Source organism: Myotis myotis, unplaced genomic scaffold (assembly GCF_014108235.1).
Source record: "Myotis myotis isolate mMyoMyo1 unplaced genomic scaffold, mMyoMyo1.p scaffold_m19_p_4, whole genome shotgun sequence".
Classification (NCBI taxonomy): domain Eukaryota; kingdom Metazoa; phylum Chordata; class Mammalia; order Chiroptera; family Vespertilionidae; genus Myotis; species Myotis myotis.
This window is the reverse complement of record NW_023416346.1, coordinates 119,371,556-119,443,644: the sequence shown is the minus strand read 5'-3', so window position 1 is coordinate 119,443,644 and position 72,089 is coordinate 119,371,556. Positions and strand designations below refer to the sequence as shown.

General features: G+C 40.9%; 1 pseudogene; it reads left to right on the top strand.

Moving 5' to 3' along the window:
- The first annotated feature begins 41,342 nt into the window (after positions 1-41,342).
- LOC118653623 lies at positions 41,343-58,362 on the top strand (annotated as a pseudogene).
- Positions 58,363-72,089: the final 13,727 nt, after the last annotated feature.

The window sequence follows — 72,089 nt, the reverse complement described above, 5'->3', positions numbered from 1 at the left end:
CAGCAGCCTGCCTTGTTTCACAGCTGGGTCTATCTTGGGCACTTCCAAGCCCAAGATAAGTAGCAGCCATCTGTAGATTGTTCTGTAGCTTGTGCCAGGTGGCCCCAGGCAGGGCACAGGCAGTGGCTGACTTTGCACATCCTGGGAGGCCACAGAGACAGTGCACCCAGTAAACAACTTCAGACCATGCCAGATTACAACTCTACACATCCACAAGTGACATATTCAAGGGGCAGACTCAGTGAACACCAAAGCCCCACTGAAGCAAGTCCTGCTCCATAGAGATCTCTCCTGCACAGCAGCTCCTCTGCTATAGTCACAGCTGGTCCTCACAGCCAATTGGCCTGGAGGTCAGTTCCCCCCAGTGATGCTAACAGCAATCAAGGCTCAACTACAAGACTGTGCACACAGCCCACACAGGAGTGCACCTAGAGTGCCCAGCTCAGGTAATTGGGGAGGCTGAGCCACTGGGCCCTACAGGACACCTACTACACAAGGCCACTCTACCAATTCCAGGAGACATAGCAGCTCTACCTAATACACAGAAACAAACACAAGGAAGAAGCCAAAATGCAGAGACAAAGAAATGTGTCACAAATGAAAGAACAGAAAAATATCCAGGAAAAGAACTAAATGAAATGGAAGCAAGTAAATTATTAGATACAGACTTCAAAATAATGGTTATAATGATGCTCAAGGAACTTAATGAGAGCTTCAAGAGACTTAGTGAGAATTTCAAGGATCTTAGTGAGAACATCAAAGATATGAAAAAGGACCAGTCAGAAATAAAGCATACACTAACTGAAATAAGGAACAAGAACCAAGATGGCGGCATAGGTTAACGCCAGAGTTTGCTGCCTTGAACAACTACTTCCAAAGTGAAACTAAAAAACCGAAGGGACATCACCCAGAACCACAGGAACGCTGGCTGAGTGAAGTCCTACAACTAGGAGGAAAGAGAAACGCATACGGACACTCAGAGGAGGCGCAGTGCTGAAGTCAAATTCTGAGGTGCGGAGTGCGCGAGCGGGCTGGCGGCGGAGGGCGCGGTTGGCGTTTTCAATCGGGAGGGAGTCGCAGACTCTGAGCTCCAGATCCGGGTGAGTCTTTAGCGACCCAGACTCAAACGGGAGAAGCGGGACTGTCTGGCTTCGGTCAGAGTGAGTGCAGCTTTCTCTCCGAGCTTTGCAGCAGGTGCTGGGACTCAGAGAGGCAGAGCCCCTGGGGACAGGACTGAGAGCCACCATAACTGCTCTCTCCGGCCCACCCTGTTGATCCTGTGTGACCCGCCCCGCCCAAGCCCTGCACACAGGCATTTGCCGGATAGCCTCAGGCAAAGGCTAGATTATCACCTCCCTAGAGGACAGAAGTTCTCTCACTGCAGACACAGCTGATTCTCATAGCCACTTGGCCTGGAGGTCAAACCCTCCCTGGTATTAGCTACAACAATCAAGATTTAACTATAAGACTGCGAACAAAGACCACTAGGGGGTGCACCAAGGAAGCATAACAAAATGCGGAGACAAAGAAACAGGACAAAATTGTCAATGGAAGATATAGAGTTCAGAACCACACTTTTAAGGTCTCTCAAGAACTGTTTAGAAGCCGCCAATAAACTTAATGAGATCTACAAGAAAACTAATGAGACCCTCGATGTTATGATAAAGAACCAACTAGAAATTAAACATACACGGACTGAAATAACGAATATTATACAGACTCCCGACAGCAGACCAGAGGAGCGCAAGAATCAAGTCAATGATTTGAAATGCGAGGAAGCAAAAAACACCCAACCGGAAAAGCAAAATGAAAAAAGAATCCAAAAATGCGAGGATAGTGTAAGGAGCCTCTGGGACAGCTTCAAGCATACCAACATCAGAATTATAGGGGTGCCAGAAGATGAGAGAGAGCAAGATATTGAAAACCTATTTGAAGAAATAATGACAGAAAACTTCCCCCACCTGGTGAAAGAAATGGACTTACAGGTCCAAGAAGCGCGGAGAACCCCAAACAAAAGGAATCCAAAGAGGACCACACCAAGACACATCATAATTAAAATGCCAAGAGCAAAAGATAAAGAGAGAATCTTAAAAACAGCAAGAGAAAGAAACTCAGTTACCTACGAGGGAATACCCATACGACTGTCAGCTGATTTCTCAACAGAAACTTTGCAGGCCAGAAGGGAGTGGCAAGAAATATTCAAAGTGATGAATACCAAGAACCTACAACCAAGATTACTTTATCCAGCAAAGCTATCATTCAGAATTGAAGGTCAGATAAAGAGCTTCACAGATAAGGAAAAGCTAAAGGAGTTCATCACCACCAAACCAGGATTATATGAAATGCTGAAAGGTATCCTTTAAGAAGAGGAAGAGGAAGAAAAAGGTAAAGATACAAATTATGAACAACAAATATGCATCTATCAACAAGTGAATCTAAGAATCAAGTGAATAAATAATCTGATGAACAGAATGAACTGTTGATTATAATAGAATCAGGGACATAGAAAGGGAATGGACTGACTATTCTTGGGGGGGAAAGGGGTGTGGGAGATGCGGGAAGAGACTGGACAAAAATCGTGCACCTATTGATGAGGACAGTGGGTGGGGAGTGAGGGCGGAGGGTGGGGCGGGAACTGGGAGGAGGGGAGTTATGGGGGGGAAAAAAGAGGAACAAATGTAATAATCTGAACAATAAAGATTTAATTAAAAAAAAAAGGAACAATTTACACAGAATCAACAGTAAAGTAGAGGATGCCAAAAATCAAATCAGCGATTTTTAATATGAGGAAGCAAAAAGTACCTGATCAGAAGAGCGAAAAATACCCAATCAGAAGAGCAAAATGAAAAAAGAATTAAAAAAATATGAAGTTAGTATAAGGAGCCTCTGGGAAAACTTAAATTGTACTGACATTTGCAGTATGGGGGTGCCAGAAGGTAAAGAGAGAGAGCAAGATATTGAAAACCTATTTGAAGGAATAATGACAGAAAACTTTGTACCTAGTGAAAGAAATAGACTGACAAGTCCAGGAAGTGCAGAGAGTCCCAAACAAGAGGAACCCAAAGAGGCCCACACCAAGGCACGTCATAATTAAAATGCCAAGAGTCAAAGAGAATCTTAAAAGCAGTAAGAGAAAAGCAGTTAGTTACCTACAAGGGAGCTCCCATATAACTGTCAGCTGATTTCTCAACAGAAACTTTGCAAGCCAGAAGGGAGTGGCAAGAAATATTCAAAGTGATGAATAGCAAGGACCTACAACCAAGATTACTCTACCCAGCAAAGGTATCATTTAGAACTGAAGGTCAGATAAAGTGCTTCACAGATAAGAAAAACTAAAGGCATTCATCACCACCAAGTGAGTATTACCTGAAATGTTGAAGGGTCCTCTCAAAGAAGAAGAAAGAGAAGAAGAGATAAAAATATGAACAGTAAAATGGCAATAAATGCATACCTATCAACAATGGAATCTAAAATTCAAAATAAGTAAACATGGAATCTAATGAATAAAATAATCTGATGAATAAAATAGAACTAGAGGCATGGAAACATGGAACAGAGTGAGGAATCTCAGAAGAAATGGGGCAGGGCATGGGGTGAGAAGAGATTAACCAAAGAACTTTATATAAATACACTAGGGGCCCAGTGCACAAATTCGTGCACTTTGAAAGGAACTGTGGGCCACAAAGCTGTTGTGGGCACAGGGGCGGGTCTTGGCCCATCCTCTGCATCCCCGCCTGGCCCCTCCCATCGTGGCCTCCGGTCCCCTGTCTGCTGGCAGCCCCACTCCCACTGCCGCCGCTCCCACATGCTGATGGAGTGGAGCAATTGGGGCCGGCGCCTGCAGCGGGTGAGAGTGGGGCCATCGCCAGCACTGGGTGTGAGAGGCGGTTGCTGGCCCCAGTCGCCCCTCATGAGTAGGAGGAGGTGGAGAAGCTGTGAGGGGCTATCAGGGCAGGCAAGCTGCCGCTCTCACCCACTGACGGAGCCAAACAATTGGTGCTGGTTCTGGGCTCCAGCAGCGGATGCAAGCAAGGCTGGCATCAGCAGCAGGAGCGAGTGCCTGGTGGGACCATGGTGCATGGGAGCAAAGAATTTTCAGTAACCACCAGAGGCTTGCCCTGATGACAGTGACTGGCGCCCCACCTTGGTCTGGCACCCCCACTTACCTGCTCCACCATCCTGCCATGGTCAGTGCCTGCCATGTTCTGCACTCTGCCGCCTGCTGCCGATGCTCACCATGTTTTGTGCATGCCCCCTGGTGGTCAGCATGTATCATAGTGACCAGCTGTTCAGTTTTTTGGTTATTCCGCCATTTGGTTTATTTGCATATTAGGGTTTTATATATATAGATATGCATTACCTACGGAAACAGACAATAGTGTGGTGAAGGCCTGTGATGGGGGGGACTGGGTGCAGGAGAGCAGTGCTGGGGAGGGGGACATCTATAATACTCTCAATAATAAGTATTTTTCAAAAGAATTGAAAGACTAGGGGAAATTTTTTTTTTTTATTGCTTAAAGTATTACAAAGGGTATTACATATGTGTCCATTTTATCCTCCCGAAGACTAGGGGAAATTTCATAATGTCAAACCAATCATTATTTCCAAGGTTTCTATAAATAAGTTATTTTTCCAAATGACCCAGAATAACAGGGTGAGAAGAACTGCTTTAGACAATAGCTACTCAATGACATTCTCCTTATCTGCCTTCCCAATAATGTCAGAACAATAGGCTTTGAATCTGAGCCTAATATGGAATTGAAAAATTGTGGACTTAGGGTTTATGATGAACACAGCCCAGCTGGAGCACTCACTGAACAATGGCAGGAAGGTTTGGTGAAGCCAATCTGGCCTGCTGTGGTTCTGCCACAAGGGAACGATGAGTTTTAAAGGACACAGCCTAATTTCTCTCTGCAGCTGGGTGTCATTGAGTAATGAAAATATATTGGCACGCTGTTCACTGGTTATTGTTCCATGTAACTGTACCTCTTAGCTGCGGATTTGTAAGCAGACCATGATTGAAAGCAATATGACTGAGCTGGGTTATTAAAATGTTTCAAATACAGCCTGCCCTATTTATTGGAAACAAAGTTTGACAAGATTATGTTGATACCAGGAGCAGGTAATGAAACATTGCCGTTCATAGGCACTTCCAATGTCAACTGGGCAGAATTACAGTCCTTAAATATTTATATAGGAAAATGAAATGCAACTATTAATACTTCCAGGATATTATACAGTGTGAGAGGAGAAATAGACATGAGGAATAGGATCTTGGGCTACTTTTAACAAGCCAATTTATCATTTTTATAAAATGGCTGTATGTGTCATTTGCAGGAACTCTTCAAAGAATCGGAAAAAGCTTAACTACCTTTAAACCTCCAAAATCTAGGCATGTTTAAATAGAAATGCCTAAAAATCTGATGACTAAATTTATGTTTAAGAAAGACTTCAAAAAATAAAGGTCCCCAAACCTGGCAAAAAAAAAAAAAAAGACTTCATTTTTATAAGGGTAATGTTTCTTGAACTGATTTAAGTTCTAGCATATTTATTTAATCACTTAAAAACAATTAACTTGGATAATGTAGTTTTATTTTACTTTAGTTTGGTATTAGTTGGAGAGAGACTTCTAAGAGCAAATGAAGGTAAATGTCCACACAGGCAATATTTACCTTCAAAAGCTCTATGTAGCAGTAGGAAAGACATTAATTTTAGAATGCAAATCTGGGTTTTGATCCAAGGTTTGCCTCTCACTGAAATTGCAGGAAAGCTCCTTTTGCATTCAAGACTTAATTTCCTCACTTCCTGTCATGTGTACTTTCTATATTTTGGGTTTTGGCAATATCTTTACTTTTCCCTAATTATTTTAGGAATACATGTCTTATAGTCAGCAAATGTACTCATTTCGCAAACCTGAACATTTACATCCATTCACAATGAAGGAATTGGCAGGAGGACTACAAGTAGCTAGAATGTCCCTGAAATTTGGGGCCTTGGGATTCTGTACACCCCACATCCCTGGATCTCTGGTCAATTTTTCCATGCTCTTAGCTTAATCTGTCACTCACTCCTCATGCTCTTCATGCACTTTGCCTTTCATCTTCTCTCCATCTGCCCCCTAGTCTCCTCATTCTCTGCCCATTAGTAATCCCCTCTCTGAGGTGGGTAGCTCAGGAGTGATTGTTGTAGGCGTGAGTCTTCCTCCTCTAGTTGAGCTGTAGGTCGATACAGCAAAGTCCATTGTACTTGTTTTAAAACACTGCTTTGAAGGCAAAATAAAAACCACAATTACAATTTAGCAGAAGTTTTCAAAAGGCTGTTGAAAGCATGACATTCAATACAAAATGCTCTGAACTACATAGTCAAATGAAACACATTTTTTATAAATCAACTAGAGGCCTGGTGCACTAATTCTTGCATGGGTAGGGTCCCTAGGCCTGGCTGGCAATAAGGGCCAATTGGGGCCAGGCCAATTGGGGCCTGCCAGCTGGCAGAGGGACAGGGCGTGGGAGGTTGGCCGCTAGCCCTGAGGAGGGAGCCAGCCCTCAGCCCCCCTGGGAAAGAGGCCATGTCTGTCGCCACCCACCCCTGGGTCCCCGTCCCAGCCCAGGGCTTTTGGGCCCAGGGCGAGGTTGGGAGAGAAGGTGATGGTCGCCAGGCTGGGTGTGGAAGGAATGGACACTTGTCACTGATGCTGCATCAGTGCCCCACCACCGTGCAGTTCCCCGCCTTCCCCCCTCCTCCTTCCCTCTCATATCAACTGGTTAACCTGTCGTTCCAGTCATTCGGTCATAACGGTCACTTAGGCTTTTATATATTGGTATTAGTTGGGGATATATATATATATATATATATATATATATATATATATATATATATTAGACGCCCAGTGCAAAAAAATGTGTGCATTCAGGGGGGGTCCCTCAGCCTGGCCTGTGCCCTCTTGCAGTCTGGGACCCCTCGGGGGATGACCACCTGCTGGCTTAGGCCTGCTCCCTGGGGGGATTGGGCCTAAGCTGGCAGTCAGACATCCCTCTGGCAGCCTGGCAGCCCTTGGGGGATGTCCACTTGCCAGCGGAGAGCAGGCCTAAGCTGCAGTCAGACATCCTTAGCACTGCTGAGGAGGCGGGAGAGGCTCCCACCACCACTGCTGTACTGGCAGCCATTAGCCTGGCTTGTGGCTGAGCAGAGCTCCCGCTGTGGGAGCATACTGACCACCAGGGGGCAGCTCCTGCATTGAGCATCTGCCCCCTGGTGGTCAGTGTGTGTCATAGTGACCAGTCATTCCCAGTCATTCTGCTGGTAGGGTCAATTTGTATATTACCCTTTTATTATATAGGAGATATATATATATAACTTTCACAAACTGCTAATTTATCAAATTAATTTTCAATGAATTGCACTAGAGTGAAACCTGCACTTTTCTTTTTGCTTTCCCCATTTTTCATCCTCCAACAGGCTCCTTTTTAAAACCATCCTCCGTCAACATTGAGTTCAGTGATGATGAATTCTGATATCAAACTGAATAAAGTAATTGGCAGGAATGTATAAAATGGAAAAAAATAACATAGTTTAATTGCAGCAGTTTCCAAACTATGTTGCAAGCATAATTTTGCAAAGCATTTTCAAGAGTTTGGTTCAAGAGCAAAGTCTGATTCAAGAGCATTCTGAGGTTGCAAGGGGAGTTATTAACAACTGTTAACCACTTGAAATTAATTTTCTGATTGAGGCAGGGTTTTCTCAGTACCATGTAATAAAATAAAGAAAAATTGGATGCTGAGGTGAAAAGATGGGATTTGTTGGCATCCATAATCCCCAATTACAAAAATTTTCAAAAATCTCATTTTTCTCTTTGATTGAAATTATAAGTAAATGCTGCACATAGTACTCACAAAAAATTTATACTAATAGAATGCAGACTTTATCAGTTATATATACTGAGGTTACATAAGGTTTGATTAAAAGGAAAAATGGTTCCATTGTTTAAAAATGCTTTAAAACCATTGGTAATATAGAGAACTATGGCCTGGGAAAATTAAGACTTGGTTTCACATCCATGCTCCACCAGTAATGAGTTCACTGACCTTGAGAAAATCATTTACAATTCTTGGGCTTCAGTTTAAATCTATTAAATGAGAGTTTTTTAAAAAAATAATTATTGTTGAAAGTATTACATATGTTCCCTTTTTCCCCCATACCCCCCCACACCTGATCCAGGCCTTAAGCACCCTATTGTCTGTGTCCATGGGCCATGCATGTATGCATACAAGGTCTTTGGTTGATTTCTTCCCACCCACCCACCCTCCCCTGCCTTCCCTCTGAGATTCCGCATTCTGTTCCATACTTCCATTAAATGATAGCTTTTAAAGAGCAAGAAAACAGATAAAAATAACCTATATGAGAATTAAAAATTCTGGGAGATATTTAAATGTTTAAAAAGATTGGTGTAAATAAATGTCTAGTATGTGACAAATGTGGAGAAATAGTCTTTGACTGTCTCAGTTTCATTTCATGCAGCTACATAGCCCTCACCTCCTCTTTCTTTATTTTAGCTGATGGCCCTGCTTATCATATTACTCAGAAAAAGATAGAGGCTAATGTGGACCAGTGTGGAAAATACATGCATATCCAAGGTAACCATTGTACTGTGTATGCTATTTCTACCCATGAAAATCTTGAGGTTGACTTTCACAAGATGCTGAATGTACATGATGAGATGTCCACATTTCTAGCGTGCAGTTTTCTCAGTAAAATTAAGACTCCTTTATGACAGTTACTACTTGAGCAATCTTGAACAGAAAATAATAGCCTAGTAAACATTCAGATACGTCCTCCGCCTGACTTCCTTGCTCACTAAGCAGCCTTGATTCAAATTCCTGCCTTATACAAATTACAAGTTACTTCACATTTCAGATCTGCAGAAGCATTCTCAAGCTGTTGAAACCTCAAATATTAACTCGTAGACTCCTAAAGGTCTTCTGGGTAGACAGTACAAATTAGTGTTGATGGCTCAGACTCCAGATTTTTAAAGACTTAAATCTGAAGGCTGGCTCTGCCTTTTACTGCCTAGGAATTCTTGGGCAAGCAAGTGGACCTCAGGTTCATCCACTGTAAGGTGGAAATAATAAGGTTCTTGGGCCAAAATCAGATTCTAGCCAAATAGCTAAAATCAATAGCTTAATTACTTGATTTGTTAAATAATAATATTTTTCAAGTGATCAACTAGCCTAATTTACCAAATTCATCAGTTTACTGAAAACTTACTTCCTCATATTAAACCTAAAGCCCACTGTATTTAATAATGAATGGGATGGTCTAACAGCTTTGGGAGATTTCAGTGAAGTTTTATGCGACTGGTTTTCATTTTGTCTTCATAGCAGTATTTTAAGAATTATTCAATTTACTGCAATCTAAGACTGATAGGGTAGTTTGATATTTTTCACAGATACATTTAATCAGAAAAGTGTATTTTTTCATTATACATTTCAGAAGTTCAATTGTAATTTTTTTCCAGTTTAGATTAATTTTTCTTTGGAACCTCTGGTGTGCATTTTCTCTTTTACACATCTTTTAGCATTTTTTAGGATTTTTCATCAAATTTTCCAGTAGCACATCAACTTCTATTTGGCCATGTGGAGAGCTGGATATTTGGCACATCGATTTTTCAGCACATTTGGGCTGCTTCTATTAAGTTCAACAAATATTTCTTGAGCGCCTATGATGTGCTGACCTTGGCTCTGGCTATACTGTGAGGACAAGACAGGCAGAATCTTGCCCTCTAATTTTTCATGCCAGTGGAGGAGACCAACAATAAACAAAAGGCGATAACTGCTGAGAAGAAAATAGAACAGGTGGTCAGAACCAGGGGTCCTCAAGCTACGGCCCGCGGGCCACATGCAAATACAAATATTGTATTTGTTCCTGTTTTGTTTTTTTACTTCAAAATAAGATATGTGCAGTGTGCATAGGAATTTGCTCATAGTTTTTTTTTTTAAACTATAGTCCGGCCCTCCAACGGTCTGAGGGACAGTGAACTGGCCCCCTGTTTAAAAAGTTTGAGGACCCCTGGGCCAATAGACAGTGCTCTAGTGCTGAAGCCAGTGATGGTGGGGTGTTGCTATCTTAGGTAAAATGGTTAGGGTAAGCTTCTAGAAGGCAAGGAAACTGAACTCAGGAGTCTTTGTTGGGATGGGTAGTTCTGAGCTATGGGACAGAAAAAGATTGGTGAAGTTACAAAAATAGAGCCAGAGACATAGAAGCATCGAACAGACTGTCCAACCTATGAGGGAAGGCAGGGGGTGAGGGGGTAAGAGATCAACCAAAGGACTTGTATGCATGCATATGATCATAACCAATGGACACAGACAGTAGGGGGCGGTGAGGGCTTGTGCTTGGGGGAGAGGATGGCAGGGGAGAGGTCAATGGGGGGAAAAAGGAGACTCATGTAATACTTTAAACAATAAAGAATTTTAAAAAAAGAACCAAAAGCAGTGGTCACAGACAATATTCACTTGTTTTGCTATTGTGGTTGAGGTCTGGCAACCTAAATGTATCTCCTTTCATCGTGGAATGCTTGGTTTACCATATGACCATCCATATAAAGACTAGATGTTTGTGGATGTGTTCTTTTTTTCCCTCTTCTGCCATATAAATGTTAAATATTGCCTATATTCAGGAACATAGCAGCACTGTGGGAACAAAAGATACACATATATACAAAACAATCGATCAAGTTGGACAGTTTTGGCAAAAGGTTTCCAGACTACACTTCCATTGCTATAGTTTTAAACTGCTGTAGCAGCGTTTTAGTGCCTGATTAATGGGTTCATTTACTTCAAATCCTGCTTCAAACCATGACCTCTTTGGAAAAAATATATTAAAAAAGCAGCTCTGACAAGCTTGTCAGCACTATTTCATTTATAAAATGTTCTTGTACTAATTTTCACTCTAATAAAACCCCAATGGATACTGATTGTATAGGGATTTATATAGGGGAAAGCTGTTTATTTTAGTGCAAAAATACATATATTTTGCTCACAGAATAAAACGAAAACTAAGATAGGAAAAATAAATCATAAAGTCACTTTGAAAATAGAGGTGAGAGATGACATGGAATCATGTCTGCTACTTAGATAGTATAAAACATGGCTTCCAAATGAATCACAAGAAAGCTGAATAGTTGCTTGGGAATTTGTCAGATAGGTTGTGGGGCTGAATGAAAAAAGTGAAGGCCTTATACTAAGAAAGAAAACTCAGACAACATCAGAGGGGAAGTGGGTGGAGCTGGTAGAAGAGGGTATGGGGGAATAAATGGTGATGGAAGGAGACTTAGGGTGGTGAACACATAATACAATATACATATGATGCATTATAGAATTATACACTGAAACATATAATTTTTAAAATTTTTATTATTTTTTACAATATATTTTTATTGGTGATAGTGTTACAGCTATCTCCCATTTAACCCCACTTTCCCTCCTCCTCTCATCCCCTACCCACTCCTCCAGGTCTTCACTATCCTATTGCCTGTGTCCATGGGCTATGCATATAAGTTCTTTGGTTAATCTCTTCTTGTCCCCCCAACCCCATATTCAGGTTTGTCAGTCTGTTCCATGCCTCCATGATTCGGGTCTTATTTTGTTGGTCGATTCATTTTGTTCATTAAATTCCACAAATATTTGAGATCATGTGATATTTGTCTTTCTCAGTTTGGCTTATTTCACTTAGCATAATATTTTACAGGTCCATCCATGCTGTCCCAAAGGGTTAGATATCCCTCTTTTTTTTACAGCTGCATAGTATTCCATAGCGTAAATGTCCACACAGCTTTTTCATCCATTCGTTTGCTGATGGGCACTTGGGCTGTTTTAAAATCTTAGCTATTGTAAATAATGCTGCTATGAACATAGGGGTGCATTCTTTCTGATTGGCATTTTGGGGTTCTTAGGATATATTCCCAGAAGTGGGATTGCTGGGTCAAATGGAAGTTCCATTATTAATTTTTTTTGAGGAAACTCCATACTGTTTTCCACAGGGGCTGCACCAGTCTGCATTCCCACCAGCAGTGTACCAGGGTTCCCTTTTCTGCACATCCTTGCCAGCTCTTGTTTGTTGATTATTTTATGATAGCCATTCTGGTATCTCATTGTGGTCCCATGCTGCAGGTGTTTGGTGTCCCACTGGCTTTTGTCTCATTGAGCAGTCAGGCATGGTGTCTGCAGCCAGGACCCAAACTGTTGTTTCTGACTAATTAGATCAAATAAAGATGCAAAGCCTACAAAGACCCTCTGCTTGCAGACTGTATTCAGTGTGGAGTACCTGGAGCAATCGCTCACAGGTGGGGTGAGAGGTTTTCCAATGGGCAGTTGCTTCTGCCTGTAGTCTAATTGTTATTCTCAGTCTCTTAATAGGCCTCAGAAAGCCCACAGGGTGGGGTAAGGGATCTTCCAATAGGGTTAGGGCCTCCCCACCCCCAGGCAAAGACCACTTGGATAGCAAGGTTTGCCTGAGAAGGATGACTTCCCCAGTGTGAGAGCATGATTCAGCACAGGAAACCGGAGTGTCTACCTTCTGAGCTCCAACCCCAGATTCCCCAACTTTGGCTTCTGCTCACGCAACTCCAGTCCACTCGGCCCTCCCTCTGCTGGAGCCCAAGGTGAGTGGCTGCACATGAAATTTTGTGTTGGGCCTTTAGGAGGATACCTGCATTTCCAGGTGTCTCTCCCTGGCAGACAGCAACCCTGCAGCTTTTCATAGCCAGGTGGTAAGTGGGCACCTTTCTCAGTTCTGGTGCTCTCTGCTGGGGGGGCCCAGCTTGGGGTTTAGACCCCAGAGTTCTCAGTGGGAAACCCCCACAGTTGAGATATCCTTCTGGAACTTCAGCTGCTGTCTGTGGGAGCCTGGCCAGCCCTCTCGGGTCTCTACCCTTCCTCCCAGTCTCTATGTGGTCTCCACTTTCCACCCTTGGTTATCAGGGTTCTCTCCAGCTGGTCTTCAGTTGATTATTCAGGGTGGTTGTTTTGTAATTTAGTTGTAATTCCAGTTTGGTCCTGGGAGCATTTATGTGTAGCATCCACATACCCCACCCTAAAAACTGTCTTCATTTTCCCTAAATATTGTAGGAATATATGTATTATAGTCTCCCAGATTAAGTTTTTAAAAATCATATTTCAACGAAACATTTCACTATATTTACCATAAGGATATTTTTGTTATTACAATTAAACACTGACATTTCTGAAAGAGAATTGGGAGATATTTTGTCCTCTGGTCTCAGCAGTAGTGCTTTTCCTGAGCGACTGATTTATATTTTCCTCATAGAGTCTGTGAAACTGGAAATTGCATACATTTTTCTATCAGTATTTGGCAAATTTAGAACCAGAAGTGTTGGTCTACCTCTGACATAAATGTCATTGCATTTCAACCTTATTTCTGGCTTCCTATTAGTTTCTTGTGATTACTTGCCCTTTGATCATATTTTTTCTTACTTTAATTGGTTTTTATTTTGCTGCATTATATGAATTTTTGTAAATGGCTTGAAGGCCTTTTCGATAAGATAAAAATATGTGTCAGGATATAATTAAAATGTGTATATATATTCACATATATTAATATAGTTTATGACATGTGAAACTTGTGGGATGTAAATTTAAGTTGGAAATTAAGGTAAAGCATTATAGTAGAACAGCTAAATTAAGGAATTTAATTATTATTACAACAACACAATTGTTTAATTTGCTAATTGCCATTTCTTAGTACATAATTTTACTACATTAAAAAGTATAACTTCATGCTTAGTAGGAATTTAGCCAATTATTTGTGCCTTCTCTAATGATCTAAAGTTTAGTTGTCACCAATTTAAAGGGTAAAGATAATTTATACTATGGTAAGTTCCCTAATAATGCTAGTTTATTGTTTCTACAAATTATTTATTTATAAAATAAAGTGTTGGAGTAATTATTTTTAGTCACTTATTGCTCTAAAATTTCAACAACTTAAAAGACATACTAACTTTCTCTTAGATGCTGTTTGTAAATACTCTTTCTATTTAAGAGATGGGAACATTTGTGGAATCAAATAACTGGGTGCATAGATGTAAAACATTTCTTCCTTTTATTGGATGACACTCTAAGAACAGTAAGTTTTACTAACTTAATCACTGTTGGCATGGAGCATAGAAGAGATGAATAAAATTGAAAATATAATGACTCAAGCAATAATACAAGATGCTTGTGTGCTTAAATTAAATGTCCTTCAAGGTCAGAATGCTTTTATTTGCAAAGATATTTGTACCTTAGGTAGGAGAATATTCAATATTGATTTGAAAATATAATGGTTGGGACGCTATTTAAGGTCACTGAATAATAAAAATAACCCAAACCCCAAACTTCCTTTACAGTCCAGGAAGTCAGATGATCAGAAACAGAGGAAATAGAAAAATAGGAAACATTGAAGCTAGAATTCAGGCAAAACTCTGACTTGAAAATGTGTGAATGTGCGTGTGTGTATGCATGTGTTGTATGCAGGCACATGAGTCGGTGTGTGTGTGTGTGTGTGTGTGTGTGTGTGTGTGTTTCTAATTGTCCCTCCACCTGACATTGCAATGGTGTCTTTGATTTGGCAAGAAAGAACATGTCTGAAAACACAGCTTTGAAAATCCAAGTTACAAGTTATAGACTGTTATTAGGATGTCAGACAAGTCAGTGGCCGAAGGACAAGGCGAACAATTCACAGTGAAATTCAAAAATAAAAAGATATGCTGCCAAGAGGGGACTCACTGAGCTGCTAGCCCTGTTTCCCCATAATAAGATATTTGCGAGACTGCTAAGCCAGAAAGGCATACTATTCTCACAATTTAAAATGCCAGGCATCTGTAAAGCGAGAAGCCAAGACAGAAGGAAATTTATGATGAAGAATAGGATTGTCACTTAAAAGTCAGGAGAAGGTAAGAGAAAGACCATGTAGCCCAAGTCAATTATTTGGGCTCATCTTCTGGATTTCTCCTCTCTTGAAACGTTTCTTCTCTCTTCCTTCCTTTGTCCTATCTTTTTTATATAATGATTTTTATTTATTGATTAAGTTATTACCTATGTGTCCTATTGCCCCATTGCCCCTCACCCCCCCCCCCACGCATGCCCTCACCCCCCTGTTGTCTGTGTCCATTGGTTAGGCTTATATGCATGCAAATAAGTCCTTTGGTTGATCTCTAGCCTTTGTCCTAACTTTTAACTATTAAACAGCCTAATAGGATCAGCCTGAGTGAATGGGAAAGAACAATACTAACTAAGCCTGTAACTAACAGTGGTAGGACCAAAGGAATACAACTCAAAGGTAGAACAAAATAGTCACGTTTTGCTTTTTATCTATTTAATTGGTTCAAAACCAGATAATGATCATCACCCAAAGATCTGTCAGTTTAATGCAGTGATGGCGAACCTTTTGAGCTCGGCGTGTCAGCATTTTGAAAAACCCTAACTTAACTCTGGTGCCATGTCACATATAGAAATTTTTTGATATTTGCAACCATAGTAAAACAAAGACTTATATTTTTGATATTTATTTTATATATTTAAATGCCATTTAACAAAGAAAAATCAACCAAAAAAATGAGTTCACGTGTCACCTCTGACACGCGTGTCATAGGTTCGCCATCACTGGTCTAGTGAATACAACTCAAGCATTTGTGTGTGCAGGTGTGGGTATGGGGCATGACTGGGATATCGACATATTAAATTGGCCCTTTTTTCTCAGAAATACGGATGGCTGCTGAAGCAGAATCTATCAATGTGGGGCTGACAGACAGATTGCTCAGTTGGACAAATGTATTTGTGTATATGGCATTATGATGGGGAACCATGATAAATAATTCTGCCTGTGTTGCTCAATTTAAGAAACCCTTTTATATGCTCCATTAATTTTAAAATGAGGTGTATGGTTTCTTCTAGGATTTTTATGGTTTCATGACTTACATTTAAGTCCTTTATCCATTTTGAGTTCATTCTTTTTTTAAATTTTGTTTTATTGCTTAAAGTATTACAAAGAATAGGACATATGTCTCCTTTTTTTTCTCCCCTTGACCTTCCCCTGGCCTCTCCTACCCCCCAGTGTCTTGTGTCCATTGGTTATGCTTATATGCATGCATACAAGTCCTTCGGTTGATCTCTTACCCCCCTCCCTCCTGCCCCCCAACCCTCCCTGGCCTTCCCGCTGTAGTTTGACAGTCTGTTCGATGCTGCTCTGCCTCTGTATCTATTTTTGTTCATCAGTTTATAATGGTCTTTATTACCCATAAATGAGTGAGATCATGTGGTATTTTTCTTTCATTGACTGGCCTATTTCACTTATCATAATGCTCTCCAGTTCCATCCATACTGTTGCAAATGGTAAGAATTCCTTCTTTTTTACAGCAGCATAGTATCCCATGGTGTAGATGTACCACAGTTTTCTAATCCATTCATCTGCTGATAGGCACTTGGGCTATTTCCAGATCTTCGCTATTGTAAATTGTGCTGCTATGAACATAGGGATGCATATATCCTTTCTGGTTGGTGTTTCTGGTTTCTTGGGATACATTCCTAGCAGTGGGATCAATGGGTCAAATAGGAGTTCCATTTTTAACTTTTTGAGAAAACTCCATACTGTCTTCCATAGTGGCTGCACCAGTCTGCATTCCCACCAGCAGTGCACAAGTGTTCCTTTTTCTCTGCATCCTCTCCAGCACTTGTCGTTTGTTGATTTGTTGATGATAGCCATTCTGACAGGTGTGAGATGATACCTCATTGTTGTTTTGATTTGCATTCTTGGATGATTAGTGACTTTGAGCATGTTTTCATATGTCTCTTGGCTTTCTGAATGTCCTCTTTTGAAAAGTGTCTATTTAGGTCCTTTGCCCATTTTTTGATTGGATTGTTCATCTTCCTTTTGTTAAGTTGTATGAGTTCCCTATAAATGTTGGAGATTAAACCCTTATCGGTGATAACATTGGCAAATATGTTCTCCCATGCAGTGGGCTTTCTTGTTGTTTTGTTGATGGTTTCTTTTGCTGTGCAGAAGCTTTTCATTTTGATATAGTCCCATTTGTTTATTTTCTCTTTAGTTTCCAATGCCCTAGGAGCTGTATTGGTGAAGAAATTGCTTCGGCATATGTCTGAGATTTTGTTGCCTTCGGATTCCTCTAGTATTTTTATGGTTTCCCATCTTACATCTAAGTCCTTTATCCATTTTGAGTTTATTCTTGTGTATGGTGTAAGTTGGTGGTCTAGTTTCATCTTTTTGCATGTATCTGTCCAATTTTCCCAACACCATTTATTGAAGAGACTGTCTCTGCTTCATTGTATGCTCATGCCTCCTTTGTCAAATATTCATTGAGCATAATGGCTTAGGTCAATTTCTGGGGTCTCTATTCTGTTCCATTGATCTACATGCCTGTTCCTGTGCCACTACCAGGCTGTTTTGAGTACAGTGGCTTTGTAGTAAAACCTGATATCTGGTATTGTGATCCCTCCAACTTTGTTCTTCTTTAGGCAGCAAAATCTTAGACATCTCTCGTAGCAATATGTTTGTGGATACATCACCTAGGGCAAGGGAAACTAAGGAGAAAATAAACAAATGTGACTACATCAAAATAAAAAGCTTCTGTACAGCAAAAGAAACCATCAACAAAATGAAAAGGCATCCCACTGTATGGGAGAACATATTTGGCAATGATACATCTGATAAAGCGTTATTATGCAAAATATATAAGGAACTCATACAACTTAACAAAAGAAAGACAAATAATCCAATTAAAAATGGGCAAAGGACATAAATAGACACTTCTCCAAAGTGGACATACAGGTGGTCAAGAGAATATGAAAAATGCTCAAAGTCATTGATCATCAGAGAGATACAAATTAAAACAACAATGAGGTATCACTTCAGACCTGTCAGAATGGCTATCATCAACAGTGGAAATGCAGACTGGTGCAGCCTCTGTGGAAAACAGTATGGAGTTTCCTCAAAAAGTTAAATATGGAACTCCCATTTGACTCAGTGATCCCACTCCTAGGAATATATCCTAAGAAACCTGAAACACCAATCAGAAAGAATGTATGTATCCCTATGTTCATAGCAGCACAATTTACAATAGCTAAGATCTGTAAACAGCCCAAGTGCCTATTAGTAGACAAGTGGATAAAAGGGCTGTGGTACATTTATACCATGGAATACTATGCAGCTGTAAAAAAGAAGGATCTCTTACTCTTTGGGACACCATGGAGGGACCTGGATAGTATTATGCTAAGTGAAATAAGTCAGTCAGAGAAAGACAAGTATCCCATGATCTCACTCATATGTGGAATCTAATGAACAAAATAAACTGTTGAACAAAATAGATCCAGAGACAAAGAAGCATCGAACAGACTGTGGAATCTCAGAGGGAAGGCAGGAAAGGGTAAGTGAGTGGGAAGAGATCCACTAAAGAACTTGTATGCTTATATGCATAACCTATGGACACAGACAATAGGGTGGTGAAGGCCTGGGGCAGGGGGTGGGGCGGGCTAGAAGAGGTCAATGGGAAAAAAGGGGACCTATGTAATACTTTCAACAATAAAGATTTTTAAAAAATTGTTAAATGATGATAATTTTAAAAAGTAAACTCAAAAAGAAATCAGTGTTTGCCAGGGGTTGCAGGAGAAGGGAGGGAAGGATGATCAGACAGGCATAGAGGAATTTTGGGGGCAGTGAAACTACTGTGTCTGATACCATAATGGTTCAGTGGTAACAAATGTGCCACACTAATATGAAATGTTAATAATAAGGGAAACTGTATATATGTTGAGAGTGCTGGGTATATGGGAACTCCCTGTACTTCCTGCTCAATTTTTCTATAAATCTCAAACTGCTCTAAAAAACCAATGTCTATTAATTAAATATTAATAAACTTTTAATTTTAGAGTAGTTTTAGATTTGCAAAATTAACAAGGATAATGTGGAGAGTTCTCACATTTCATTTAGTTTTCCATGTCACCTTAGGCTCTTCTGGGTTATCACATTTTCTCAGCTTTGTTCTTATTTTTGATGACCTTGACAGGTTTTAGGATTATTGATTAGGTATTTTGTAGAATTGTCCCTCAATTGGTTTTTGTGTGATGTTTTTCTCATCATTAGACTGGGATTATGTGTTTTTGGAAGGAAGGTCACAGAAGTCAGGTGCCATTCCCATCACATTGTATCAAGAGTACATACTATCAACGTAACTTCTCACTGTTAATATTGACCTTGATCACCTGACTGAGGTAGCGTTTATCAGATTTCTCTATGGCAAAGTGACTCTTTCCCCCTCTCCCTTTCCATATTGTCCTCTTTGGAAGAGTCGCTATGTATATATACCACAAGCTTAAAGAATGAGGTGTTATGTTCTATCTCCTTAAGGGCATCTACATAAATTATTTGGAACTCTTCTCCATAGGAGATTGTTTATTATGTCCCATTTATTCAACCATTCATATCAGTGTAGATGAATAGATGTTTATGTTATACTTTGATTTATAATCCAATACTACGTTATTTTGTTCAGATTGTTACAGCTCTTTTAGTTGGCTTCTGTTTCCCATTAAAATACCCCTATCATTTTTTTTTGAGCATTTTTAAGCTTTCTGGCATTACAAGATGCTCTAGGATCAGGTGGGGGACTAGCCAACCTGATTTTTGGAATATTGAACCAGCCTTGCACACCTGGAATCAATCCTTCTTGATTGTAGTATATAGTTATTTTTAGATTTGATTTGCTAATATTTTATTGAGGATTTTTGCACCTATATTAATGAGAGATAATGGTCTGCTTTCCTTTCTTGTAATCTCATCTTATTTTCGTGTCAGGATAATGGTGGCCTCGTGGAATGAGTTAGGAAGTATTCCCTCTGGAAGAGATTGTGGAGTATTAGTATAATTTCTTCCTTAAATGTTTGGTGGAATTTACCAATGAAAATATCTGTGCCTGGTGATTTTATTTTGGAGGTTATTTTATTGATCCTGTTTCTTTAATAGATAATCTTACTAGTCTTATACTTATTTTTCCTTGTTTTCATTTTGGTGTTTTAAGGAATTGTTCCATTTACTCCAAATAATAAAAGTTGTGGACATGGAATTGTTCACAATATTTATGTTTTCCTTCTATGCCCAGGGAACAGTAGAGATGACCCCTCATTAATTCCTAATATTGGTAATTTGCGTCTTCTCTTTTTTTCTTGGTTAGCGTGGCTATTGTTTTATCAATTTTACTGTATATATATATATATATATATATATATATATATATATATATAGAGAGAGAGAGAGAGAGAGAGAGAGAGAGAGAGAGAACCAGCTTTTGGTCTTGTTGATTTTTTTCTATTTTTTTTTCATTGAGTTTTGCTCCAATTTTTATTATTTCCTTTCTTCTGCTGACTGCAGGCTTCAATTGCTCTTATTTCTCTAGTTTCCTAAAGTGGAAGCTTCAGTTATTGATGTTTTGCTCTCTTTAATTTTCTAATATATCTATTTTTAATTTTTTTTTGGCTGCTGCAAAGCCTTATTGTTTCCATTTGGTCCAATGCATGGGAGAGGGCTTCAGGGTGGTTAAAGGAATGGCTAGTAGTTTTGGGGAAAGGCTCAGGCAAGAGCCAGACCCCAGGGGAATGCAGAGGGGCCCCTCAGAGGCCTCTGGGCTCCACAGGCTCCTAGTTGTGCTGGAGGGTGAGCCCTTGGAAGAAGAGATCCTCTCCCAGCCCAGCCTGGGGGCGGCAGCCTGCGGAGGTGAGTCAGGTGTGGCCCAGCTTCTTGATGAGTTTCACCTGCTCACCCCGGAAGCGGTTCTCCCGGGAGTCCCGCAGCTGAGGGTCTGCAGCTCCAAGAGGGCCTGGCTCAGGTTCCTCTCCCAGGCCAGGGCGGCTTCCATGGCGGCCTGAGTTTCACCCACTCACTGTGGGGCGGCTTCAGCACGACCTGGAGAGAATGCGGCCACCTCGCTGGTTTTGCATCTTTAAGAGATGCTCAGCGCCCTCGTACTTCTTCTGTGCCAACTCCTGGAAGAAGTGGACTCCACCCTCCAGAACCACATTGTCGGGTGGAAACAGGAGCCCAGAGAGAGGTGGGTGTGGGAGGCCCTCAGATGCAGGTTGGCCCGGCGGGTGACCGCAGCCTCCACCTCCGTGGAATAATTCTGACCAATGTGGGAGCTCATGGCTGTTCGGCAATAAGGAGTTAAGGTGGAAAAAAACAAACTGTGTTGGCTGGTCCCGGAAGTGGTTCTGAAGGTGGTGACTGGATGAGACGCTGGAGAGTGGCTAGGCTGGAGGCTGAAAGAAGGGGCATCCCTGGGTCTGTTCTGTCCAAACACTGTTGAAGCAAGAGACAGATCCCGGACCACAAAGGACACTATCCTAATGTATGTATTTAATGCTATAAATTTCTTTCTAAACACTATTTCTGCTGCATCCCACAAAATTTAATAAGTTGTATTTTCGTCTTTGTTTAGCGTTAGTTAAAAATATTTTACAAGTTTCTCTTGAGATTCTTTTTTAATCCGTTTGGTATTTCAAAGTGTGTTGTTTAATTTCCAAATATTTGGGGATTTTCCAGCTGTCTTTCTGTTATTTGTTTCTAGTTTAATTGTATTGTGGTCTGAGAACATATTTTGTATGATTTTTTTTTTATTTTTAAAAAGTTGTTAAGATATGTTTTATGGCCCAGAATGTGATCTATCTTGGCGAATCTTCCAAGCTTGAGAAGAATGTGTATCATGCTGTTGTTGGATGGAGTCTTCTATAAATGTCAATTAGATTAAGTTGATTGAGGGGGTCATTCAGGCCAGCTGTTTCCTTATTGATTTTTCTCTCTGCTTGATCTAGCAATTATTGATAGGGTGGGGCTGAAATCTCCAACTATAATAGTGGATTTCTCATTTTGTCTTTTCAGTTCTGTCAGTTTTTGCTTCATGTATTTTGGTGTGCTATTGTTAGGTGCATACATGTTTAGCAATGTTGTGTTTTCTTAGAGAATTGACATGTTTAGATCATTAGCATTTAATTATTAATATATGGGTTAATATCAACTATGTTTGTAATTTTTAAATTTATTCCCAGAGGCTTCTTTTTCTACCTTCTCTTGTTTTAATTGAGCATTTTATATGATTTTTATCTCCTCTTTTGGTGTAGCATTTATATTAATAGAAACTTCTTAGTGGTTGCCCTAAAGTTTAAGATATACATTATTAACTAATAAAAGTCTATCTTCAAATAACACTTGTATTTCATGTGTTGTATAGGCACCTTATAACGGTGTATTTGCAATTCCTTCTTCCCCTCCCTTGGGACTTTAATCACACAATACATTGTTACTATTATTATTTATACAATTATCTACACTAATAAAAGAGAAACATGCAAATTGGTGTCACTCTGCTATACCCACCAGCCAATCAGAGCGATTATGCAAATTAACCCCACAAAGATGGTGGTTAATTTGCATATGCAGGCATGAAGTGAAGACTGAAGACGACTGAAGATGGTGGGGCCACAGAGCTGGAGCAAGCAGGAGGCTTGGGTTTCTCCCTGTGATGGAGGAAGCCAAGCTTCCCGCAGGCCCTGGACTCCATTCAAGGAGTGGCTGGGCACCTGGGTTGCTGGGGGTGACCCAGCTTTCAGCCAGCCCTGGCCTCTGCTCAAGGAGCTGGAAGAAAACAAAAAAAAATGGAGGGGCTGGGAGAAGCTGGAGTGGAGAAGCCAAGCCTTGCTGCTGTGGCTGGACCAAAGGCCTGGGTCCCAGGTGCCAAAGGAAAACCGGTGCTGGCAGCCAGGGGAAGGAAGGCCTATTGCATGAATCTTTGTGCAACGGGCCACTAGTATTTTAAATAAAGAAAAAGAAAACTATTTTATTTTAGCTTCATTTGTTCCTTCTCTGATGCTCTCCCTACCTTTATATAGAACCAAGCTTCTAACTTATATAATTTTATTTCTGCCTTAGGAAAGTATTTTAACATTTCTTACAGGGCAGGTGTGATGGTGATGTATTTTCTTGTTGTTTGTCTGAGAACTACTTTATTTCTCTTTCATTTATTTTATTTTATTTTTTATTTTTTTAAAATATATTTTATTGATTTTTTACAGAGAGGAAAGGAGAGGGATAGAGAGTTAGAAACATCAGTGAGAGAGAAATATTGATCAGCTGCCTCCTCCACACCCCCTACTGGGGATGTGCCCACAACCAAGGTACATGCCCTTGACCGGAATCAAACCTGGGACCTTTCAGTCTGCAGGCCGACGCTCTATCCACTGAGCCAAACCAGTTACGGCTGTTTTTACTATTTCTCTTTCAGTTTTGAAGGATAACTTCTCTGGATATAGAATACCAGGTTGGTGATTTTTTTTATTTCAAAAATTTAAATACTTCATTCAATTCTCTTCATGGTTTCTGATGAGAAGACAGATATGACTAATATTTGTTTTTATTCTCTGGCTTAAAAGATTTCTCTTTGTTTTTCTGCAGTTTGAATATGACATGCCTGTGTGTGTGTTGTATTTATACTGCTTGGTACTCTCTGAGCTTCCTAGATATAGTTTGCTGTCTGTCACTAATTTTGGAAACTTCTCATCCATTATTATTTCAAAAATTTCTTCTGCTCTGTTCTCTTTATTGTCTTTTTGGTATTTCAATTACACACATTATTTTTTTGAAATCTCCCCAGTTCTTGGAGGAGATCCTGGTTTTCTTTTTAAAAATTAACTCCTCTTTGTGTTTCAGTTTGAAAAGTTTCTGTATGACTTATCTTCAGGCTCACTGATTCCTCAGCTCTTTTGAGTCTATTGAGTCCACTGAAGGCATTCTTCATATCACTTGCAGTGGTTTTGACTTCCAGCATTTCCTGTTGATTCTTCCCATATCTTCTGTTGGTGCATGTTATATATTCTTTCCATTAAAGCCATTATCACATTAGTTATAGTCATTCCAAATACCCTGCCATTTAAGTCCAACATCTTTGTCACATCTGAATCTGGTTCTTATGCTTACTTTGTCTCTTCAGACTGTTTTCTTGCTTTTTGGCATGGCTTATATTATTTAAATTAAAAGTTTGATATTTTTAATGGGTAATAGGAATTGAGATAAAAGGCCTCTGCTGTGAAGATTTATGTTAGTCTAGGAGTTGGGCTTTGTTTTTATGTTTGCTATAGCTAATGGTGCCAGAGTCTTCAAATCCCTCTGGTGTTCTTGTTTTTGTCTTGCCTGTTGACTTTGAACTTCCCTACGTACTTCTGAGAGAGGATCTGTGTCTTTCAGCTGCAATCTACTATTATTATACTGGAGCCCTGTTAGTATGGTGATCAGGTGTGAAGGAGACAAAGCATTCTATAATATTCCAATTAAATCTCAGCTTTTAGTGAACCTGTGATTGAACTATGATCATCACAAGTGTTTCTTCTTGTATATCTTCACCCCTTCCAATTAGACGAGATAGAAATTCTAGAGGGGACTGTAGTGAGAGGATCTATGGGATAAGGCTTTGGAAAAGTATTTTGTCCTGAAGACTAGGCCTTTGTTATGAAGAAGGCTCTGGACCTATTTTACCAGGATTACTGCTCTCCCTGCTTAAGCCACGAGGGGACCTTTCTTGGCTCTTCACCATGAGAACCTAAGTGGGGATAAGGCCTAAGAAAATGTGGAGGCCCTCCTAAGACTGTGGCCCCAAAGAGTCTCTCAGTCTCAGGCTAGGCCAGTCGTGGGCAAACTACGGCCCGCGGGCCGGATCCGGCCCGTTTGAAATGAATAAAACTAAAAAAAAAAAAAAGACTGTACCCTTTTATGTAATGATGTTTACTTTGAATTTATATTAGTTCACACAAACACTCCATCCATGCTTTTGTTCCGGCCCTCCAGTCCAGTTTAAGAACCCATTGTGGCCCTCGAGTCAAAAAGTTTGCCCACCGCTGGCTAGGCTATACTCAAGCTCTAGCAATCCACCAACATTACTATTTAAGTGTTCTAATAGTTTATAGCTCCAGTGGCTTCTGTTCAGGTAAGCAGATATGGCTGTGACTCTCTTGATTTGCTCATCTCTCCAAATTTTATCATGGTGGTTTACCTTGAAAACTGAGTTCTCTGACAGGTCCCAGACAACTCATTGATTTTCAGTTTGTCCATCTTTATCTTCTTGTAAGGATGGAAGTGATGACTTTTAAGCTCTATACATGCCAGAGCAGAAACTGGGAGCTATTGTAATTATTTTTGAGGATTAATTACCACAAATCTTTATACCTCAGAAAGATATTTTCTTTATTTTACAGATAAAGAAATGGGGCTTTAGTGAGGCTAAGTTATGTGTTTAAGATCATGGGTCTGCAGGTCTAAATGGTTCTAAAATCTGTATACATAGCTTCTTTGAAAATAGCTAACAAGCTATCAATTTTATGCATATGTATATTTATATATTGAAATGTTTCTTGTTTTTAAATCTGTGCCTACATTTTGTGGACTTCAGGTGTAGGGCAGGTTATTATCATTGGTTCAGGCAATTAATTATCATTTCTTCTTTGTCCATATTCTACTCTCATTCTCCCTCTTCTAGCCCCCACCAGGAGCAACCACTGAAACATGCTTAATCTGTATCATTTTATTCAGGTTTGCTCTCATAAAATGTGCTTTGTATTATATGCATGTATCTTAATTTACATAATTGCTACTTTCTTATGCATTTCATTCAGTTTATTTATTGTGTTCTCAGCACTGTATTTTTAAGATACATCCATATCGCTCTGGGTATACATGGTTGGCTGGTTCAAACTACTCTACAGTGTTCCAGCTTTATTATTTTTTATAAAAATTGTACATAGTCATTGTAGAGAAAAGCTCAATATGAGAAAGTGAAAGCCAGGAAATAGTGATCACTGGAAATTGCATCCTAAGATAAATAGAACTATCATATTGGTTCCTGTAAGAAATTTCTTGCACATATATAAAAATGCATTGTGTTTATTCAGTTATACCTACATAGGACCACACTGCACATATATTATAACTGGCCCCTTTCATTCAACTCTATTTTATGGAGATCATCTCATGCAACAAATATAGATCCACAGCCTGGCTTTTAATGACCACTCAGTACTACATTGTATGGTTGCGCCATACATAAACTGTTCCCTCATTTATGGGTAGTTTGCTTTCACTTTTTATTTATTACAAACAGTGCTTTACTAAACAGCTTTCTGCAGACATCTTTTCCCACTTGTGCACTAATCTCTTCAAAGTAAATACTCTGTACTCTGCATGGATTGGGCCCGGTTTCACTCTACCCACAAAATTTATGCCTTGTCTACTGCTTTATGTTGCCCAAAGACTTAAGAGCTAAAGTGGCTTCAGCAACTAAATTCTGTGAGTTTATAAGTTTATGATCATTGGTGGCATAGGAGAAGAAGTCACAAAAGAGAGAGGCCATTTTATCAGCTCTGCTCCAGTAAGTGGGACCATGGAGAAAAATTTATCCTATATAATAAAAGCCTAATATGCCAAGTATCTGACCTTTCGACAAGTTGCTGTGACACGCACTGACTACCAGGAGGAAGGTGCTCCAACTGGTAGGTTAGCCTGCTGCTGGGGTCCGGCCGATCGGGAATTGGGTGAGATGGGCCGGACATGCCCTAGAGCCCTCCCGCAGTCCCTCCCTGGCCCCGATCGTGCTCCAGTGGGGGTTCCTCGGCCTGGCCTGTGCCCTCTCACAATCTAGCACCCCTTGGGGGATGTTGGAGAGCTGGTTTTGGCCCAATTCCTACAGGCCAGGTGGAGGGACCCCACCGATGGACGAATCCGTGCACCGGGCGTCTAGTGTATGTATATAGATAAGTGATCTTTCATGGTGCCATCTAGTGGAGCTGCTGGCTTCAATTGTAAGCTGTCTTCTCATCCATGGCCCTGCACCATTCCATCAAGGCACCTTATACCTACCTGACTTTCTAGTATCCTGGTACTGAGGAAACAGACACCACTATCCCATCTCTGTCTTTTATTTTGTGGCTGGATAAGTGCAACAAAATTAGGTGTCAGAAGTTAGTAGTTTACATAATTTGATTGAAATTAGAGTTCAACACTAACTCTGATGGAATCAGGTTCTTTTCTAAATGTTGTTCTTGACACTAAATGTGCCAAAATTATTTAGAGGAATGTTATTCTCCTATTATTTACAACTCAGAAACATTTATGCCAAGAAACCTCTTTGGTAACTGCTTTCTCAAGATATTTTGGGCCAAGATTGGAAAACTCAGGAAATTTAGACACATATGTTTGGATACTTGTTCTTAAATAAACCAAATGTTTCCTCCTTTCAATTTTTAACATGTTGGTTTCTTATTTGTAGTTCTAATTCAGCCTTCTGATAAATCAAACATTCTAGTTTCCGGTTTGCTTTTGGGGGATGGGGAACAAAACTTTTTGTTCAGAAGGAAATGAAAAACACCTTACCTTGGAGGTAAGCATAGGATATTAGAAACACCTAATTACATGTAACTGAGGTGCTAGTGGAAAAAGTATTTTGTTATGACAATTTGCTTAGGCTTTCCTTAGCCAATTTGAACATGGAAATAATTAAGCTTTGATTTTAAAAATATTCAATGAAATAAATCAATGTTTTTACACTGCCAGAATGAGTAAACAAACAGTTGGGAGGCTGTTGATTTTGCTATTTACTATAATGGTATATTTTGCTCCTGGGCCCATGTGATAAAGTTATGTTTATGATATTTTCATGTACATTGAACTGGACCAGCATCCTTTTTTCCTTATAGATATAATTGGCACATAACACTGTATACACTTAAAGTATACAACATACTCATTTCACACGTTTTTATTGTGAAGTGATTGCCAAAATAAGTTTAGTTAACATCTATCCCCTCACATAGTTACAAATGCTTTTTTTCTTGTGATGAGAACTTTCACAATCTGCTCTGTTAGCGACATTCCTTTCTCTCTTCTTTGTTGATCATTCCATTTTCCCATTGTGCTCTGGCCCTGTGTGGAGGCCTTTTGCTACCACTATGCTCTGCACTTCTGTTCAGCTCAGAGATATCCTGAGCCAATTTAGCTCAAGAGGAAGGAGATTTTCCCTTTCAGTGGAAAGCCACTTCAGCCAGAGGTGCATAATCTGACTCCTAATCGATCATGCTTCATTTCTTTAAATTAAATCTTTACTGTTGAAAGTATTATATATGTTCCCCTTTCTCCCCCATTGACCCCCTTTCAGCCCACCCCCACCCCCACCCCAGGCCTTCACCATCCTATTGTCTGTGTCCATGGGTTATGCATATATGCATACAAGTTCTTTGGTTGATCTCTTCCCACCCACCCACCCTCCCCCACCTTCCCTCTGAGATTCATCAGTCTGTTCCATGCTTCTATGTCTCTGGATCTATTTTGTTCAACAGCTTATTTTGTTCATTAGATTCCACATATGTGTGAGATTATTCCACACTCTGTTCCATGCTTCCGTGTCTCTGGATCGACTCCGTTCATCAGTTTATTTTGTTCATTAGATTCCACATATGAGTGAGATCATGTGATACTTATCTTTCTCTGAATGGCTTATTTCACTTAGCATAATACTCTTCAGGTCCCTCCATGCTGTCTCAAAGGGTGAGAGATCATGCTTCTTTTTGACCAGCAAAAGTAGCCTTGCTCTTTCAGTTTGGTAGTTTTCCTCTATCAAGGGCCTTATACCACTTTTCTCTGTGACTGGGCCCCCATGGCTATGGATTTGTCATAGTCTTGTCACATCTTCTACATGGCAGGATGCATGACCTCTGCTCTCCGTATATCAGGGTGCATTCTTGGTCTCATTGCCGAAGAGTTCCTGGGGTATCTATTCTGGGAGTCAGCCAACAGTCCCCAAGCCCCCTTGGGGATAAAATTCAGGGGGATAAAATCCTCTAGGACTTAGGGCAAGTTACTTATCCTCTCTACACCTAGTTTGCTAGTTTGTAAAATTGGTATAATATGAGTTTTCACCTTAAAAGATGTCTGTGAGGATTAAGCAAAGTTAATATTTTAAAGTGCTTGGAGCAGCGCCTTGGCCATAGGAAGGGGTATGTGAAGGGCTAGGGATTACTAATACCATCAAAATACTGAGAGCTCATGACAGTCAAAGCTGGAACCCTGTTCTATGGCTCATGACCCACAGTGACCCTGATTACTTGAACAGTTATAAGCATAACTCCAAAATATTCCTATTTTGGAACACTTAATTTGAACATAAATTAGTGTCTTTTAAATGGAGATTTCAAATGGACTCTATATTAAAATTAGGAAAATATAACATTCTGTTTAAACCAGGGCCATTTGCTTTTTAAGATAAAATTATTTACAGTTTATTAATGTGTTTGAGTTTTGACACCCTCCTGAGCTAAAATAAAAAACACACACGTTCCATTCATACCCATAAACACACAATTGTTCCTCTCTTAGAGATGTTCTCCGGTGCTAGTTTGTATTTTCTTATGTTTTTCAATCATTAGTTGGAACAAATAATCTGATGTAAAAAAATGCTATTCCATTAAAATACCCTCAAATTCCCAGCAAACCATTGTGAAGGTCTTATTGTATTTAGAACAGAGAAACAGTGTGAAAAAATAAACTGCTTTGCTTATATCATGTCTATAAACAAATCAACTGGCGTGGCAAGTGAACACACTTGATTAAAGGGTACCCTCCCTTTCTGCATCTGTTAGCGATATACCTGTACAGGTATGCTGCCTTAGTGTCCTGTAATTGCTGTAACAAGGCCGGGGGAAGGTCAAGTGGGGGGGGGCGGGGGGGAAGGAGACATATGTAATACTCTTTGTAATACTTTAAGCAATAAAACAAAATTAAAACAAACAAAGAAAAAACAAATTACCACAATATTAATGTCTTTTTGTTTAATATATTTTATTGATTTTTTTTTTACAGAGAGGAAGGGAGAGAGATAGAGAGTCAGAAACATCGATGAGAGAGAAACATCGGCCAGCCGCCTCCTGCACATCCCCCACCGGGATGTGCCCGCAACCCAGGTACATGCCCTTGACTGGAATCGAACCTGGGACCTTTCAGTCCGCAGGCCGACGCTCTATCCACTGAGCCAAACCGGTTTTGGCCACAATCTTAATGTCTTAAAACAGCACGAATTTATTAAGTTCTGGAGGTCAGAATATAAAATGGGTCCAAGGGCTGCGTTCCTTTCTGGGGGCTCTTGAGGAGAATGTGTTTGTTGCCCTTTTCAGTTTGCAGTGGTTCCCAACCTTATTTTGGCCACGCCCCACCTAAGCATCTCTAAAATCCTGAAGCCCTCCCTCCGTGACATAGAATTCTTATTATTCAAAAACTGAACTCCTATTCACATGGAGGAAGCCTAAAAGGCCATTAACTTGGTCTAAACAAGCTTCCAAAGAACATGACATCCATGAAAAAGAAAAGGACAAAATGATAGTTGAAGTACTGAGGAAGAAATCACTGAGAAATAAAAAAAATAATAATATGAAGTGATATGAAAAATAGCAAATAAAGTTTTAAAAAATAATAGAGAACTGAAATGAATAAATATGTCACTATATATATATATATATATATATATATATATATATATATATTTTAAATATATTTTATTGATTTTTTACAGAGAGGAAGGGAGAGAGATAGAGAGTTTAGAAACATCGATGAGAGAGAAACATCGATCAGCTGCCTCCTGCACACCTCCTACTGGGGATATGCCCGCAACCCAGGTACATGCCCTTGGCCGGAATCGAACCTGGAACCTTTCAGTCCGCAGGCCGACACCCTATCCACTGAGCCAAACCGGTTTCGGCAACAATATATATTTATATACTGTACTAGAGGCCCAATGCATGAAATTCATGCAAGAGTAGGCCTTCCTTCCCCCAGTGCTGGCACCAGCTTCCCTCTGGCATCTGGGACCCGGGCTTTCCTCCGCTGCCCGCAGGCACCCAGGACCCAGGTTTCCTTTGTAGCTCTGGCTTCGTCCAGAAGGTCTCAGGTCTAATTAACATATTACATTTTTATTATTATAGATATGAGGCCCCTAGAACCATAAGAAATGCAGAGAATTCACTGTTAAGAATTCATTCTTGAATTGCCCCCCTTAAAAATTAAATTGCCTCCCTGTGGGGCCTGTGCCCCATGTTGGGAACCACTGTAAGGCTGTCTGTGCTGCTTGCTTCATGGCTCTTTCCTCCATTTTTTAAAGTCAACAGCATAGCATCTTCAAGTTCCTTTCTGACTCTGACTTTCTTGCTTCCCTGTAATTACATTGGCCCATCCAGATAATCTACCAATCTCAAGATCCTTAACTTAATCAGATCTGCAAAGTCCTTTTTGCCATGTCCTCATTACATGGTAAAGTAACATCTTTGCAGGTCCTGAGGATTAGGTCATGGACATCTTTGGGGGTCATTACTGTACCTTGTATCTACCACAGATGTACTCAGTGCCATCAGGCATATGACACTTCAGCTCCTGTCCTTATTTTTATATGAGTTTGCAGATAGTAACTGTGATGAATTCCTATCAGTGGGTCTCGTCATTTTTTTTCTCCCTTTCCTCATAAATCTTTCCACACATTTAAACAAGTCAGATAGCTTTTAGTTTTTTCTTAAATGAGGAAAACATGCTAGAGTTTTGTGGGAAAGGATTTAATGAGAAAGACACCCCCACACTATTTGACAGCTCCAGGAAGGAAGCAAACTTTGAAGATGAAAGTACAGCAGCAAAGAATTACATGACACCAAATAATGACATGGGTCTTTAAAGCCATTTGAGAAAATAGATATGATTTGGTCCTTATCAGTTTTCCTGGGAGAAAATTAGGAATGTGGGTGTCTGAATTAGCAAATTCAAAGAGTGGTCATAGAGATCTTAAGAGCAAGGAAAGAGGTTTCCTGGGCTCTGCATTTCCAGCTCTGGGCACACTGAGGTGATTGTTAAATGATCCTTTATAATAAAACCCTAATATGCAAATCGACTGACCGGCAGAATGACCAGTCACTATGATGCGTACTGACAACGAAGGGGCAGACGCTCAGTGCAGGAGGTGCCCCCTGGTGGTCAGTGTGCTCCCACAGGGGGAGCGCCACTCAGCCAGAAGTCAGGCTCATGGCTGGCGAGCCCAGTGGCAGTGGCGGGAGCCTCTCCTGCCTCTGCAGCAGCGCTAAGGAACAGCGAGCTGAGCAGTAAGGAGCAGTGAGCAGGCGGGTGGTAATGAGTGAGGGGTCCCAGACTATGAGAGGGATCCCCGACTGCTGGCTTAGGCCCCATACGGCAGGTGGACATCCCCTGAGGGGTCCCGCACTGCAAGAGGGCACAGGCCAGGCTGAGGGACCACCCCCACCAGTGCACGGATTTTGTGCACCAGGCCTCTAGTTAGAGAATAAATGACTTGTTGAAAGCATTCAAGGAACAGTTTGGGCCTTGGAAAGGATCTGGCCTTTGAAATACAACCTGTAAAAAAATGATGGGTTTAATATGCCAGGAAGGAGTGAACCATCACCTTCAGTTTTATTTCTAACTGCTGACTCACACAGCTGTCATTGATTCTTGCTGTCTTGATGCAAAAGAAACCAGAAACTAAGCCTTGGTATCACTCTCCTCTTTCCTTGAAAGATGAAATATCAGAACTGCTTCTCTGTTTATTTTGCTCACACATTACTATTGTTTAAAGCACAATTTTCAAATTCATTTCTAGCTAAGTGGATTGATTTTTTTTTTATTACCCATGCTGAGCAGTTGACAGTAATGATTTATTGCATCTCTGGGATTTCTGCAGCTCCATACAACTCATGGTTTGATTCACAGTTTTCCTAATGGCTTTTGTGTTGGTGGTGTTTGCTCTGAGAGCTTCTGTAAAGTGATGCACCACTGAGAGCAGTGAACTCTGGTCCTGTGCTCTGGCCTTAGTTTTGTTTTTCCCCAGCTCTGTGACCGTAGTGACAGTAAGGGGAGAAAAGACTCATAAACAGAGGTGACATGCTGCCTTCTGCTTTCCTAGGAACTATAACCATTGTAGCACTGTTCTACAAGCAGGAGTCAGGTTGGCTTGAAAGGAGGTTTAGGGGGAACTGAGAGAGAAGGGTAAATGGGTAAATTTCAAGGAGATGGCTTACTTCCCATACTTCATAACAACAACAAAAATGGCAACCTACTGTACCAACCATGTGACATGTATTAGTCCAGACATTGGCAAAAAACAGCCCGTGTGCTCAATTTTGGCCCTACCTGTTTTTGTAAATAAAGTATTATTGAAACAACGGCATGGTCATTAATTTACCTAATGTTTATGGCTACTTTTTATGCTACAATGGCAGATTTGAGTAGTTACACAAAGACTATATGACCTATAAAACTGAAAGGATAGGCCTTTTTCAGAAGTTGTTTGCCAATCCTCTTAGTCCACTTAATCTTCATGATGTGAAGTAGATTTTGGTAATAACTCCATTTCACAGAAGAGGAACCTGAGACTTCGAGATTTGTAACGTGCTTAAGGTCTTACAGCTATTAAGAGGTGGAGAGACAGCCCTGGCCGGTGTTCTCAGTGGTTACAGCATTAGCTCATCCACCAAAGGGGCGTGGGTTTGATTCCTAGTCAAGGGCACGCACCTGGATTGCAGGTTTGATCCCTGGCCCTGGTTGGGGCACCTGCAGGCGGCAACTGATCAATGTGTGTCTTCGATGTTTCTCTCTCCCTGTTTTCCTCCCTCCCTTCCACTCTCTCTAAAAATCAATGGGAAAAATATCTGTGGGTGAGGATTAACAACAACAACAAAGAGAGATAGAGACACAGAATTAGAACTCAGGGAGTCTATCACATACTGTCTTGGAAAGTTACTCAGAGAATACAGTGATTGCTAAGCCTGTCACATTAGCATGTCTTGTTTCTTTCCATCCTTACAAGGTATTGCTTTGTAAAATCTTTCTAGATTATGTCATTGTCTATTGTCTAATGGATTTATGGAACTTAAGATTTTTAACTCAAAACTACCTATTAACAAATCAGACCATTTGTTGGTGTTAGAGCAGGTGTGGGGAAACTTTTTTCTTCTAAGGGCCATCTGGATATTTATAACATCATTCAAGGGCCATACAAAATTATCAACTTAAAAACTAGCCTGCTATATTTGGTCAAGCATTTAATTAACTCACCCCTAATGCCTTGTTAGGGCCAGACCAAATGATTTCATGGGCCTTACATGGCCCACAGGCCAGATGTTCCCCACCCTTGGTGGAGATCATTGCTTCTCACTCATGGCTACACACTGAAGTAAGTTCAGGAGCTCTAAAAGTACTAACACCAGGTTCCATGGCTCTCAAGTTCTGATTTACTGGTGTAGAATGCAGCTTGGCACGGTGACTTTTAAAAGCTCCCCAGGTGATTATAATGTGCAACCAGGGTTGAGAACCACTAGTGTAGATATTTGTAAGTCTGGCCCTGAAAGATGTTGGTCATAATGTGAAGTCTAATATACTGAGTAAACCAACAATACAATAGGAAGGAAGAAAAGAAGGACAAATAATTCATATTAGAAGCACAAGCCCATTCTGAAAATGTTGCAAGTATGTGAACCCAACTGCAAGAAATATTCTGTACACCATCTATTTTATGATAATAAAGACAGTTGCATTATGTTCTAGAATTAATGTTATTTGTATATAATCATACTTATATAAATTATATATAAATTGCACATATATGTAATTTGCCCAGGGTGAGAGGAGACACTCATAGTTGGAGAGGAATAATGGAAAAATTTAACATCTTCCTTTAAAAGGGTATATATGGCTTATGCATTCATTCAAAAGCTGCAGTATATTTCTTCTAAAAATGTTTCTTTTGAGTTTCTTCATATTTTAATCTTTACTGAAGGGCAAATTAAATCAGAGCTGATTTAGACACATGGGGTTCATTAACTGACGGCTGCCTCATGGATTTACATCACAATCCTCACCAGCAAATATTGAGCAAGCCCTGATAGGAGACTTGCTGACACTGGGTTGGTGCCTCATCTCCCAAAAAGTGCACCTTCACTGCAGTGCCTGGCGCAACATAATCACAGCCTCAATTCCAAATAAATATCTCACTCCTCAGATTCTTTCCACTGTTTCTATTGGCACTGATGATGGAGCCAATATTGTTAAAACAGCATGAGGCTGAACATTTACCCATGAGCTGAGTTCAACAAGCTGTCTGTACCGGCTGGTACATCATTCCAGGAAGAATAATGAAATTATTAAACATCAGAGATAGGTTTACAAGATTTTTCTGAACTATCAAAGGTCACACATGTTTTCTTGGAGACTGCGAGAGAGAAGTAGGGTATGCATATAAAATATCAAAGACATCTCACAGGTTTATGTCTATGCAAAAGTGGCTCCCCCTTTTCCTTTTTTAGGCAGGGCTGCGAAGGAACACAGCATTCCTCTGTGCTCTGGCTGGTGGCGAGCAAATGTATGCTTTAGAATTAGAGCTCAGGAGATTTATGGGATGTTAACATGTCAAGTCTTGGTAACCTCTCAAAAAGGCCACTTGTGAAGTCAGACGGTCATCAGTCACAGAAGCCGATGCATCTGTCTTCTGAGAAATCCCTCAGAAATGTCTTCCAGGAAGGTTATGAAAGATGAAAAATCTCAATACAGTGAAAAGATATTCTATAAATGTGAATTTTTGCTGCTTCTGGCAACTTCTGAGCACTCCCTCAATTGAGAAATGACAAAATGATACATGCATAGAATCTATTGAAGAAAATGCTAAAATTGATTAAAGGCAGCTGTACAAGGATCAATAAGAGCATATTTATGTAACATACATCAATATAAGGCTATCCTAAGTGCATTTATTAAAACACACTCATGCAACAGCAAGATGGAAACTTGTGCTCAGCTAAAATTAGATAATGCTTCCTACAGTCAGCCAAACACACCAACCTGACTCTGATATTGTATAAAAGTGATTTGATTATGACATCAAAGGGAAGTCTGTACAATGTTGAAAGATGTGGACAGAAAAGGAGATAATATTAAGTCTAACGGTAACGGAGGATCTTAGTCGTTGGCATCTTTGGCACGTCAGACATAATCAGTACTTAGAGTCGGGACATGCTTTGTTGTACAGACACAGTGAATGAAACAGGGATCTCAGCTTATATGGGCTGCATTAACTGAGCCAAACAGCCTATGACCAACTGCACGAACTTTATAAGTAACAAAATAAGAACCCAGAGAAAGTACAGAGCAAATCCTCTGCCGTTGACTGTGTGTTGCTTGATTGGATTCCTTCAACCTCAGTGCCGAGTTGTGATTTTCACAGTAGCTAACATTTCCTCACTAAGCCCAATATGGATCACAGGCCCAAACAATATAGATTGTTATGGCATATCAGAAAAGCATTTATGAAAAGAGTCGCAATTAAGAATGGACTCAAATGGGGATAAAAATTTGAACTTGCATATTGTATATCCTATTACCCCTCCAGTCTATACAGCAGTGTGGTAAATTAGTCACCATTGAGCTCCAGTGGATCAGGCCTGGTTACCTCTCTCTGACTCTTTCCCTTTGAGAAAGAAAAGTTAGTTCAGACAGTGTATCATCACATAGTGGAACATTTTAGCACATATATGAACTGAAAGAACTATAATGTCCGTATTTTATTTCCTTTGTCATTCATTCTACACAAATGTATCGAGCACCTCCTATGTGTCAGAGCTGGGGCTGATTGCTGGATACACAGTGGTGACCAAATCCCTACTCTCCCGGAGCTTACAGGACAGCGAGGAAGAAAGCTGTGAGAGGCATGAGTCCCCAAACCAACTAAGAGTTACAAGTTGTAATGAATATTATCTAGGAAAAGAAAATGATGAGATGAGTGAGATCAACAAGGTTGTAAGTTTGATTGTGAAGTCTGGGAAGGAATCTTTGAAGAACATTTAAACCGAAACCTGAAGGATAAAGAATCTGCCAGGGGAAGAACATTTATCAAAACTCCAGTGAGGCTTGCCCAGCTCTATCACAGATAACCCTTTAGAGACGGGCCACTCTCTCCATTGGTGCGATCTACTGCTACCGTGTTAAGTTGTGACAACTTCCCAGTCTCCTGGCCTTTCTTTTTTCCACTAGTTGGTACCTCTGTTTATTGAATCACACTGTACTGGGTGCTAAGATGTTTTCCTGAAAATGAAAATTCTGACTTTTCCAAACCTATTAGAGAGCAGGGAGATGATATTGGAATATTTATGTATACTTATTTTTATTCCAAGAAATAAGAAATATTTATTAATGCTTAATTTATGGATCAGTATGGTGTGTGTATACAGCTTATAAATAAATATATATCATCTGAGGATGTGTTAAATATAATCTGAGAATGAGTTAATATTTTTACTGATGTATGTGCAAAATCAAAATGTTTAATGATCATTTAAAGAAAGCAGTGAGTACAGGAATCATTGCACAGTGTAACCAGAGCCCAGACTTTCCAATCCACCCTTTCACCATTTTTCAAAAATTAAATTTTTGAGGGTGACATTGGTTAATCAGGGTATATAGGTTTCAAGTGTATATTTCTATGATAATGATCTGTATATTACATTGTGTGCCCACCACCCAAAGCCAAATCATCTTTTGTCACCATATACTTTGTCACCCATTTACCCTCTATCACTCTCTCACCCCTTCCCTCTGATAACCACAAAACTGTTGTCTGTGTCTCTGAGTTTGTTTTATATCCCACATACGGGTGAAATCACATGGTTCTTAGCTTTTTCTGAATGGCTTATTTTGCTTAGCATGATGTTCAGTGTTCTCAAGGTCCATCCATGTTGTCACCTCTTCATTAAAGGCAGCAATTCCCTTTCATAGCCCAGTTTAGACTGCTCTCCAGTAACCAGGGAAACTTCATTCTCTGATAACTTTGACCCATATTCAGATTGTTCATAGCCCTGATAGCTCATAGCATTCTCTTTCTGCCTCAATATTTTGCTGTTTTAGTAATGCTGCCCTTTATTGCTTTCTGGTGTTTTCATTGGCAATGGCCTTGTCTCTCCAAGCAGACATAGGCTGTTCTGGGGCTAGATTAAATCTAGCACATTTTTATCTGACCTAGTGGCAGGAAAAGAGAAGATACTAAATGGATACTTCTGGACTAAACCCTCTAAGATTTTGCCATATAAATTGTAGCCAAAGGACCATTAGCATCAGTACCACCTGGGAGTGTGTTAGAGCACATCAAAATTTACACTGTCTGCCTAGCTGGTGTGGTTCAGTGGTTGATCATCGACCTATGAACCAGGAGGTCACGGTTCAATTTCCAGAGGTCCCTTGTTCCATTCCTGGTCAGGGTACATGCCCTGGTTGCAGGCCCCATCCCCAGTAGGGGGCATGCAGGAGGCAATCCATGGATGTTCTCTCTCTTCGATGTTTCTCTCTCTCCCTATTCCTTCCACTCTCTCTGAAATCAACAAAAACATATTTTATAAAAAAATTTATACTGTCCTATTGCTTTTCCATACTTTGCTCATTTTTCTGGAAGGCCCATCATACTGTACCAGTGATTCTCAAAATTTAATGTGCATGAATCACCTGGGGGGGGGGGGTCTTGTTAAAATGTAGATTCTGACTCAGATCTGGGTGAGACTAAAGATTCTGAATTTTAAAAATGTTCACAGGTTATTCTGATGCTTCTAGCTTGGAAACCACACATCTATATATCTATCTATACTAATAAAAACGTAATATGCTAATTAGACTGAACATCTTCTGGATGACCTTCCAGACATCCTTCCAGACAAAGCCATGGTGGCAGGGCTGAGACAGAGGCGGTTAGGGGTGATTAGGCCAGTAGGGGAGAGCAGTTAGTGGGATCAGGCTGGCAGGGGAGAGCAGTTAAGGGGATCAGGCCGGCAGGGGAGAGCAGTTAGGGTGATCAGGCCAGCAGGGGAGAGCAGTTAGGAGGATCATGCCAGCAGGGGAGAGCAGTTAGGGTGATCAGGCAGTCAGGCAGAAGTGGTTAGGGGCGATCAAGCAGGCAGGCAGAGGCAGTTAGGGGCAATCAGGCAGGCAGGGGAGCAGTTAGGGGCATCAGACAGGCTAGCAGAGTGCTTAGGGGCAATCAGGCAGGCAGGCAGGTGAGCGGTTAGGAGCCAGCGGTCCCGGGTTATGAGAGGGATGGGCCTAAATTGGCAGTTGGACATCCACCGAGGAGTCTCAGATTGGAAAGGGTGCAGGCCGGGCTGAGGGACACCCCTCCCCCACGTGCACGAATTTCGTGCACCGGGCCTCTAGTATATATATAAAAGGCTAATATGCAAAGTGTCCCCTTGGGAGTTTGACCGGGAGAACGGGAGTTCAATCGCTCACTATGACGTGCGCTGACCATTGGGGTGGCGGGGAACATGGCAGATGACCAGCAGCAGTGGCGATGGGGCACTGAGGGAGCAAGGGGGGGAGGAGGAGGGGAGGCAGAGAGGCGGGGAACCTGATCAGCCCTGATTACCAGCCAGGCCTAAGGACTCTACCCATGCACTAATTTCATGCACTGGGCCTCTAGTTGAGATATAAGGCTCTAGAACAGCAGTCCTCAACCTGGGGGTCTAACAACCCTTTCACAGGGGTCGCCTAAATACATCCTGCATATCAGATATTTACATTATAATTCATAACAGTAGCAAAATTACAGTTATGAAGTAGCAACGAAAATCATTTTATGGTTGGGGGTCACCACAACATGAGGAACTGTTTTAAAGGGTCGTGGCATTAGGAAGGTTGAGAACCACTGCTCTAGAGCAAGCATGTCATGGGCCGCGAGTTTGACATGCTTGCTCTAGAGCAGTGATGGCGAACCTTTTGAGCTCGGCGTGTCAGCATTTTGAAAAACCCTAACTTAACTCTGGAGCCGTGTCACATATAGAAATTTTTTGATCTTTGCAACCATAGTAAAACAAAGACTTATATTTTTGATATTTATTTTATATATTTAAATGCCATTTAACAAAGAAAAATCAACCAAAAAAATGACTTCATGTGTCACCTCTGACACGTGTGTCATAGGTTTGCCATCACTGCTTTAGAGCTATGCTATCCAATACTATAGTGATTGAGCACTTGATATGTGGGGTTTTGAAGTTTAGTGTGGAAGAAAGAAGGTATACTATCTCAATAATTTTGAAATATTTGTTATATGCTCCAAGGATAATATTTTGGATGGATTGAGCTAAGTAAAATGTAGTACCACATTCAATTTATCTGTTTATTTTTACATTTTAATGAAGCTACTAGACATATTAAAAGTACATATATGACTCATGTTATATTTCTATTGGACAATACTGTCCTAGAGGTCTACCCTAGTTTCCATTATCCATTGAGAATCCACCTCCGGCCAAAAGAAAATTTTTAATCATAAATTACACAACCATTCTTAGAAAGATGTTTTTCCTCATGGAAATATATACTCTATAAATGCTATTTCATTACTCAAAATATTGAGAATTTGTCCAACATTTCAGGTGTCTGTGTATACTTACAATTCATGATCCAGGCCCCCTTCTACATGGATGAATATGCATATAAGTATTGGATTAATCATCTGTGATTAACTTCTTGACAAATATGGATAACAGATGAGAATGCTGTTATTATATCCAAAGTGTAATGCAATTTGCAGTTCTTAGATATTCTCCATTTTTCTAGTCTCTTTATTTTCTCTCTGCATTTCAATTTTGGAAGTTTCTATTGACATATCTTCAAGCCCACTGATTCTTTCCTTGGCTATGTCCACTCTCCTAATGAACGCATTAAAGAAAGGCATTTTCATTTATCTTACAGAACTTTTGGTTTCTAGCATTTTAAAATTCTTTCTTAGAGTTTTCATCTCTCTACTTATGTTACCTATATACTCTTACATATTGTTTGCCTTTTCCATTGGAGTCCTTAGCATGTTAATCATAATTATTTTAAACTCCATACCTTCCTTCCCATATCTGACCCTGCCTTTTACTAAACCTTATAATTTTCTTGAAAGCTGGATATGGCCCTGGTTGTGTTGCTCAGTTGGTTGAACATCATCCCATGCAACCATAGGTCACCAATTCGATTTCCCATCAGGGCACATACCCAGGTTGCCGGTTTGATCCCTGGTCTGGGTGTGTGCGGGGATCAAATGTTTCTCTTATCTCTCCCTCTCCCTTCTTCTCTAAAAATCAATTAAGATTTTAAAAAAGGAAAGCTGGATATGATACACTGGATATAAGGAATTGAGGTAGATAGAACTTTAGTGATACAGTGGGAAGGTAGAGGGTAGGGAAAGCATGATTAGGGCTAAGTCTCTTAGTAAGCCTGTCCCCCTGACTGTGGACTTCACTATTCCTTCTCAGTTACCCACTCTCTACCTCCTTAGGTGAGAAAAGAAGGCTAGAGAGGGCTGGAGTTGGTTTCAGCAGGTCAGTTAGGTTCTGGTGAAATCATTTCTTTTTTAAAAATATTTTTAACTTTTTATTTTTAAGTTGCAGTTAACATACAATATTATGAGTTTCAGGTGTACAACCCCATGATTAGACATTTGTATATCTTATGAAATGATCACCCCAATAAATCTAGTACCCATCTGATACCATACATAGTTATTACAATATTAGTGACTGTATTCCCTATGCAGTACTTTACATTCCCATGACTATTTTGTAACCACCAATCTGTCTTTTCAATCCCTTCACCATGTTCACCGTCAAAATATTCCCTGTCTGTAAGCCTGTTTCCATTCTGTTTATTTGTTTATAGCGTTTTGTATTTTAGATGCCACATATAAGTGAAAGTATCTGGCATGAAATAACTTACTTTGAGGCCAGTCCTTAACAGCAGTTATTGAATGTATTTCAAAATGGCTACTTCCCACCTCCCCTTGCTGGAAGCTCCAGGAGATTTTTATCAAGTCTTCACCAGGCGAATCTGGTAGGGCTTCCAGAGATAAAACTGACAAAAGTGGGAGCCCCCATAAGACAGGGCCCCTTGGAGTTTGTAACTCTCAAATGTGTCCATAGTGAATCTCCAGCAATTCATCATTTACAGTTTATGCTTTCCTACAGCAGACTAGTTCCCTCAGAAGTTTCTGCTCATGGTTTTCTGCTCTCGTGATTTGTAATTTTCTATACTCACCTGTCTGCTTCTCCAATTTTGGATGGCAACAGTTTGCACTCTGACTGCATTCAGTTTATTTAGCTGGGTTTTTTTCCTTGTTGTGTGGATGGAAATGATGACTTCCAAATGCATTACATGCTGAACTGGAAAACAGAAGTTTTCAAAGTGTAATGTATAGCTAGGAAGGAACCAGCTAAAATTTGCAGCTGAAATGTTGGACAGGGTAAGAAGATTAATGTGAGATTAACAATTCTGATTTCATGAGGTGAGTTTTTAATTTGTTAGTCTGTTCTTAAAACTGATGGGCACATGTCATTTTCATGATATCATTTACAGTTAAAATCCATGTTAGGACTATGAATAACCAGTGTTTTTATTAATATGCTTCTTGATTTTGGGTTTCATTTTTTTTAAAACCTTCTTTTTATGAGGATCTTGTATTCACTATAAGTGGTAGGATTGAATGTGGTATTGTAACATATTTTGAATTTTTTTAAGGCTTCATAATCTTCTGTGTGTATTGTGTTGAAAGGGGAGAAGATGGAAGGGAGTAGTGGATAGCCATGGGATATGGTTTCTTCTCAGGTTGCCATACCTCTAGAATTTTGGTTGCCGCTATTGCTGGCAGCTGAGCTGATTTTCTGATCTTGGGAGTAAATCTTGTGATATGATGTTGGGCAAGTCATTCAGTCTCTGAATGTATCAGTTTGTTTTTCATTTGTAAAATGTAATTAATAACTATCTGCCTTATTATAGAGCACTAGAGACCCGGTGCATGACATTAGTGCACTGGCGGCCAGGGAGGGCGGTATCCCTCAGCCTGGTCTGCGCCCTCTTGCAGTCCAGGACCCCTCGGGGGATGTCCACCTTCCAGCTTAGCGGGGAGCAGGCCTAATCCGGCAGTTGGACATCCCCTGAGGGATCCTTAGCACTGCCACAGAGGCGGGAGAGGCTCCCACCACTGCCTGGCTTCTGGCTGATCACTGCTCCCCCTGTGGGAGTGCACTCACCAGCAGGGGCCAGCTCTTGCATTGAACATCTGCCCCCTGGTGATCAGTGTGCATCATGGCGACTGGTCGTTCCGTTGTTCAATCGATTTGCATATTAGCCTTTTATTATATAGGACTAGAGGCCCGGTGCACAAAACTTGTGCACTCGGGGGGGAAGGAGGTATCCCTCAGCCCAGCCTGTGCCCTCTTGTAGTCTGGGACCCCTCGGGAGATAACGACCTGCTGGCTTAGGCCTGCTCCCGGGTGGCAGAGGGCAGGCCCAATCCCTAAGTGCAGCCCCTGGTTGGGCTCAGACCAGGGCCGATTGGGGAGTTGGGGCGCTGCCCCCTGTCATGCACAGAGCAGGGTGGATTGGGAGGTTGCAATGCCAACCTCAGTCATGCTCAGGGTAGGGCCGATTGGGGGGTTGGGGCACTGCCCCCTGTCACACTCAAGGCAGGGTCAATGGGGAGGTTGCGGCGCCACCCCCTGTCACGCACAGAGCAGAGCCAATCCGGGGGTTGGGGCGCTGCCCCCTGTCACGCACAGAGCAGGGTCCATCAGGGGGTTTGGGGCTCTGTACCCTGTCACTCACAGAGCAGGGCCCATCAGGGGGGTTGGGGCTCTGTACCCTGTCACACACAGAGCAGGGCCAATCAGGGGGTTGGGGCGCTGCCCCCTGTCACGCACAGAGCAGGGCCGATCAGGGGGTTGGGGCGCCGCCCTCTATCACCCACAGAGCAGGGCCGATCAGGGGGTTGGGGCGCTGCCACTCTCACACTCAGGGCAGGGCCGATGGGGAGGTTATGGCTCTACCCCGTCACACACAGAGCAGGGCCTGTGGGGGGTGGGGTTGGGGCACTGCACCCGGTCACACACAGAGCCCCAGGGCGATCAGGGGGTTGGGGAGCTCCCCCCTATCAGGCACAGAGCAGGGCTGATCAGGGGGTTGGGGTGCGTTCCCCTGTCATGAACAGAGCAGGGTGGATAGGGAGGTTGTGGCCCCGCCCCCTGTCACACACAGAGCAGCAGGGCGATCAGGGGGTTTGGGCGCTGCCCCCTGTCATGCTGATCCCGGTGCTGGGAGGCCTCGCGGCTCCGCTGATCACGGTGCTGGGAGGCATATTACCCTTTTACTATATAGGGTAGAGGCCTGGTGCACAGGTGGGTGCCGGCTGGTTTGCCCTGAAGGGTGTCCTGGATCAGGGTGGGGGTCCCGACTGGGGTGCCTGGCCAGCCTGGGTGAGGGGATGATGGCTGTTTGCAGCTGGTCACACACCCTTCAGGGTGGGGGTTCCCACTGGGGTGCCTGGCCAGTCTGGGTGAGGGGCTGAGGGCTGTTTTCAGGCTGGGGGTGACTGAAGCTCCCAACCACTCCTTTTTTTTCTTTTTCTTTTTTTTTATTCTGGGCCAGCTTTATCTTTGAGGCTTGGCTCCAGCTCTTAGGCCTCCGCTGCTGAAAGTAGGTTTCTGGCCTTTGCTTACAATGTTGTGATCCTGCTGGCTGAAGCCCGGTGGACTAAAGCAGGTTTCTGGGGTTTTGTTTAGCTTCTATATTTGTAACATAGTTGCTTAGGGTTGCAGCTCAGAGGCCGGCAGTGGCAGGCGGGGGAACGTTGGAGTCCTCCATCACTGAAGCAAGCAAGCCTCATGTTAGTTTCAAGCTGCCTGGCTGCCGGCCGCCATCTTGGCTGGCAGTTAATTTGCATATTGCCCTGATTAGCCAATGGGAAGGGTAGCGGTCGTACGCCAATTACCATGTTTCTCTTTTATTAGATAGGATTATTAAATGGATACATTTGTGTACAGCTCTTAGACCAATGCTCAGCAGACAGTGAGTGCTATATGTGAGCTATTATATTTATCCTTTTTGAGTTTTGGAAAAGTATATTCCTAACTGTGCTTCTAGGTGTGGAGGGATGGATCAGGCTCTTGGACATTTCAGTCTTTAAAAAAAAAATCTTTATTGTTGAAAGTATTACATAAGTCCTCCTTGACATTTCAGTCTTTGCAAGCTCTCTTAGCTCAGTTGTGCCAATATTATGTGGCCCATCTTAGAGCACTGCTTGTAGGGTTGGTGCCATGTGTAGATATCTTCATTTCTTTACTCACTCATTCAGTAAATATACATGAGTAGCTATTGTGTATCATACACTATATTAAACTATGTGAAGACAATAGAAACCAAGACACCATTCAATCTCAGGGAACAGAATTATAATGGGAGAGGCCAACAGACACTAAGACATGGTGTGATATGTCTTCTGTATGGGTAGGTGGTGGCTCCAGAATTTCTATATAGAGGGGCAACCTGATTAGAAAGGGAGAGGGTAGAGACTTATTTTAACTTGTTTTATAATTGCAAGCACATTTGTTTTACTTGTGTTGGTAGCTGGAGCGTGGATGATAGACGCTTCCTGGAGAAAATTGGGGGTAAAATCAGACATGAAAATATATGGTGGAGGCTGCTGGGCAGGGAAGAGGGAACAGTGTTTGCCAAGTACATATATTTCGGTTATCTGTTGCCATGTAATAAACCATCCCAACACTTTTTGGTGTAAAACAACAGTCTTTTTTTATGGTCACAGATTATTTGGGTCAGGCATTGGGACTGGGCATGGTGGGGAGGAATTACTTTTGTTCTACAGTGTCTGGGTCCTCATCTGGAAAGGCTCAATTGGCTGGAGTGGTTTCAGAGCCAGTGGCTTCAATCCTATGGAGGCTTATTCCCTCACAAGTCTGGGATGAATCAGTGGTTGGCCTCAGCAGGACTACTGACCAGTGGACCTACACATGGCTTCTCCATGTGGCTTGGGCTCCTCACAGAATGGCGACTGGGTTCCTAAGAGAGCATACAAAAAGGGGTCTTCCAAAGAGTGAGCAGTCCAAAAGCCCAAGGAAGGAAATGCCAGGCTTCTTCTGACTGCTCCTGAGAAGTCACACCGATATTGTGGCTATGTTTAGAAAATTCAATCCATCACCAGTGGTTCTCAACGTTCTGGCCCTTTAAATACAGTTCCTCATGTTGTGACCCAACCATAAAATTATTTTCGTTGCTACTTCATAACTGTAATGTTGCTACTGTTATGAATCGTCATGTAAATATCTGATATGCAGGATGGTCTTAGGTGACCCCTGTGAAAGGGTCGTTCGACCGCCAAAGGGGTCGCGACCCACAGGTTGAGAACCGCTGCATCACCCCATATTAACAGAGTGTGGTGTGTCTCAGGAACAGAAGGTTCACTCTGACTGAAGCATAATGTTCCTCTGGAAAGCTTCATCTTGCTTCTCCCTTCCAGGAGCTACATTCTAGGGAAACAATTCTTTTGATTCTGTAATAGGCAGCTTGGTGTAGTGGCGAGTCCATGGGCTGTGGAATCAGCAAGGCCTGGGTTCACTTAGTTTCTTTATTTTTTATATTCATTGCACAGATTCAAGAGACATATAATTTTATAATAAATATAAAAGTTTTACGTCGGATAGTAATTTGTCTTCCCTTTTGTTAATTTTTAAAGCAGAGGACATTTAATTTATTTCTCATTTTAAAAATATAATAAAAAATAAAGGCAGATTCCTATGGGATCCTTGATTGATTTTTGTTCCTTTCTGAGTGTCCATGGCCCTCACAGGAATATTCTCTATCTTACCTCTGTTGCTTCAGAATGGATGAATGTGTGGATAGTGTTTTTCTGGTGAATACAGTTTTTACTTTTATATCTTTTTCATTTTTCAGTTCTTGAAAAATGATGCTAATATACTATTTTTGTGGCATTGCTGTATTTCTTAAAAATACTTTGTTGAACTTTCCCCCTTCTAATTCTGATGAATTAAAAAAAAATCCTATACTTTGGATAGTGAAAGAAAAAATATTTTCTGTCAATGGTTTTTAATGTAAATAACTTCTTATTTTCCTAGATCCTCTTTATACATATTATCAGTTCTGCAAAACACTATCCAAAAGCAAAACCCCCAAATGTCCCCATATTCAACTTATTCCTTTATATGTAGAATTAGTTGCTTTTTACCTGATTCTTTACTTTTAATTCTGTGATATGCAACCAATCCACCGTTTATAATAATACCCAGAGGTAGAAGCCGATACTACTGCTGAATGTTCTCCATGACCCAGACATATCCCAGTCATTCACCATATTTATGAAGTCTTCCTCCTAAATATCTCTCAAATACAACATTTCCTTTCTCTCTTTCCCCCCCCTCTCTTGGCATCATGGTGTAGTAATGAAAAGAACAAAGGTTTGGAACCAGAGTCCTGAGCTTAGTCTCAGCTCTAACACTGTGACCTGGGGTGAGTTTGTCAAGCTCTCTGATCTCAATTTTATATCTATAAAATGGGGATAATAGTGTCTACCTCATAGTGTTTTGTGATAACTAAATGTGATAACAGTTGCAAAGTACCCTCTTATACCCTTATCCTCTGTCTCCAAAATTGTTTCATTGAACTCCAATCAAGACTGTTGCTCTGTTAATTTCTTTTAGTGCAGATCTCTCATTATGGCTTTCAAGACCCTTCAAATCTTGGCGACTGTTTTAGTTTTCTATTGTTGAAAACTTAGTCGCTTAAAACAACCTTTTTATTATTTCTCACAATTCTGTGGTTTGGGTGGTTCTGCTGTGTTCTCTTGGGGTCTCTCAAGTCAGATAGCAACTGGGGCTGTTATATCTAAGATGAATGAACCCATGTGTCTGGCACCTTGTCTTGGACAGCTATACTAGGACTCAAGGATCTCTGTATCTTGGTGTGGATCTCTTTGGGTTCATCTTGTTTTGTACTCTCTACGCTTCCTGTACTTGCATATTGATTTCCTTCACCAGGTTAGGGACGTTTTCAGTCATTATTTCTTCAAATTGTTTTTCAGTTCCTGGATCTCTCAATTCTCTTTCTGGTACCCCTATGTTGTGAATAGTGTTAAGCTTGGTGTTGTCCCAGAGGTCCCTTAAACTATCCTCAATTTTTGAGTTTTTTCTTTATTTTATTCCAATGAGATGTTTTCCTTTACCTTGCCTTCCAAATTGGTGATTTGATTCTATGCTTCATCTGATTTGCTGCTGATTGCATCCAATGTATTCTTCATTTCAGTTATTGTCTTCTTCATTTCTGACTCGTTCTTTTTTAATGGTTTCTATTTCTTTGTGTGAATTCTCACTGAGTTCATCTATTCTTCCCCTAGAATCATTGATCTTCCTTACAACCAGTGTTGTTTTATTAAAATATATTTTTATTGATTTTAGAGAGGAAGGGAGAGGGAGAGGGAGATAGAAACATTAATGATGAGAATCATTGATTGGTTGCCTCCTGCAAGCCCACACTGGGGATTGAGCCCACAACCTGAGCATATACAATGACCGGGATTCAAACCTGGTTCATAGCTCCACCAATGCTCAATCACTGAGCCAAGCTGGTTGGGCATAACCAGTGTTTTGAACTCTGTGCCTCGTAGATTGCTTGCCTCCGTTTCATTTAGTTCTTTTTTCTGGAGTTTTGTCCTTTTCTCTCATTTGGGACATGTCTCTTTGGCTCCTAATTTTGTCTGCCTCCCTGTGTTTGCTCCTATATATTAGGTAGATCTGCTTTGTCTCGCAATCTTGTCATAGTGGCTTTATGTAGTGGGTATCCAATGAGTCTCAGTGGCAGATGAGCTGGGTGCCCTAGGGGTGTTTCTTGTGTGCGTTGTGTGTGTCCTCCTGTTGTAGTTGAATCTTGATTTCTGTTGGTGCAATTGACCCTCAGATTGACTGCTGTGAGGACTGGCCATGACTACAGTGGATGAACTGTTGTACCCGGGCTGACCCCATGGAGTGGAATTCACTTTAGCAAGACTCTGGTACCTGACAATTCCACCCTTTTGTTGTGTAATTTGTGGAGCTAATTGGGTGCTGCTCTGGTGTGGTCTGAAGCAGGCACTGGATGTGTTGATAAAAACCTTTCAGTCCAGGGTAATGGAAGAGATGGACCATATCTTAAGTGTATTCCATTGACAGATGCTTTCTATAGGTTAGCTCATTTAATTCTCACAATAATCCTATGGGGAAGCATGTATTATACCCATTCTAAAGATAAGGAAACAATTTCAGAGAAGGATAAGTAACTTGTCCAAAGTCTTATAGCAAGTAAGTGACAGAGCTTAGATTGGAGTCCAAGTTCATTCATTCTCAATGTTCTTGTTCTTTTCAAGACACAAAGACTCTTTCTCACAAAGGCACCTTCCAGGCAAAAGTCCAATGCAAAACAGCACCTGATAAAAGACTGGGAAAGATGGTGGGCAAAGTTCAGTTCTTTATTAGCCAGATTCTGAGGGTCCTTCTTACCCGTTCTCTTATTCTGATTTTTTTCTTTGTCTTAATTCATTTTCTCTTCCAACTCAAAGCAAGAAGTAGTAAAACGGTGGGAGAATTGCCAATAGTGATGATAAAACCATTTCAAGTTCTTATTTTTATCTTTAAGCTCTTCCCTGGATTAGCCATATCTTTGTCTTAATTCTCCAATTAATTTTCCAATTTTACAGTGGAAAACTGACTTAAGTGGTATAAAAACCCTTGGCTATAAACTAAGCTGTAAGAAGTGATACATGCTGAATTTCCAAACCTTACAGTTTAAAAACAATAATTAAAATAACTATAGTTTAGATGAGTGAGAGTTTGGGGTGGCTACAATAAGTAGAATTATACTGTTCAAAAGGGATTTAGAAAGGTATTAGGAGGTAGCATTGCAAGAGTTGACACAAGAAGAGGTCAAGATATATATAGTGATTTTAGTTCTTTTTGGAGGTCAAGGTGAGATTATTTTCCAGCAGCATCAAAGGGAACATGAGAAGTGGTCTTAGAGATAAAATAAATGTGAGAATTGCAAGACATGGATCATTCCAAGATTGCTGGTTTCGGAGCCTTTGGGGATAAAAGGAATTAGAACTGGTTACACTTAAACTCCATCCTGCATATTGTGCTGAAGCAGAAAAGGCTGTCAAGGTCAGGCAGGTCATCTGATAAGAGACCAAAGTATGTGCCAAGAGGTGTGCTTAAGTCATGTTATCATAGCCAGACTCACATTCTTAGTTGCTGTTCATAGTGATAAATCTAAGCGTGAAGTTAGCAAAGAACCAAATGAATTTTTGCTCATAAGGGTGGGCAGAATGTCCAGAAACTTTAAAGAATGTCAAAGGCATAATGCATTTCATTACCATTGCTATTTATAATGGCTAGCACTTGCATTTCATAGCACCATTGGTTCATTCTTTCCTCTTACCTCCTTCCTGCCTCAGAATTTTTTTCTTTTTCTCTTATATAACAAAAGAACAAAACATGTCTAATGGCAAATTTGCCTCCAAAGGCTCAAAAGAGGATGTGATCTGAAGGTGACCCCGGGGAAGGGGAAGGTGGTTCCTATAATGTCTTCTGATGTTTATTGGCATGATTGCTCATCCAACCTCTCTCCTTAACCCTGCCCCTCCAATATGTAGAAAATTCCATATTTATTTCACTCTTTGAATGGCAGTGTCCCCTCTCCATGTGCCTCCTTTTTTGTCACCTGGTTGCCTTTGACTCTAGTTGGAGGATTTATAGTTAGAAAGGATGACCTTTTCTCTTTCTTTTAAAAACACATCTTTCTGATCCTTCTTAACCTGATAGGGAGAATCAGTAATGGCATGACGTGGAGAAAATCAGTTAGGGGTGGATGTTTGAGGAGTTAGAATTGGCTCCTTGAAGGTTATTATAGTATGGTAAGAGTCTTGAGAGACATGCTAAAGGTAGATCTATTGTTAATTGATCTGTCAATCATCGAACTAAACTGTAAACTCCATAAAGGCAGGACTCATATCCATCTTCTCTTTTGCAAAAATTACCTGTCTTACAGCAAAATTCCTGCAGTTAATAGGTGCTCAATAGTTATTTAGTGAATGAATAAAGATTTTCAGTCATCACCACTAGACACTATTACAACATTTTAGACCAGTAGTCGGAAAACTGCGACTCGGCAGACCACGGCTCATGAGCCACATGTGGCTCTTTGGCCCCTTGAATGTGGCTCTTCCACAAAATACCAGCTCTTCCACAAAACACCGACTTCTGCGCATGGGCCACGAAGTTTCAATCACACTGTCCGTGCGCGCCTGCACGTGGTATTTTGTGGAAGAGCCACACACAAGGGACCAAAGAGCCACATGTGGCTCACGAGCCATGGTTTGCCGACCATGGTTTTAGACCATTGAGGATGGCCAATTCTATATTCACCTTACATTAGAGTCTAGCTCTGTATATGTCATGCACTTTCTTGTATTATTGTCATGTATCACTCTCACCTGCTATATTTTAAGTTTTGAAGGGAGGGATATTAAATAGATACCATTAGCCTCAAGTCTCAATTCCTAGCATAGTAGGCTGTAGGTAGTAGGACATTAGCACGTTTTATAAATGAATTATATTACTTTTATCATAATAATATCACTTCAGCCAAAACCGGTTTGGCTCAGTGGATAGAGCGTCGGCTTGCGGACTGAAAGGTCCCAGGTTCGATTCTGGTCAAGGGCATGTACCTGGGTTGCGGGCACATCCCCAGTAGGAGATGTGCAGGAGGCAGCTGATCGATGTTTCTCTCTCATCGATGTTTCTAACTCTCTATCTCTCTCCCTTCCTCTCTGTAAAAAATCAATAAAATATATAAAAAATATATATATATATATAAAAAATAATATCACTTCAAAGGGAAACTTTCCGACATTTCAAAGTGATATTCTGAGATTTTTGGATCAGACTTTAAGAGATGCTAGAAATTGGCCTCTAATGATTACCTTGAGCTGATATTTATTACAACTCTCCAGTGCAAACTAAAAATTCTAGCCTGATAGTGATGATGACTGGTTTATTGGCGTCTTACTTGAACAAATGTAGGTTAAATTTTGAAAGGATGTACTATGGTAATAAAACTGGCAGATCAGTTTTTGATGGTCTAAAGCTTCCACAGTTGGTGAAATATTTGCAAGCATAATGGAAAGATAGGATGATTCTTTTTCTTTTTAAGGAAGGGATTTAAATCACATCTCTCCCTGGTGCAGACATGGATGGCCATTTCCAGAGGGGGTATATTAGGACCTACTGGGTAAATGATGTTTTCTGCTTATTGATGGCTTCTATAAATATATCTTGTAAATTATTGCACAAGAGGAATGACACAAGTTGGGCTTGTGTCAAATAATAGAAGTCAAAACATAGGGCAGATGTATATACCATTCTCCTGCCTGATTTTATCAGAGGTCAAGAATTACAGATGACTAATAATGAAGGGGGCCTAGAGATTATTGCATTAAGAAAAAGCCTCATCAGAGTGAAGGGTCCTGATTTTTTTAAAATATATTTTTATTGATTTCAGAGAAGGGGGGGAGAGAGAGAGAGAGAGAGAGAGAGAGAGAGAGAGAGAGAGAGAGAGAGAAACATCACTGATGAGAGAGATTGATTGGCTGCCTCCTGCACGACCCCTACTGGGGATCGAGCCCATAACCCAGGCATGTGCCCTTGACCGGAATTGAACCCAGGACCCTTCAGTCCACAGGCTGATAATCTATCCATTAAGCAAACCAGCTAGGGCAAGGGTCCTGATTTTGAAGTCAGATAACTTGGGTTCCAGTCCTGGATCTACCACTTACTGCCCATATGACCTCATTCAAGTTACTTAACCACCTGTACTTCAGTTTTCTTCTCTGTAAAATCTACACTAATAAAAGACAAACATGCAAATTGACTGTACCTTTGCTATGCCTTAAGCCACGCCCACCAGCCAATCAGAGTGACTATATGCAGATTAACCCAACAAGATGGAGGCCGGCAGCCATGGAGATGGAGCGAGCAGGAGGCTTGGTTGCCCCAATGATGGAGGAAGCCAACTTCCCGCCTGTGGCAGCCTGCTCTGAGCTCCACTCAAAGCAAGGAAATTTCAATTATAGAAGGTAAATAAACCCCAGATACCTGCTTTCAGCCGGCCGTGGCCACGGAGCTGGAGCAAGCAGGAGGCTTTCCCTCCCACCCGCCCTGGCTGGCTCTGAGCTCCACTCAGGCAACAAAGTTTCGATCATAGAAGGTAAATAAATCCCAGAATAAAAAAAAAGAAAAAAAGGAGAGGCTGGGAGATTCCGTCACCGGGGCGGGGGAGGAGGGGCTTGGCCAGCCTGAAAAATGGCCCTCAGCCCCTCACCCAGACTGGCCAGGCACCCCAGTGGGGACGCCCCACCCTAAAGTGGGTGTGGCCAGCCTGAAAACAGCCATCAGCCCCTCACCCAGTCTGGCCAAACCTCCATAGGGTGAGGGTCCCCACTGGGGGGGGCTTAACCAGCCTGCAAACAGCCATCAGCCCCTCACCCAGGCTGGCCAGGCATCTCAGCGGGGCCCCCACCCTGATCCGGGACACCCTTCAGGGCAAACCAGCCGGACCCACACGTGCACCAGGCCTCTATCCTATATAATAAAAGGGTAATGTGCAAACTGACCCTAACAGCAGAAAGACTGGGAATGACTGGTCACTATGACACACACTGACCACCAGGGGGAAGACGCTCAATGCAGGAGCTGCCCCTTGGTGGTCAGTGCACTCCCACAGGGGGAGCTCTGCTCAGCCACAAGCCAGGCTGATGGCTGCCAGTACAGCGGTGGTGGTGGGAGCCTCTCCTGCCTCCTCAGCAGTGCTAAGGATGTCCTACTGCAGCTTAGGTCTGCTCCCCGCTGGCAAGTGGACATCCCCTGAGGGCTCCTAGGCTGCCAGAGGGATGTCTGATTGCCAGCTTAGGCCCAATTCCCTGGGGAGCGGGCCTAAGCCAGCAGGTGGTCATCCCCCGAGGGGTCCCAGACTGTGAGAGGGCACAGGCTGGGCTGAGGGACCCCCCCACAACCCCCCCGAATGCACAGATTTTTGTGCACCGGGCCTCTAGTGGAGATCATAATATTAGTCCTCATCTCATTGAGTGTCATGAGGGTTTTGTGAGTTAGTATTTATAAAGCACTCAGAATGGCCTGTTACCTGGCATGTAATAAGGCCATATATATGTTTTCTATTATCATTAGCTTTACACCTCTATGTTTAAGAAACTGAGGTCCAGAGTCATGAATCATTGTATGTAAGGCCACAGAGTCTTGGCTAGAACCTAGCTTTGCTCATTCTGAATTCAGGGCTTTTTTTGTTTGTTTTTTACTCTGCCATGAACCCTTGCAAATGGAATGATTTCAATAAGCCCTGAGAAATTGGAATTTCATTTAATGCAATATTTTTTAAGGTTATAGCCAAAAATAGCCAGCATTGCTTATGACTAGTTCCAAGAAGTACAAATTAATCCTTTGGCCTTAAGCATTGTTACAAATATGTTGGTGTCCCACCCATCTATCCTCCACTCACTGGACCAGTACATGCTATTAACATCCTTCTAATAGGCATCTGTGACATTTTGCTTATGGGCTTTCTCCTGATCTTTGCATGGGAAGGATAAAAATCTCCAGGAGTTAATCCTCCCTTGGGGACAGTCCCCCCACCAGTGATGGAAAGGGTGTAAAGAATAAATGCTCCAGCTGCTTTTGCCTCAGGTGAGATAATGCACACACACACACACACACACACACACACACACACACACACACTGGAACTTACTCTCTCCGGTCTCTCTGTTAGAATTCTCCAGCAGGATTGAGCCTCAAGAGATCACAAGATTCCTCTAATATTTCTTCTATAGCCAAGATTTGGAATCATCCTAAGTGCCCATCAGCAGATGAGTGGATTAAAAAACTGTGGCACATCTACACAATGGAATACTACGCTGTGGTAAAAAAGAAGGAACTCTTACCATTTGCAACAGCATGGATGGAACTGGAGAGCATTATGCTAAGTGAAATAAGTCAGTCAGAGAAAGATAAATATCACATGATCTCACTCATTTGTGGATTATAATGAACAACATAAACCAATGAACAAAAACAGATCTAGAGACAGAGAAGCATTGATCAGGTGCTCAAACCTCAGAGGGAAAGTAGGGGAGGGTGGGGGAAAGGGGGAAAGATCAACCAAAGGACTTGTATGCATGCATATAAGCTTAAGTGATGGACACAGACAACAGGGGCTGAGGGTGAGGGCAAGACTGGGGGGATGAGGGGACAATGGGGGGATAAAGACACATTTGTAATACCTTGATCAATAACAATTTTAAAAAGAGCTCACAAGACACCTGCTCACAGGCAATACATCCTGAAGTGGCTGCTTTCTTCTCCCATCTCACTTCCCTTCTTCTCTATTGGTGTTTTCTGGGATCACCTCACAATAAACTACTTGCATTCAAATCCTTGTCTCATGTTCTGTTTGATCCCATTGAATAATGACTAGAAATAATCAAGAGGTCTAAGTACTCTATGGCTTGGGAAGAAATATATCCAAAGTATTTTTTGGTATTCTAGAAGATGCAAAAAAAAAAAAAATGCTGGCTGTGAGGCCCATCATAAAAAAATAGAGATGTTTTTAGAGTACCTTTCCTTCCCCCACCCCCACACACATAACAAGCTGGGCCTATTTGGAACTATAAAGTTCTCAAACTTTTAAGCCTTGAAGGAAACTGGAAATGTTTGAACAAATAAAAATACTTACATGGCTTATATAATTTTAACACCCTTCACAGATCTAAAGTCACTTTGTTAATTTAGGAACATAAAATTGCATTATGTATAACTTGGTTGGCTCCTAAAACTATCATATTTGATATCTTGAGAGATGTGCAGGCCTGGAAAATTTGAGGAGCAAAAAGACGATTTTGAAATGGGATCTTGAAGTGCCATGATTAAATAGAATTCCATGTTATTCTATAAGTTGGGCAGGTATAGGCTTCTCGTTCAAGTGGTGTCATTTCCCCTATCCTGGAATTACTTTAAGAGGTTGGTTTTCAGGGCAATTTGGGAGCTAGATCTACTTGGGAATAGTTCTGATGTGTTCCATTGTAATACATTATCAAACTACAAAGAGTTGGCCCTTAATATACCCTATCTGCCTCAGGCATCCCTTTACTCATGAATCCATCTATAATATGAGCTTAATGTAGAATAGAGAAAAGACAGCTATGTTGAGGTGCAGATGCTGGATAGTGTATACAAACATACACTAGCGAAAAACCAGCCAGGGCTGGCCTCAGGACCACCTGATTGAATAATGACTCCCTGCCCTGGTGCCCGCCAATCAATCAGCAGAGACCACAACCCTGAAAGGACACACCTGGAAAGCTGTTGACTATGCTATTAAGATCTTCCCCAGAGACCTTCCCTAAAATCTCTGCCCTTAAAACCCTTAGGGAGGAGAACCCAATTGTGCTCTCCCTTCTGGGAGCAAGCCCATGCCTCCCATCCCCTGCCCCTCCTCTTCCCTCCCCCCCCCCAACTTTACCACTAGCTTCCTCACTCCCAAGCTCTTAGGGCCCTTCCTTAACCTTTATAACTTGTTTCCTAAGCCCATTTCTTCTAGGAATTACTTCTACCTCTGTGATCTACCAAATAAATGTTCTCTTGTAAACACACACACACACACACACACACCACCACCACCACCACCACCAACAACAACAACAAACCCATACACTAGCTAAGGGACTTGGATTCTCACACGAGCATCACAGAGTTGGGTGTACACAACCACATCACTTTGAAAAATCATGTAACTACATAAATCAATTAGTAAATGATAATCCCCTGGATATAGGGATTGGTTTGCATGTAGCTCTTTTAGCTTGAAGATTGGGGTTTTTGTTGAATGGTTGGATGTAAATTGCCACGTGAAACCACTGTCTGAAATCAGCCTTTAAAAGAGGGTGGGCAATCTTCCTCAGGGCACCTCAACCAAGTGCGGGGTCCAGAGCAGACAGCTGCTCTCTGTGTCAGAGGTTACATCAGTGGATGCTAGGCATTTCCAGGGACCAGGGCATGCTGAACGACATCATCTGAGAGGGTGCTGGTGAGCTGGTACCACTGGATGCTTCGGTGCCAGTGAAATATTCTGGGTACCTCGAGCACATGGACAAGCCTTTTTTGTTGCTGTTGTTAATCCTCACCCGAGGATATTTTTCCCATTGATTTTTAGAGAGAGAGGAAGGGAGGCGGAGAGACAGAGAAAGAAGCATTGATGTGAGAGAGAAACATCGCTAGGTTGCCTCCCGCACATGCCCAGACCAGGACTGGGGATTGAGCCTGCAACCAAGGTACATGCCCTAGACCAGAATCGAATCTGGGATCCTTCAGTCCATGGGCCAACACTCTATCCACTGAGCCAAACCAGCTAGGGCAGTGGTTCTCAACCTTGGCTGCACATTAGAATCACCTGGGAATCTTTTAAAATCCTGATTTCTGGATTTTAAAAAGATTTCCCAGGTGATTCTAATGTGCAGCCAAGGTTGAGAACCACTGAGCTGGGGCATAGACAAGCCTTTTGATTCTAATTGTTTCAGGGAAACTCCTGGGCTCATGAAGCTCGGAGAGGATATTCCACTTTGGGGCATGGAGCTGAGCCTTCTGAGCATGCGGAGGGGAGAGCTGGCCAGGTTTCTGTTCAAACCAACCTATGCTTATGAAACACTGGGCAACCTACCCTTGACCCCCAAAACTCCACCGTCCAATTCCAGACTGAGCTACTTGACTTCCTGGATTGTATGGAATCAGAGAAGTTTTGTGCCCTGTCAGCTGAGGAACAAGATCAATTTCTACTTCTGAAGGTCCTAAAAGTGGCAGCTACTGAATGGAGTTTGGCAAGTAGTTTTTCTGCCAAAATTGTTTCTATGATGCCAAAGTGAGAGATAAAAGGGCCTTATTGTTTCTCCACTGGCAAGCAGCACCCGCTGAAGAAGCTGCCAAGCTTCTTGTGCTCTGTAACCTCTCCTTTAACTACCTGTGGCTGGACCCACCTGTGCCCTTCACTGTGGAGTTCAGGCTCTGATCATTGACCAAAAAAATGCCAAAGCCCTCTTCCAGTGCGGCAGGCCTGTCTCCTCATGACCACCAGAAGGCCCTGGATTTTCTAGTTCGAGCCGAGTAGGAACAGCCCTTCAAACATGACGTCAATAATGAGCTGAAGAAACTGGCCAGCTGTTACAGGGACTTCACAGATAAAGAGAAAGAAATGTGCCATTGAATGTTTGCTCGTTGTGATAATGACTCCACAGTAAGAGAAAATGAAAGATTCTTCAACTAACTACAAGCAAGAGAGGTGAGGCTGCTGGAGTTGTCCATCAGGATGGGTGGGGAGTGGGGGGTGTCTTTTTGGAAAGAAAGAGCCCCCCGGGGCACACTGTGTCGCAGTGGCCTGCTTGGAGGAGGGGCTGAAATTCCCCAGCCCAGGGCATTGCCTCATCTCTGATGCTGCTGAGTCATGCTTTCCCAGGTACTGTTTTCTGCTTCACATTTTCATACACATAGTAGGGGAACGTGTCACTACTGAAAAGTAGAAAAATGCTATTTTTAAGGCAATTTCTTGTTTGTTTGTTTTTTAATAGACTTAGTCCTTGGCTTTTCTTCCAGTCCTAACCCCCCCTTCCAGCTGGCTATATACAATAGAGGTTGCTGTGTGCATTTTATAGGATTCTCTGTTTTGAAGAGGGTTATGGTAATTATGTTACAAATATTTTTGTTGTAAATAAATAAAACACTTCCTTGTCCTTGCAAAAAAAAAAAAGAGGGTAGGCAAAGCTAAAAGAATTGCTTAGAATTTAGGAGAGACATGGAGCCAGAGGAATGATCAAACTATACCTGAAACTGACACTATATATGGACTTCTCATTTTTTTCTTTCTTTATTGATTAAGGTATTACATATGTGTCCTTATCCCCCATTCTCCCTCACTCATGTTCTTGCCTTCACCCCCACCCTCTGGTGTCTGTGTCCATTGGTTATGTTTATATGCATGTATACAAGTCCTTTGGTTGATCTCTCCCTCTTCCCCCCACCCTCCCCTGCCTTCCCTCTGAGGTTTGAGCATCTGATCAATGCTTCTCTGTCTCTGGATCTGTTTTTGTTCATCAGTTTATGTTGTTCATTATAATCCACAAATGAGTGAGATCATGTGATATTTATCTTTCTCTGACTTATTTCATGTAGCATAATGCTCTCCAGGTCCATCCATGCTATTGCAAATGGTAAGAATTCCTTTTTACAGCAGCATAGTATTCCATTGTGTAGATGTACCACAGTTTACTTTTTTAATCCACTCATCTGCTGATGGGCACTTAGGCTGTTTTCAGATATTAGCTATTGTAAATTGTGCTGCTATGAACATAGGGGTGCATATATCCTTTCTGATTGGTGTTTCTAGTTTCTTGGGATATAGTCCTAGAAGTGGGATCACTGGGTCAAATGGGAGTTGCAAGAGCTGCGAAATCCTCTTTAGTGTTTTAGCCTTCTTATACTATGAGGAATTCTATTTCTTACACCAGAAGGCATTTTATGGACACAATTAGGCATACCAGGAATGTGACTACCAGAACTTAATCTTTGGACATAATAAAAATTTTGCTTTATAATCTATAAGCTGTATGCTCAAGCCCTGTTTTATAGACTTTTCATGAGTTGATGTTAAATATGGCTGAAAAATCTGATCATTATCAGGGATTTAGCAGAGAACAAATTTCAGGGTCTTCTCCAAGAGGAAGTTCAGTATAAACCTCATAGAGGAGGCTATTGTCTAACAATCAGTAATAATTTGTTATTTTGCATGCACATCCCACAAAACTAACTGGCTACATTCCAATTTGAATAAGCAAATTAGAGTAAACAATTCCACCTGGCTTAGATACCTATTTTATTTGTGTAATTGGCCATTCACTTGGCATGTAGTATTAAGTGTTCAACAGCTGGTGCTCTCCCATCCATGGGGCCTTTCTTTTCCAAAGATAATTACTCTAGAGAGTGACAAAGAGCTGGGATCTGAGCTGGGATTATTTAAAACCAAGGATGTACTAAATTCTTACGCGGTCACTATTTTAAATGATGGGAACTCATAAAATGGAAATCTTTTCTATTTTAGACAAATTGTAAACATTTTTCTCTAAGAGTGAGGAACATAGTTTAATACATTTTCCTTTAGATATTGACTTAAGAAAGCATTTAAACTTATTGAGCCTGACCTTGTGCCCATTATGGAGAATTTTCTCTTGTTAAGATGTTAGCAATTTATAGAACACTAAACATAGTTGAAACATTGTTTGGCCATATGCATTATTTTTTACTTATGAAGTATTTTTCATTCTATCAGGCTTTCTGCCCCAATACACACATGGAAAACATGTACACATTCTCTTTGTCTCAGCTTATGGTTATTACTCTAGGAAGTCTTTAACCACCAACACCCACCCACCCAGTAAAAATTATAGACATACCATTCTGTACTTGACCATCATAGCATTTATCATACACTGTTGTGTCTATTTACTTGTCTTTATCCCCAACTGTGGTGGACAAACTTTAAGGTGGCCTCCATGATCCCATCTCCTGGTGTTTACAATTTTGAATAATTTTCTCCCCTTGATTTTGGAATCTGTTACTTCTAGCCAATGGAATATGGGAAACATGTTGGGATGCCATTCTCATGATGAGGGTGGAGAAAAACTAAGCTTACAATTGTGAGTATGCAAAACAGAGTTTATTCTTGTATTATTATTTATTATATTGTTTTCCATATGACAAGTGTAAACCTACTTTCCCCCACTCTGTATAAACTCTGTCTTGCCAGTAGGATCACTCTGAAGATTCTCCTTGGTAGCTTTGAAGAAGCTAACTGCAAGGAAATAAATTTTGTCAATGATCTGGGTTAGCTTGGAAGTTCTGTCCTTGTTCCTATTTTATAGGTATGAATTTGAATTTATAGATGTTAAGTTTCTTTTCTTAAGATGGAACCAGGATCTCTGAGTCCCCAGCATACAGTGCATGGAGTAGCACATAATAGGCATCCAAATGATGCCTCTCAAATAAGTATGTGAGGCCCAGGCTGGTACCACCCAGAGAAAATGTCTCAATTTGAACACTTCTGAATCCACCCAGGCTTTCTAAAGCAATCCTCTTCATGTGGAGGATTAGAGTAGGAAGCCTAACTCCAGTTGTGTAGCTTGAAGCACATTCCTTTGAGGTCTGATGACCATATCCATCAATACTTAAAATCTTTAAAAACATGAGAGAGAACAGCCTTAGAATTCTCACCGGTAGGAATTATGTCTGTGCTCTATCTCCAGTTAAAGATTTTCTGGTGAATGCTTATTTTTCTCTAGGAGATGACCAGCTCATCTGAGTGGAAAGGCAGGGCACTGTTCTCTGGTTGAGTGACCACACTGTGTTCTTCATGGTTTGCTTGGCATTGTTGGTGAAGACAAGAGTGGTGGAAAGATGAGTGGGTGGCACACTTTGCAATTAGGCCTCGAGCTCTAATAGCAATTGTTCAGCCTTCATCTTTTATAATTGCCTCTTTTCCTTAAGATCCGAGTATGATTTTTTTTTTAAGTTAATGGGTACCATGAACAATTTAATCCTCTGGAAATGTCCATTGAGATTTGTCTATTGCTTGAAATATTTTTATGACATATTTTTATAAAATGGAGTACTTTAAAAATATTAAATTCCTTCCTTCTTTTCCTCCTTCCTCTCCCTAATCAGCTCTCTCTTTTTCCTTCTCCAGTAATTTATTGAGCACCTACTAGGTGCTAGAGGTAAAAGGTTATTCAGGTCTGACAATGTCCCACCTCTCATAGAGTCTCTATATATATAATTTATAGTATATGCACAGCTATGCATGTGTATGTGAGGTGGTAGATGTTTACAGGAATAAACAGGCAAATAAATAATAAATAAAAATATCCATTTTAAATATTATGATGAAGAGAAAATAGTTTGATATGCTAGAGAGGGATTAGTGGGTGAATTCCTTAGGTTGGGTGAACAGAAAAGGTCTTTTCATGAGGTTTTAAGCTGGGATAAGAAAGATCCAGCCATGCAAAGATCTGGTAGAAGAGAATTCCTGGTAGAGGGAATAATTAATGCAAAGCTTCTGAGGTGCGAGTGAGCTTGGTTGGTTTTAGGAACATCTGTGAAGTCACTGACTTCTGTGGTGGGAGAGAGGAAGTGGGGTGGGGGACAAGGTTATAGATATGGGCAAGGACTAAATCAGATAGGGCCTTGTAAGCCATGGCAAAGAGTTGATAATTTATTCTAAATACAATGGATAGTAATTATTTTAGGCAGATAAATAACAATGATTTGATTCACTCATATAAAAAGATTACTGACTGGTAGATTTAAATGTTTATTAATCTTTTTTTGTTATATTAATCTTTTTCTTTTGTTCAAAGTTCTGCAATATTTCATATTTTTAAGATAATTCTTATTACTCTATTTAAATTTAATTGTTAGAGGACAGTAGTAGATGTAGGAAAATGATTTAGAAGGCCTCTGTATAATTTTAGGTGATAGATTACTGTGGCTAGAACTAGGGCGGTAGCAGGGGTGAGGAAGAGACGTAGAAAAATTCAGGATGTATTTTGAAGGTAGAGTTGATAAAACTTGATGATGGATTGAATATGAAGCATGAGGGAGAAAAATAGGAATCAAAGATATGTTTTGATTGAGCAATTGATTTAGAGGGTGGTTCCATTTCCTAAGATAAAGAAAACTGGCAGAAGCATAGGTTTTGGTAATGGTAGGGTAATCAAAAGTTCTCTGATGGCCATTTTAAGCATGAGATTCCTATCAGATCTTCAAGTAGAGATGTCAGGACTAGATACAATAGGCTGAAGAAGGAGATCTTGAATTATAAGCTTATCAGTGGTCTTTAAGGCCATGGATGGAATGAGATCACCAGGTAGAGTTCAGATAGAGAAGAGAGAGGGACCCAGGAGTGAGCCATTGAACACTCCAATATAGAAGCCAAAGCAAAGAGGAGAAATCAGCAGAATGGATTGGCCAGTGAGGCAGAGGGACAATCAGGAGAGTATGAAGCTGAGAAAACCATGAGAAGAAAATATTTCCAGTGAGATATAGTCAACTTTGTGTAAATCAGTAGTTTTTAAAAAAGTTTTATTTCATCATGTCTTTTCTGGGATGTTGAGCCCTATGTCACACTTCTCAGAAAAACATCTTTAAATGCACAAAACAAAATACATTGCCTTACAAAGGAAACCAATTACGTTGAAGTAGAGTTGTCAAAAAATTAAAAAAACAAATTTGATAGTAATATGTGTTTTTATTAACATTGTCTATAACTAGATCTAGTGGTGAGTTAAAATGTATTGTAATCTCTAAGTAGTTATGAGCAGAGATGATATTTTGAGATATCTGAAACATATTCAGTATAATATGTAAGAAGTAATATGAAGATGTAATTTATATAAGATGTAATATGAGAATATCTGTGATTTCACGACAGAGTCACAGGTACTGCTAATACTACTGTGGTTTGTTAACCATTTTAAAACTCAAGTAAATGCTAAATTTAAGTTAGTGATTAGTGAAAATACATTTTTATTCCATGCAAATTCATAGACTCTCTGATTTAAAAACCAGTGGTCTGATGTTAATGAATAGATCTTCAGAAATGACATTCAGTGATGTGGATTCTTTTAAATAGTGACTTACTTTGCTATATTCGTTTAATCGTGAGCAGTACCCTTACACTTTTCAATGTTTTATCTTACTCTTAGAAAACTACATTAGAAGGGCAGAGGAGCAATGAGAGAGGAAGTGGGTGGAGTGGTGAAGGGATGCTGAATATTCTTTTCTCTAGTTATGTTGAAGAGCATTAATATTCATAAAGATGTCTAATATTAAAACAGATTTGGAATTGAATTCATTAGGGCAGCAAACGTTTAAATCTGCCTCTACTCCCATTATTTAATATTCAGAATACTTTATAGGGAAGGATAGACATTTGTATAAAAAGTTCTCCTTTTGTCCTCTTCTTTTTATTGCCCCCTTTGAGGTCCTAGAATATCTATTATATTCCTCTTTCCCTCTAATTACATACTGATATACAAAATATAGGTTGCTTGGAGCCTTTAAAATACAATGCCCAATTTGTGAATGTGCTGTTAATTTTGGAATTTCCAGGGGTGGTGCTCAAAAATGTTTGACTGCTGGATAGAAATAGTTTTCTTACTCCCCTGCCCTACCAGGTACTTCCTCAGTAATGTAGTATTCTGAAGTTTAAACATTTATACCTGTATCCAACACATCACCAATTCCATGATGAACATTTCTTTGTATTCATTTTGCTGCATTATACTATATTGCAGTGGTTGGCAAAGTATGGCTTGGGGATTGTTTTTATATAGCCAGCCAGCTAAGAATGTTTTTATTTATTTTTTAAAGGGTTGTAAAAATCAAAGAAAAACACAAAAATATATGCAACTAGAACCTTATGTGGCCTTCAAAACTTAAGCTATTTTCTATTTGTCCCTTTACAGAAAAAGTTTGGTGATCTCTGCACAGTGGCTTGTGTGTGCACACATCTACACACATGTATGCCTCGGAAACTTTCTTGGCCCTCTTCTGCATATAAAAGAGTTTGTCCCCTTGACTATCAGGGGGGACAAATGATCAAACTTGGCCAATCCTAGTATGTCATCGCCCTAACAACTAGGATTGGTCAAAGAGGCCCTACGTGTCCTACCTGTAGAACAGATATGTAGATGCAGAGAAGAGCCCCTTCTTTGTCTTTCTCTGGGGTTGCTAAGCTGAGACGGGCTAAGGCTGGTCATGCTGGTGGACATCATGGAGAAAATGGAGCCAATGTGTAGAGGGAAGTAGGCCTGATGGATGGAGAGTAAGAAGGCACAAACCAAAGCATTGGACCTGTTGACATTTGAGGCCAGATCCATTCTTCTCTCTGTACCGAGTCAGCAATTTTTCTTTGTTATTTAAGCTTTAGTTCCAATTCTACCACTTGTAAGCAAAATACCTCTTCATAATTCAAATGTGAACAGCTCTTCTAAAAGTTCTGCAAGAAACCTGACTTTTTTTTTTTCTTGCTTAATTGGAAAGCTGTAGTAATAATGTATATAGCTACCGATTACTGAACACTCTCACTGCTCTAAGCATAGGGCTGGTAGTTTACAACATTACGAAGTGTGTATTATTAGTGCCACATTATAGATTGGGGAACAAAACTCAGAGTGTTTAAGTAATTTAGATCTCACAGCTAAGTCAGTGGCAAAACTAAGATATTATCCACATTTTCTGTGACTCCAAAGTTCACATAAATCCCATGACCACCATAAAATTTAAGTGATCTGACAAAATAAGACCTTATCACACTCTTCCCTCAGAACATAGCAAAATAACAGTCAATAGCCATTTCTTCATTGACATTTTAGAGTTTAAATGGAGCAACATTATTTTCTCATTTCATATACTAGTAAATATAAAAATTTCAAATATACGTTAATAACTTGACTGCGATTGCTTTGGGAACTCACTTTGCCCCATTATTTGGCTGAGAAATACATGCATTTGAAAATGTAGAAGTGATTTCTAACGAACTGTCTGAGCTCAGATTCTCTAGAGTGTGTGGCAAGGATTAAGTGCTAATACTTTACTGGGGAGGTACAAGTCCAGGGCAGTGAAAGTGAGGACAAAGGAGGTAACGCAGGGAGGAAGGGAAGCAATGCAAGATGATGTGTGGCAGGATTTCACAACGAGCCCCAAAGAGACAAAACTGATCACTTAGCAGATGTGTCCACTTAGTCAGGATATCTATGGATGCATGTGTACAAGCTGTGTGGATAAATTGTGCCTCCAAACAGTTCACAGGAGGGAAGATGGAGAGAGAATTTATGTGCTAGGCTCCCTCCCATCTCCTGTTTCCTGTTGGATAGGGTTTGCCCCAAAGAGAGTGAATTCTCCCACACTTCTAGATTGTATCATCATGATCCTTTGTTATCTAAGAGGATGCTCTTTCTCATGACCTGTGGAGCGGTGTTCCTTCCTAATTCAGTGTAGGAGTCAGAAACCAGGCAAATGGCTGGTCACCGGGCTGCATGGCAGAGGCTAGGGCAATGCATCCAGCATTTCTGAGGCACGTAATTGATTGATCCCAGATGGTGGAACCACACAGCTTTGAGGGGAGTTGATGGGGCATGGAAGTGGCTGAGGCAGAGCAAGCAGCTGGGAACCCAAGTGGTGATGGTACAGAGAGATTCTGAGTTTGCACAAAACTGTGATGTCATATAACCATTGAATAACCACTAGAAATCGCACATTTTCAAGTTCTGATATATTATGTCAAAAGATCATGAACACCCTAGGGAAATGAGTGCTAGCTCATTTTGCATATGTAATACGATAAGCAACTCAAATTTGGTCTTGATCAGCTATTTAAAGGATTTTTCTTCAGTTCCAATAGAAACTTATCTAAGTCTGAACATTTGCTGAAGTTTAATTTAGGTTGATGCACTAGACATTTTTTCATTTTTAATGTGGTGAACTGTTATTATGAATATTAGATCTTTCATCATGGAAAAAACAGCTTCCAATTCTTGGAGACAGCCAGTGAATGGATATTTAAGTAGTGTTTCATCTATCAGTATAGATTGGATTCAGGGAAAATCATATATCCTAGTATAGATATAACCTCTCAACTGCTATCACATTGTATCACATTGGCTTGGTTCTTTGAAAAAGTCATCAACTGTTTCAAATTTAAAAAGTATATTCTCCCTCATAGTCTCAGAGGTGAAATCTGAAAAGCTAAACCTTTACAAAGGCACAATTTGATCTTTCACATGAAAGAGTCTGACGTTGTTAATACAGTCAGGAATGCACCCCTATTGTTTTTATTTCCCCTTCTCTGAGCACTCTTCTAGCTCAGCTGTTGTGGGCATCCCTGATGCTCCCTGAACAGGGATTTTAAATGAATCCACAACAGATTGTTCTCAGACTGAATTGTCTGCAACAAATCTGGGGAATTTTAGTGCACAGCACAAATGGTACTTCTTCAGGGTCATGAAAAGAAAATCCCCATAACTTAATTTTTAGAATATTTTTATTTCTCTTATAAATCAAGCTGGACCAAATTGGTTTAGGATTATTTTCCAGGAACATATGTTTTTGTGGACTTTTGGTCTATAGTCTTAATGATCCCTGCAGTCTGTCATTTATAGCAGTATTTTGCCCACTGTAAAAGCAGCCAGTGGTTAGCACCTTGCTGACTGAAAATTCACAGCCATTTGTCTATCTTCAAAGACTGTTAGGGTGGGGCAAGGTGGGCAGAAGGCAAAGAGATGTAGTATGTGTCCCTGTCTTAAAATCACTCCATGTTGGACTTCAAAAATCTCCTTTAGATCTTTTTTTTTAAAGTTTGGGTTCTAAAGGAACGCAACAGTCTTCCACAAAGCACTGCCATTGCCTCCTCCTTCCATAAAATCTGACTTAGTGAACCCAAATGCTGGGAATTGCTTTGGCCTAGACTTAGAAGACAGAGAGGCCAGTGGCCAGGAAACCAATTGACATTAGGGATTTAGTTAATAAAACAATTCCAGGGAATGGTCCTGGGTCAGATCCATCAAGGCTGATTGTTCACATGTGCTGGGGTCCAACCCCAGCAGGTCCAGGGGTTCCCAAAGGTGTGGACGGAGTCAGCGAAGACTATCCACCCTCTTCCTACAGTGGAGTCCTATCCATCCCGAGAGTGGGGCTTACCTAGGGGTCTCTGTTCGGGCGCCAGATGCCAGGGTCCAGGGGTTCCCAAAGGCGTAGACGGAGTCGGCGAAGAAGGAAGGACACAGAGACAGTGTTCAGTTGATCAGCAGCCTAGCCAGGATCTCTAGCCAGGATCTCCAGCCAAGTTCTGGTCTGGATCTCCAGAGAGGTTCTGCTGCTTATTGTCTTGTTACATCCGTATTTATACCAGTTGATTTTAATCCTGTCAATTTCTATTACAAAGGTTAGGGCGTTTCTTATCTCCATTCCAGGGAGTAAAGATTATGTAGCTTAAGCATGATTGTTTGTAGTTAAAGTGATTAACTACCCGCCTGGCACTTAGTTAAGGAGTTTCATCCCCTCCCTAACTTCAGGGAAAAATCCCTACCTGGGGAAACAACCTTTCTCGGAGAGGTGACCTTGGTTAAAACACACAGCGCTAAGGGGAGCAAACATATTAAGAACAGTATGCTATATACGCCAGGTCCCTTGAAACATATGCTGTGCAGATGTTTCTATCCTGCAGCGACTGTGTCAAGCAGCAAGGATGGACCGGCTTCTGGCACACATGTTTTTTTTTCACCTTTCAACCTTCATCTGAAGCATAGTCACCTTTGCAATGAGGACTTGCGGATACTATACCGCCTTCAGTTGATAAGGAGTAACGCGGATTTATTGATAGGAAAACCAGTTTTAAAAGTCTGAACTGCAAATGGTGAAATAGAGTGTTTTGGAGGGTAACTTTATTTTCTGCAAAAATTTCACTTCCAGGCCATTTTAGTTAATCAAAACCTTATTATTAGCATTAATAACTAGATGCTTTTTTTTTTTTTGCAGTATTCTCCTTGTTAAAATTTTTCACTATGACAGATGAGGTTAACTTTCTGGTCCGCAAAACATTACCAATATTCCTTTATAGCAGAGTGTCAATGTCCAGCTGCCTTCAAGCTCTATTCAAAACATATTATCCTGATTTTAAGCCTCAAATTAGGACCAATGCTGCCATTAGTGAAGGAGTGATGATGTTAGTCCCTACTTTCTAAAGGAAAAGTATGTGGGAGATGGGAGAAGGCAAAAGACATTGCTTATGTTTTGGAACACAAAATAAAGGAAGAATGAATTACCAGAGACTTCTTGCCTCAACTGTGGCAATTTGGCCCCACCATTTGATATTAACATTCATGAAGAGATATCTATAATCCTCTGGAGCCCAGCAGCAATATCCCTTCCCATTCAGGTAATCCATCACTCTGAAGGGTGGGCAGATAATAGGAACGTATGTTTCATTTATCGCTCCCTGCCAGTAAAGGAAATGACAGTAATATTGAAACTCTTTAATATCTTGCTTGATGTCCAGGAGTGGGTAGATTATTTACCCAGGTTCCCATTCTGACCAGGGTTTGGTCAGCATCCATCTTTTCTGAGACGGAGAGCAAAAGAATGACAGTTTCCATTTGAGCTGTCTTGGGTTGGAATCTGTGTAGATCTGTGGTTATCAAGTGATATATGTGCATGAGGTGGAAGGGTAGGTAGATGGGGACCTAGGTTGTTCATCAGTGTCTCTGACGTGGGAGTGCTGTGTATTTTGCAATATCACCACCACCATAGAAGTTGGAAAATATTCAAGTTTGAGCAGGCATTGTACTGGGAAAAATTTTTTTCCTCCATTGAGGTGCTAGTAATAAAACATGTGACATTCAGGAATATCCTCCCTCTTTGCACCAAACAACTGATATGCTATGTTATAGACTAGAGAGAATGTGTTTTTATTCAGCTACATGCTCAGAGACTAGCATTTTATTCATTGTAGGCCTTTGAATGTTGTTCCCTAAATGATTAATTATAGAGCCTCTAAATTATAGTTCTGGTCACATGATGAAACTTGCCAAGGTCCCTTTCTACCTCTTACTTTTAAAAAAATATATATATTTTATTGATTTCAGAGAGAAAGGGGGAGGAAGAGAGAGGTAGAAACATCAATGATGAGAGGGAATCATTGATTGGCTGCCTCCTGCAGGTTGGACCGAGCCCGCAACCCAGGCACGTGCCCTTGATCGGAATTGAACTTGGGAACCTTCTGTCCACAGGCCGAAGCTCTATCCACTGAGCCAAACCAGCTAGGGCACTACCTCTTACTTTTATTTGCCTCTTTATTCTTTCCCATTCTCTGACTATAGTTGAATCAAACTTTTGGAAAGTAGCCTTAACTATGTGGTTGCAGAAGCAAACCTTGGCAGATAAAGAAGTGGAGACTCAGTGAGGTGAAGTGTCCTATCCAAGGTGACTCAGTGTCAGAAGATTCACCCGGAGTTCTGTCTACCTTCTTGGCACCATGATTCTTCTGTTTCCCTATACTGCCAGAGGGTATTTATATGATTTGTACTAAAAAATATCATCTATGAATCAATTAAGGCATCTACTAAATGTGTATCAAAGATCTCTTTGTGTTATACTAAGCACTGAGGATTAGGTGAAGAAGACATGGTTTTCTTAAGGTTTGGAAAACCACCTTCTAGCTAGGGCATCATTACCAATAACTAAAACACACAGTGGTATCCTAAAGAGCTATAGCTCCACTGAATATGGAGCCTCTAATCACCTGTGGTGTCTGGGAGGCTTCACAGAGTGGGTAATTACGTTTAAAATTGGCCTTGAAAAAGAAATAGGAATTTTTGGTCAAATGAATCTTTGTGTTTAACTATTTGGTATGACCATGGGCAGGCTCATTAAACTTTCTAATTCTTAGTTCCCTCTCTTTCAAGAGTGGAATGAAGATGCAATGAGATTTGCAAACACTTTGAAAACTTTCAGAGGATATTCCAAGAAATATTTTTCAAATTATGGCTCCCTGGGATAGGAGATAAGGCCCGATACATTAGAAAAATAGGATGCACATATAATTTATAGGAAAACACCAGGCTTTGAGGTTATTGTTTGGAAAATTCATAGTCCCCAGTGTATCTAGTATTGGTAATATACAGATAGACCTCTAAGCCATGGTCAGATAATTTCTAGGAAAATTGGCCAGCAATCAGGGGTAGATATCTACACTAGCACAAATGGTTAAAGGCATTCCTTATGAATAATTTCAGGCATCAGGTATAGGGGAAGGTGTTTGCTTTGGGCCTCACTCATAGAATGTACATTTTCCAGTGTAAACTCAGAGCTGCCATTTTCACTTTCCTTTTATCATCCAGGATAATTGATAGGTAATAAGAAGCAGAAAATATCCCTGGGCCACATGAGTCAAGGGTATCATGGCTTAAAGTGTTGTAATAATAGAAAAATACAAAGATGGTGGGTGCTGAAGTAGGCTGTTCTTGCAATCTCTATATAACAGAGAACATAATTTAAAAACTAACTTTTCATAAATCATGGGTAGTGTCCAAACTTATCCTTTTCATGATGTTTCATAGATCAAATAATAAAAGAACATAGGGGACTTCTTTTCTTGTGCAAGCCTTGTAATAATGTTAATTTATTTATGATGAAGGACAAGACCTGTACCATTTAGCTATTGCTGCATAACAAACCACTCCAAAACGTAATGGCTAAAAGCAACAGCTATTTATTACTGCTCATCAATATACAGGTTGGCTGGATAATTGTTATGAACTAAGCTAGGCTCCATGGGGCTTATTTATGCTTCTCTGGTCAGCTGTATGCCAGCTAAGAAAAAGTTGAGGTTATTTTGATGTGTATAAGGGAGATTAAAAGAGATATATGTGCACCTTGGCCAGGTGGCTCAGTTGGTTGGAGCATCATTCTATGGACCAAAAGGTTGGGGATTTGATTCCTGGTCAGGGCACATACCTAGGTTCTGGTTGTGGTACATATGGGACACAACCAATCAATGTTTCTCTCTCACATCCATGTTTCTCTCTCCCTCTCATTCTCTCTCCCTTCCCCTCTCCAAAATCAATATATTCTTGAGTGAGAATTTTAAGAATTAAATAAAAGGATATATGTGCTAGGTTGTTGTTTTTTTCCATTTTGAAGGGGAGTCAATTTCACTTTATATAAATCAGATGATAAAATGAGCGTGGTTAAATTTCTTATTAAAAGGAGATACACTGGGGCCTTGACTTACGAGTTTAGTTCGTTCCGTGACGGAGCTCGTAACTCAAATTACTCGTATGTCAAATCAAAAGTGAACGAGTGAGACACGTGATGCTGGGCTGATGTTGTGGCATTCACTGTGACGTTCGCTGTGCCAACTAGCGGTGGGGCATCTGAAGCTGGCTCGTA